Source organism: Asparagus officinalis, chromosome 8, assembly GCF_001876935.1.
Source record: "Asparagus officinalis chromosome 8, Aspof.V1, whole genome shotgun sequence".
Lineage (NCBI taxonomy): Eukaryota > Viridiplantae > Streptophyta > Magnoliopsida > Asparagales > Asparagaceae > Asparagus > Asparagus officinalis.
This window is the reverse complement of record NC_033801.1, coordinates 74,079,722-74,143,824: the sequence shown is the minus strand read 5'-3', so window position 1 is coordinate 74,143,824 and position 64,103 is coordinate 74,079,722. Positions and strand designations below refer to the sequence as shown.

Here is a 64,103-nt window from a genome sequence, read left to right as displayed (position 1 = left end):
CCGAGCAGCCACCTTCACCCAGCAGCGAGCCGCTGCCCCGTCGTGCCCGTCGCTGCTCGAGCCGCCGACCCGCTACCCCGTCGCCGAGATCCAGCAGCCCTCGCTGGAGTTCCTTCCGACGCCATGCTCCTCCGCGTCAGATTCGACCCGTACCGTCAACGTCGATTCGATCGACAAAAATCCCGAGGCAAGATCCCGATACTCTTTTGACTTATCATTCAATCCGCCCTGATTTAATTAGTTGCTTGCAAGATCCATATTCTTGCTCAGTATAATTTTAGATTGATCATAGATCAATTATGCATAAGAACTCGTTACCCGAATAATTACTCGTTACAAATATAGAACTGTCGTGAACATATTGGACTGAGAACTATAACGTATAGAACTGTTGTGAACGAAATGGACTGTGGACAATGACGTGTTGGTGAAAAATCATTTTTAGAGTAATTATAATAAATTAATAGAATTTATTTGACAAAAGAATTATTTTAGAATAATTATAATTTAAAAGAATTTTATTTAGAATAAGTATAAATTTAGAATAATTTCAATAATTTAAGAAAGTTTTATAAAAGGAATTATTTTAGGACATTTATAAATTATTTTAAAGGATTTATTTTAGAAAAAGGATTATTATGAATTTTTCATGATTTATGTTCCTTAATTTTAATTATGTGATATGCTATGATCTTGTTGTATATGATTAGTTGTATTTATTACTCTTTATTATGCTTGAGAACCGTTAGGAATTCATGACTAGTGTGGCCTGGTGTGTCATGTTTAAGACTTAGAAACCTGTGTGTATGTTGACTTAGAAAGCGAGAAGAGTTGGGATGGGGAAGTTAATGTTCATGTGATCGGATAAGACTGTTGATGTATCTTCCAGACTAGAACCAGTGAACCGTTTCGCACTGGGGTTAGTTTGTTGGGCCAAATGAACCGTTTCGCACTTGGTTAGTGAAATCATTTCGTCACCTGAGTTTTGCTTGAGTTCGAACCAAGCCGAAATCGGATTGCGTGTAGTCCTCTCACCGAACCGTTTCGCGGGTTTGGATGCACATAGGGGATTTGTGAACAGTCAATTATCTGGTGATATGAGCATTGGCTCTGTGTGATGTGTGACCAGTGACCTGTTGTAGAATGGCTAGTTTCATGACCTCGATTCTTGACTAGGTATGATTTCTTGTGAGATGTAGGCCAGTTGTGTTCTTTTCATACACAGATCGGGGTTAATATTTAATTATCTACAATTTGAGACATATGGTATATACATGAGGGTTTCCTTGTTTGGATTATTTCGCTCGACGTACTACATCTCGAATTGTAGATCTTTAAGTATTAATTCCAGCTAGTGTATGACCCTATACTTGGATGATTATTCTGATCGCTAGCTGCATGATCGACTTGTTACTTGGTTGGTTTCCTGGGATTTATTATGATTATTCTATTCTAGTAGTAAACTATATTTAGATTATTAGTATTTCAGTTGCATGTTTTCATTGTTATTACCATTATTGCATTGGTCGCACGACCGTTCTATTCTTCCTTTTGGGATCTTGCCGTGTGCCATGCACCCTGACATACACCTGTTTTCTCTGGTGTACGTCAGACTTAAGAGGAAGAACAGGTTCGTCAGGAGCCAGAGGATTCGTAGCAGGAGTGCCTTGCAGACGTAGCAGAAGAAGAAGCCGAAGCTTAGTCATTCCTTTCAGTTTGTTTTGTAGCCCTTTTATTTCCTTTCGTTCAGTATATATTTATATTCTCCAGTATTTCATTCAGATAGTTTTGTACAAGGGCATGTTTACCCGAATATTATGTCTGGGATGAATATTCATTGTGATATGTATTATTTTATTCTTTGTTGTTCATTATATTCTTGCTGATTGTGATCGGAGACCTGTACCTTTGCATTGTATTATTTTCAGACGCTTAGCGTATTGGATTGAGGAGAAAAGAAAAAAAAAGAGATAGTGTATATTTCTTCTTAATCTAATACGTCGCGGGCTTGTTCACGTTCCGATTCCCTGGTATTTTGGGAAGCGGGGCGTGACAGGTTTTAGTGGTGGCCCATGCAGGTCAAGGTCCCGATCACGGTCCCGAGTCCTCACTCGTAAGAATATAATGGACAATTTAGATGCATATAATGATTTCATCCGTGAGACTATTCTTGAGCCCTCATTCCATTTTCTTGATAAATTTTGTTCCGTCCTTATCTTATCACTCTTTGACTCCGGAGTTTCCTGCGATTCTTGTCCCGTCACTTCGTGACTACTCTCTCTTCCTATAACTTCTCTTTCCTCGTGCTGATAATGCCACATATTATTGTAGTATTTTATTTTATATATTATTCACATTATTAGTCATTTTATTAGTATATTAGCTATTTCAGTTTAGTAAAATATTATTTATGAATTGCATCATTTTATATTTTAATATGGTGTACTTGTAGATGGTGAATATTCTAGTTGACATATGATATTAGTGTATATTAGCATTGGTTAATTACATGATATGTATTCATATGTGTGTTTGTTATAATATTCATTTAGTCATATATTCTATCATTATATTGTATATTTTCATGTAAAAAAGCAGTATATAGTATGTCATACATCAATCATGTTTTGTTCATTGTTAGTAATATTTACTTATTTTGCATGACAGTTACTATAACTATTCACAGTTTCATAGTATTTTGTACATGTCAATGTTTTTTTTAATTCATTCACATTTTTAATATTTACATTTTATTATTTTTTTTTGGCGGTCAATATTTTCATATTACTATTGTTATCTCATCTCAGTTAGCATCAAATATCATTTATCTTAATATATTACTACAGTATAATCAAAATTTTAAATTTCACTCGGAATTACATGCATATTGTATTTATTTTATCATATGTACAATAGTTGCAGTATATATGCGATTAATGTGTATTATTGAAGTGTATTATATTAGTTAGTTATTTTCCTATTCAATCATCATTCTTCTTGACACATTTATTGTTACATATTGGTAAGTGATATGTGCTTAGTGATCTACTATTAACACCATCCATATATTTTGTTATGATTTTGTTAGTATTGTTTATATATTGCTTATATTGTCATAATTGTTATATTGTATATGTTTTCATTTGACTATGTTGTTTATACATTTTCAAATGTTCATATCATGTTCATTAAGTGTTTCACATTGTTCTAGACTTCCCATACACCTTACCTGGCATGTCTGATATTCGGATTATTTTCTTGTGTTCGAATATACTTTTTATATCTACATTGTATATGTTGTTTTTCGATATTTATGTTATTTTTAGATTTTTATGTCCTTGTATTGTGTCATTGGTTGTTGTCCATTCTCTATTCATTATTTTCCTTTACTTGTGTTGTGTTTTACTTTTCCATATATTGCTACATCTGAATTGATTTTATACAGTAATGATTATTATTATTGTATCTTTTTTATATTTATTATTTACCTTATGAATATTGCTAATATTTTAATTTATTATATTGTTTGTCGGATACATATATAATTAAGTCATTCTTATTATGTTGTATATAATATGTTTATTTAGTATTACTTATTTGTTATTATGTCTATTTTATCATATAATATTTTGTGACTATTTCCATCATAGTTTATCTTGTTAGCATTATTAACTATGAGTATTTAGACTTTTTATATGTTTGTCATTATGTGTGTGTTTATTTTAATGGCTATTATATATGATGATTTTAATTGCTATATTATATAAACATGTTTAGTATTTGATTTAGTATTGTGTCGTGTATGTTAATTATTTACTGTCGAATGTTCTCAAAAAAAAATTGATTATAACTACAACTACTTATTGGATTGTCGTTATGTTCTATCTTTACTGTTTGCTATATTTGATTTTTATGTATATGCTTCCTTACGTGCGTTTATGTTTTGACTACTTTAGACATGTCTTGCTATAATGCTATCTTTGAACTTTTAACATAATTGCAATTTTTATTTCAATACTTGTGCCTTATACATTTTATTTAATTAAATGTAATTCGCTGATTGCATTCATGTGTTCTGTTTATAACTATACTTTGTATATCTTGGATATTTATTCTACTAACCGATTGTATGATATTTCTATCATAATTTGATATTTTTATTATTATCTTTCTGTCTCTTATGTTGTACAATGTGTTTATCTAAACTACATATACATTGATTCTTTACTATGTGTTTTGCTTATATAATCTTCAAGTGTTTCTTTTGCTTGTATATGATTCATCTCATATTCGTATTGTATATTTGTGTTTTGGTGTTTTATCATGTTTATCACATGCTTGCGGATGATTGATTTATATTTTGTTGATATTTTTATCGTTAATCTTCTTTATTATTTATATCGTTGAGTTGATACGCTTTATCATATATTCTAGTGATTGACAAGTGGTTGAATTATGTATTTATATTTCATATCATATTTTTATACTATATATTTGTTATATTTGTTGTATTTTACCAATTATGTGTTATTGATTATGTTTTAACGTTGTGATGTGTCATCTTAGGATACTATATCAATAATATCGTGTTGATATTGTATTTTTTTTATAATTGTATATTTGTTGTTGACTTCTTTGCTATTAAACTGTGTTGACTTATATTTATATTTTTGCTTATGTCTAGATGTTGTGTTATATTATAATTTGATACGTATTAATTATTTATTTACAATATACATGCTTAAGCAATCCCTTTCAATTATGTGTTCACTCTCTATATGTTATACTTACATCATTCTTATTATTTATACTACATATCAGACTTTCTTATAACCTTGATTTGTTTTATACATTTGCATTGAATATTCACTTTTGATTCTCATGAATTATTCTCTATTGTGTCTTGTATAACTTATAATATACACATCCATTTCCTCATTCAACATAGCTCACACATTTGTCATGACGTGCTATGACCTCATTTCCATATTCATGTCCTTGGGTTCTTTGTGCGTCACACATATTTTGAATTCCGAGGACGAAATTTGTTTTAAGGGGGGTAGAATGTAATGATCGTAAAATTTTGATATTAGTTAAAATAAATTTTTGGTATTTTAAATATTATTTTTAAAAGAGTATTTGTATTTTCTTGATTTTCTAGAAATTTTCTATGATTTAAAGTCTAAGTTTTATATTTATTTAAATGGTTTTGATATTTATAAATTAATTTAGTGCAATAAAAATTTCTAGGATTTATCCGTTGTGTTACTGATACTATTACGTATTATTTTAAATAATACGTCGTATTATTATTAATATTACGTATTAATCCTTGTATTATGTTGAATTATTAATTACATATTTTTTGTGTAAATTATTGTATTATTACGTATCAGCTGTTGTATTAGCATAACTGGCACGTTTTATCGTGTAGATAATTGTCACATAATTATTTGATTTTAAATGTAAGTAAATATATTTTTATTATTATTTATTCTCGTTTAATTATACAAAATATGTATATTTTGACTATTTCGTATCAATTGTTGTATTAACACAACATGTACGTTTTTATTTGTAGATAATTATTCCTTAATTGGTTTAATTTTTTTATACCCGTAACTATTTATTTAATTATTTTTGTTTAAATACCTAAAACTATTTGAAAATAATCCAAAATTATTTTGCTTCCCGCGTCAAACCCCCAACAGCTACCCCCTCATCACGTTCTATCCCTCCTCTTTTTTTTCTAAGAAAACAGCTCCACGTACATCATCTCTCAATATTTTATTTTATTTTTTTAATTTTTTATTTAATTTTTTTCCTATTTAAACCCAGCTCACCCTCTCTCCTCGTGATCACAGCTCTCTTTCTTTCTCTCTCTCTATCTCGAGCTCGCGGCTCTCCGAACCGCGGCCCAGCATCGCAGCAAGCCCTCCTACCGCACCGGACCAGCCTCGAGCGCCGCTTGCCCTCTCTCCGATCCACCGCCTCTCGCGTCCCCATCCGACGGAGCCCAGCTCACTCGGCCGTCCCTTGTCCTCCTCCCCGCCAAAACTCCACAAGTGCTACCGACAACCCTTACATCCCCGCTGCAGCCTCCAGCCCGCTCTGCCGCGTCGATCTCTGCGCCCAGCTCAGCCCTTGGTCAACTTCCAGCAACTCCGCCCTGAGCTCTTCACCCAGCAGCGAGCCGCTGCCCCGTCGTGCCCGTCGCTGCTCGAGCCGCCGACCCGCTACCCCGTCGCTGAGATCCAGCAGCCCTCGTCGGAGTTCCTTCCGACGTCGTGCTCCTCCGCGTCAGATTCGACCCGCACCGTCAACGTCGATTCGATCGACAAAAACCCCGAGGCAAGATCCCGATACTCTTTTGACTTATTATTCAATTCGTCCTGATTTATTTAGCTGTTTGCAAGATCCCTATTCTTGCTCAGTATAATTTTAGATTGATCACAGATCAATTATGCATAAGAACTCATTACCCGAATAATTACTCGTTACAAATATAGAACTGTCATGAACATATTGGACTGAGAACTATAACGTATAGAACTGTTGTGAACGAAATGGACTGTGGACAATGACATATGACCATTCACATTGTAATACATATACTGTGATGACCTGCACGGATTTATTTGACGAATGATACTAAAAATAATATTTCTATAATAGATACTATAAAGATAAAATAAAATAAAATTATTTTATATTAATTTATAATTTTAAAGAATTTATTAATAAAATAATCAATTTTAATTAATTATTATTTTGGTGAAAAATCATTTTAGAGTAATTATAATAAATTAATAGAATTTATTTGACAAAAGAATTATTTTAGAATAATTATAAATAATTTAAAAGAATTTATTTAGAATAAGTATAAATTTAGAATAATTTCAATAATTTAAGAAAGTTTTATAAAAGGAATTATTTTAGGACATTTATAAATTATTTTAAAGGATTTATTTTAGAAAAAGGATTATTATGAATTTTTCATGATTTATGTTCCTTAATTTTAATTATGTGATATGATATGATCTTGTTGTATATGATTAGTTGCATTTATTACTCTTTATTATGCTTGAGAACCATTAGGAATTCATGACTAGTGTGGCCTGGTGTGTCCTGTTTAAGACTTAGAAACCTGTGTGTATGTTGACTTAGAAAGCGAGAAGAGTTGGTATGGGGAAGTTAATGTTCATGTGATCGGATAAGACTGTTGATGTATCTTCCAGACTAGAACCAGTGAACCGTTTCACACTGGGGTTAGTTTGTTGGGCCAAGTGAACCGTTTCGCACTTGGTTAGTGAAATCGTTTCTTCACCCGAGTTTTGCTTGAGTTCGAACCAGGCCGAAATCAGATTGCGTGTAGTCCTCTCACTGAACCGTTTCGCGGGTTTGGATGCACATAGGGGATTTGTGAACAGTCAATTATCCGGTGATATGAGCATTGGCTCTGTGTGATATGTGACCAGTGACCTGTTGTAGAATGACTAGTTACATGACCTCGATTCTTAGCTAGGTATGATTTCTTGTGAGATGTAGGCCATTTGTGTTCTTTTCATACATAGATCGGCGTTAATATTTAATTATCTACAATTTGAGACATATAGTATATACATGAGGGTTTCCTTGTTTGGATTATTTCGCTCGACGTACTACGTCTCGAATTGTAGATCTTTAAGTATTAATTCCAGCTAGTGTATGACCCTGTACTTGGATGATTATTCTGATCGCTAGCTGCATGATCGACTTGTTACTTGGTTGATTTCCTGGGATTTATTATGATTATTCTATTCTAGTAGTAAACTATATTTAGATTATTAGTATTTCAGTTGCATGTTTCCATTGTTATTACCATTATTGCATTGGTCGCACGACCGTTCTATTCTTCCTTTTAGGATCTTGCTGTGTGCCATGCACCCTGACGTACACCTGTTTTCTCTGGTGTACGTCAGACTTAAGAGGAAGAACAAGTTCGCCAGGAGCCAGAGGATTCGCAGCAGTAGTGCCTTACAAACGTAGCAGAAGAAGAAGCCGAAGCTTAGTCATTCCTTTCAGTTTGTTTTGTAGCCCTTTTATTTCCTTTCGTTCAGTATATATTTATATTCTCCAGTATTTCATTCAGATAGTTTTGTACAAGGGCATGTTGACCCGAATATTATGTCTGTGATGAATATTCATTGTGATTGTATTATTTTATTCTGTGTTGTTCATTATATTCTTACTGATTATGATCGGGGACCTGTGCCTTTGCATTGTATTATTTCCAGACGCTTAGTGTATTGGATTGAGGAGAAAAGAAAAAAAAGAGATAGTGTATATTTCTTCTCAATCTAATACGTTGCGGGCTTGTTCACGTTCCGATTCCCCGGTATTTTGAGAAGCGGGGCGTGACAGCGGAGCTGTCATCTCGTGGAAATCTAAGAAGCAAACTATGATTGCACAGTCATCGATGGAATCTGAGTTCTTCGCACTCTGTGCTGTAGGAGATGGAGCTGAGTGGCTCAGTTGTATTCTCCGAGACCTTCCAATGACAGAATTACAAGGCGCAATTACAATCTATTGTGATAATCAGGCAACGGGTGCTGTGGCAGCAAACTCATTGTTCAATGGAAAGAAGCGGACCATTCATCTAAAACATGGCTATTTGAAAGAACTCATTTGCCAATGAGTCATCTCGGTGATTGACGTTCGGTCTTTAGAGAATGTGGCTGATCCTTTGACTAAATGTCTGAAAAAGGACATAATCGAAAGGGCGTCTGCTGCAATGGGTCTTAAAGTTTTGTGAGTCTTACAAATACTTACCATGTTCATCCAATTATTAGTTCAAAGCTTATGCTACTAATAATAAAGATAACTAGTTCAAAAGTCAAGTAAGATTTGTAAAGTTTGGTGAGTCTTACAAATACTTACCATTTCGTCAAGTTATTAGTTCAAAGCTTACGCTACTAATGACAAGATGATTGGTTCAAAAGTCAAGTAAGATTTACAAGTGAAATCCTAACATGTAAAGAGGTTGGCTCTTAAGTCTTAATGGGTCCAAAGCATTTCGGATGTGGGATGTTGGATAGGTAACATGCCTAAAGGACTCACCGATAATCCTATCATGTAAATGGACTAGCTGTTAAGCCTTAATGGGTCCAAAGCATTTCGGATGCGGGGTGTTAGATAAGAAACACGCCTAAAAGACTAACTTAGAATCCTATCATGAGAGAGGATGGCTCTTAAGCCTTAATGAGTTCAAAGCATTTTGGATGCGGGATGTTTGATAGGAAACATGCCTAAAGAACTCATCTATGTCTGGGTAGAGATTTGGTCGTCTCCTGTGGTGTCTTGTGGAAAGATACCTAGAGCCCTAGCATAAACCAGGACTAGCACAGGGCCATAAATGTGCAAAGGCAAAGGTAAGTGTGGTTCAAAGTGAAAACTACCACAGATGAGTTTGATCTTGTGTGATCGCTGGATTTTATACATGTTCTGGTTCAAGTCTTTGCGACACCATGCATCTATCTTCTATTCAGTTGGTCTAAGGGGGATTCAAGTCCTTGCGACATCTACCTTATGCACAACGATTGAAACAACGGCACCATTACACAACACTAGTTTAAAAACATGTGGGGGATTGTTGGATTTTTTGGTCAAAGCTGCTTTCCAAAATGAGTTTTCAAACTATATATATATTAGCTACAAGTACTTCTCATAAATGCTTAGTAGCCTAGTGAAAAGTTAATGTTTTGTTGTTTCAAAAGGTCCCTTGTTCAAGGCTTTCCAACGGCAAGCCGAGAAGTGTTTTATTTGAATTAATCCCTCATAAGTTCTAGTTGGTCGTGGGCCGTGGGCCGTGGGGCCGGGGATCGGGGCTAATCGGGCTGAGGCGCTAAGTGACGTTTTGTTAGGTGCACTTTGCAGTTCGCACGGAGGCATCGGGGCGAGGTGACACTGTTTGGCACCACGTTGGCTGCCTCGTAGGCTGCCTCGTAGGCTGCCTCGCAGGCTACTTCGCAGCATGCGGACGAGCTACGTATTCGTACGAGGGTGACCCTAGCGTTCTCGTAGTTTGACAAGATTCGCTCGTTCGATGAAGTTCATCTGTCATATGAGGTTCGCCTATTTGACGATGTTCGTTCGTTTGACGAGGTTCGTATATCATACGAGGTTCACTTATTCGATGAGGTTCGTCTGTCATACGTGGTTTGCTTGTTTGACGAGGTTCGCTCGATCAACGAGGTTCATATGTCATACGAGGTTCACCTGCTTGACTATGTTCGCTCATTCGACGAGGTTCGTCTGTTATACGAGGTTCACCTGTTTGACGATGTTCGTTTGTCAAACGAGGTTCGTCTGATCTACTGAGTCGTGACCCTCGCGTTTCGTAGCAACGCGTCCATTGATTGTCTTGTATTCAGGAGTTAATGCATGCAGCAGTTACAATAGCATTAAGAGCAATTTAATGCATTAATGTTACATTCTTAATTACCATTAAGAATTGTAACAGTCACATTAATTGCTTGTGACTCTTGAGCTGGCCTTAGAGTCCTATAAATAGCGCCCTTAGGCAGCTCTTGGTTATTGCTGAAAATCCTCTCGCGTGCGTGGAACACGAACGTCGCGTGCTGGAAAACGAACGTCGATCCCGACGTTGTTGCTGTTGTGCTGCTGCTGCAGAAACTTATGCCCACAGGAACTTATCTTAAACCGAAAGGTTTTGAACCGTAAGGTTCTGAGATCGAGGAGATCTTTTGCCTTGACCAAAAGGTCTTATAGATCGAGGAGATCTTAACAGTACTGGGTTGGTGCACACCAGAGTACTGTACTACTGTTCCTGGAAGCAGTTTGGCCTTGGGATCCTTGCACCGGAGTAGACCAAATATTGCTTTAAGCATAGCGTTTCTATAACGCACGGCAGTGAACTAAAAAATTAAAAATTATAGCACATCTGTTTTCTCAGTTTAATTCTAGATTTAACCACAATTTCTAACAATCTTAAAACAATATTTCTGATCTACTAATGGATCCTGCGAGGACTCTTGGAGTGGACTGTCTCAAGTTAGAAAACTTTGATGGATCTAACTTTAACGCATGACGTCGAAAAGTGATTTTTGGGATGCAACTCCTAAAAATTTACTATGTGGTTTCTGAGGAGAAACCTGACTTTGAAGAAGACTCAGAGTCTGAAGCCTCTTGTGATAAAGATGATCATTTCTGCAGGAGTTATCTCCTTAACTGCCTGGATGATCATCTGGTAGATGCTTACACCAACAAGTCATCTGCAAAGGAAAACTGGAATGCTCTGGAGGAGCAATACAAGGATGAGGAAAAGCTTTCCAAGTCTCACCTCATTGACAAATTTTTGGACTTCAAGTTTGAAGATGACACTGAGGTTTTGCCTCAAGTCAAAGAACTCGAAAAGCTTGTTATGAAGCCGAAGGATGAAAAGATCAGTCTTTGTAAAACCTTCATTTCTGGTGCAATTGTTAACAAGCTTCCTCCATCATGGATGTCGTTCTCCACGGACATTCAAAGAAGGAAAAGACAGGTGAATCTGTCTGATTTGAAGAAGTTTATTCGGATCGAAGACGAGATTCGAGCTCGCACAAAGAATGAGCTCCTAGCTAAGCAAAAGGCGTCTGCTAACATAGTGGCAACTAACTCTGAGAAGGGTACCAATTCTTCTAAGAAAAAGAAATTTTTTAACAAAAAGAAGAATCATAATCCGAAGAACCTGAATGTACAGAAGAAAGATTTCAAGAAGAGCAGCAAATGCTTCAACTGTGGAAAGCAATGGCATTTTGCCAAGGACTGCAAAGCACCAAAGAAGGGAACATCACACAATGTTAATCAAATTGATAATTGTGTGGCTATGCTCTTTCAGGTGACAACTCCCAGCAAAGTCTTTGGTTGGTGGTTAGATACAGGTGCTACCTGTCATGTGCTCTTTCAGGTGACAACTCCCAGCAAAGTCTTTGGTTGGTGGTTAGATACAGGTGCTACCTGTCATGTATGTTCCAACAGAGATTTGTTCACTTCTTATGTTGCTGCCAAAGAGAATGTATCAATGGCTGATCGTTCTGTGGTTCTTGTTCTTGGAATTGGGACTGTGGTGCTGACTCTTTCTTCAGGGAAGACTCTCACATTGAAGGATGTGAAACATGTCCCCTCAATTGCTAAAAACTTAATCTCTGGAAGCCTGCTATGTGACGCCGGTATGAGGCTGGATTTCCAAGGAGGAAAGGTTATGTTATCTTTTAAGAAAATGTATTTTGGCAATGCATATCGTACTGATGGCATGTATAAGATCAGTACTATTGTACTCAACTCAGTTGTAAATGAAGTATCCTTTTCTGCTTACTCCTCTGTATTATGGCATAGTAGGCTAGGACATGTAAATTATAGAAAGTTTTCTAGCATGGAGAAGTTAGGATTACTTTCGAAATATGGGGGTAACAAACCTGATAAGTGTGAAGTATGTGCGTAAGCGAAGCTGACAAGGAAGCCATTTCCAAGTGTCATAAGGAGCACCAACCTATTGGATCTGATTCACTCAGATACTTGTGATTTCAAGAGCTTCGTCACTCGAGGCGGCATGAAGTACTTCATCACTTTCATTGATGACCACTATCGCTTCAGCCACGTCTACCTGCTGAAATCTAAAGATGAAGCTTTCAGCAAGTTCGTCGAGTTTCGAACTCGAGTGGAGAAGCAGCTTGGACTTCAGGTGAAAAGACTCAGGAGTGACAGAGGAGGAGAGTACTGATCTAAGGAGTCGGAGGTATATTTCAAGGAGCATGGAATCATTGCTAAAACCACTACTCCGTATTCTCCACAATCTAATGGAATTGTAGAAAGGAAGAATCACACATTGACCGAGATGGTGAATTTGATGCTAATCACATCCGGTCTACCTACATGCTATTGGGGAGAGGTTTTGCTGATGGCAAACTGGATTCTGAACAGAGTACCCTATTCCAAAACTGATAGTACTCCTCATCAGTTATGGTTAGGATATTCAGATCCTTTGGATAGTCTCAAAGTGTGGGGGTGTCTCGTATATGTTCGAGTTCCAGATATCAGAAAGCCTAAGCTCGGACCAAAGGCAAACAGATGTACGTTTCTTGGCTTTGCTGAAGATAGTGATGCTTGTAGGTTCCTTGATCTTGGAACCAACTCCATCATTGAAGCTCGTGATGCAAAATTCTTTGAGGATAAGTTTATCAAAGATAAAGGATTATTGCTCAAAGATATAGTAGAGAATGCTAGTATGTCAGACGCACCAGAGGAGCCAGTTTCATGAGAAACTAAAAATGTCAGTGATGAAGGAGTTACTGAACCATCTTCCAAGCGTGTCAGGAGACAGAAAGATTTTGGAGATGATTTCATCACCTATAATGTGGAAGGAGACCCAAAGACTTTCCAAGAAGCAATGCAGTCAACGGACGTTCTTCTGTGGAAAGAAGCTATAGATGATGAGATGGATTCATTGATCTAAAATCACACGTGGGAGCTGGTGGATGTACCTGAATGTGCTAGGCCTATCAGTTGCAAGTGGATCTTCAAGAAGAAGCTTCGTACTGATGGTACTATTAAGAAGTACAAAGCAAGACTGGTGGTGAAAGGATTCTCTTAGAGAGAAGGAATAGATTTCTTTGACATCTATGCACCAGTTTGCAGGATCACTACCATCAAAGTGCTTATAGTATGGGCGGCGATAAAAAGGTTCGTCATACATCAGATGGATGTGAACACTGTCTTTCTCAATGGAGACGTCACAGAAGAGTTCTACATGGAAAAACCAGAAGGACTTGATGCTCCAACTGGTAAAGTTTGTAAACTTATTAAGTCTCTATATGGACTTAAGCAGGCACCGAAACTTTGGCATGAGAAGTTCGATGGGGTTGTTCGCAATAATGGGTATCAAGTCAGTGAGTCTGACAAGTGTCTATACATCAAGGTCGCTGAAGAGAAGATGGTGGTTATCTGTCTCTATGTGGATGATATGCTCATCGTCGGGAGTAATTTGGAGATAGTAACATCTACTAAGAAATTTCTATCAGCTTAGTTCAGCATGAAGAACCTTGGAACTGCGAACGTGATTCTCGGAATCAAAATCATATACTCTAAAGAGGGTATTGGATTGTCCCAATCTCATTATGTCGAGAGCATGCTAAGGAAGTATGGCTACTACGGCCTGCCAGAACTGTCAGTGACGTATGATTACAAAAAGAAGCTTCGACCGAACATTGGAAGACCAGTAGAGCAGCTAAGGTACTCAAAGATAATTGGAAGTCTTATGTACGCGATGAGCTGCACAAGGCCAGATATAACATTTACTGTAGGAATGCTTAGTAGGTTCACAAGTAATCCTGGAAAACTTCATTGAAATGCTGTCCAGAGATTGATGAGATACTTAAAAGGAACTACAGGTCTGGGCCTATTCTACACTGGATATCCGGCTGTAATCGAAGGCTATTCAGATGCGAGCTGGTGCTCAGAACCAGATGAGTGCAGATCTACTGGAGGTTTTGTCTTCACCATGGGCGGAGCTGCCATCTCATGGAAATCTAAGAAGCAAACTATGATTGCACAGTCATCGATAGAATCTGAGTTCTTCGCACTCTGTGCTGCAGGAGATGAAGCTGAGTGGCTCAGTTGTATTCTCCGAGACCTTCCATTGACAGAATTACAAGGCGCAATTACAATCTATTGTGATAATCAGGTAACAGGTGCTGTGGCAGCAAACTCATTGTTCAATGGAAAGAAACGGATCATTCGTCTAAAACATGGCTATTTAAGAGGACTCAAAAGGATGTCTGCTGCAATGGGTCTCAAAGTTTTGTGAGTTTTACAAATACTTACCATGTTCATCCAATTATTAGTCAAAGTTTTGTGAGTTTTACAAATACTTACCATGTTCATCCAATTATTAGTTCAAAGCTTATGCTACTAATAATAAAGATAACTGGTTCAAAAGTCAAGTAAGATTTGCAAAGTTTGGTGAGTCTTACAAATACTTACCATTTCGTTAAGTTATTAGTTCAAAGCTTACGCTACTAATGACAAGATGATTGGTTCAAAAATCAAGTAAGATTTACAAGTGAAATCCTATCATGTAAAGAGGTTAGCTCTTAAACCTTAATGGGTCCAAAGCATTTCGGATGCAGGATGTTGGATAGGTAACATGCATAAACGACTCACTGATAATCCTATCATGTAAAGGGGCCGGCTGTTAAGCCTTAATGGGTCTAAAGCATTTCGGTTACGGGGTGTTAGATAGGAAACACGCCTAAAGGACTAACCTAGAATCCTATCATGAGAGAGGATGGCTCTTAAGCCTTAATGAGTTCAAAGCATTTCGGATGCGGGATGTTTGATTGGAAACATGCCTAAAGAACTCATCTATGCCTGGGTGGAGATTTGGCCATCTCCTATGGTGTCTTTTGGAAAGATACCTAGAGCCCTAGCAGAAACCAGGACTAGCACAAGGCCATAAATGTGCAAAGGCAAAGGCAAGTGTGGTTCAAAGTGAAAACTACCGCAGATGAGTTTGATCTTGTGTGATCGCTGGATTTTAGACATGTGCTGGTTCAAGTCTCTGCGATACCATGCATCTATCTTCTATTCAGTTGGTCTATGGGAGATTCAAGTCCTTGCGACATCTACCTTATGCACAACGATTGAAACGACGGCACCATTACACGACACTAATTTAAAAACTTGTGGGGGATTGTTGGATTTTTTGGTCAAAACTGTTTTCCAAAATGAGTTTTCAAACTATATATATATTAACTACAAGTACTTTTCATAAATGCTTAGTAGCCTAGTGGAAAGTTAATGTTTTGTTATTTCAAAAGGTCCCTTGTTCGAGGCTTGCCAACGGCAAGCCGAGAAGTGTTTTATTTGAATCAATCCCTCATAAGTTCTAGTGGGTCGTGGGTCATGGGCCGTGGGCCATGGGCCAATGGGTCGGGGATCAAGGCTAATCGGGCTGAGGTGCTAAGTGGCGCTTTGTTAGGCGCACTTTGCAGTTCACACGGAGTCATCGGGGCGAGGTGGCGCTGTTTGGCGCCACGTAGGTTGCCTCGCAGGCTGCTTCGCAACATAGGCTACTTCGCAGCATGCGGATGAGCTACGTATTCGCACGAGGGTGACCCTAGCGTTCTCGTAGTTTGACAAGGTTCGCTCGTTCGACAAAGTTCATCTATCATACGAGGTTCGCCTGTTTGACGATGTTCGTTCGTTTGACGAGGTTCGTATGTCATACGAGGTTCGCTTGTTCGACGAGGTTCGTCTGTCATACGAGGTTCGCCTGTTTGACGAGGTTCGCCTATTTGATGAGGTTCGCTCGATCGACGAGGTTCGTATGTCATACGAGGTTTGCCTGTTTGACTATGTTCGCTCGTTCGACGAGGTTCGTCTGTCATACGAGGTTCACCTGTTTGACGACGTTCGTTTGACAAACGAGGTTCATCTGATCTACTGGGTCGTGACCCTCGTATTTCGTAGCAACACGTCTATTGATTACCTCGTATTCAGGAGTTAATGCATGCAGCAGTTACAATAGCATTAAGAGCAATTTAATGCATTAATGTTACATTCTTAATTACCATTGAGAATTGTAACAGTCACATTAATTTCTTGTGACTCTTGAGCTAGCCTTAGAGGCCTATAAATAGTGCCCTTAGGCAGCTCTTGGTTATTGCTGAAAATCCTCTCGCGTGCGTGGAACACGAACGTCGTGTGCTGGAAAACGAACGTCGATCCCGACGTTGTTGCTGTTGTGCTGCTGCTGCAGGAACTTGTGCCCACATGAACTTATCTTAAACCAAAAGGTTTTGAACCGTAAGGTTCTGAGATCGAGGAGATCTTTTGCCTTGACCGAAAGGTCTTATAGATCGAGGAGATCTTGACAGTACTGGGTTGGTGCACACTAGAGTAATGTACTGCTATTCCTGGAAGCAGTTTGGCCTTGGGATCCTTGCACCAGAGTAGTCCAAATATTGCTTTAAGCATAGCGTTTCTATAACGCACAACAGTAAACAAAAAAATTAAAAATTATAGCACATATGTTTTCTCAGTTTAATTCCAGATTTAACCACAATTTCCAACACCTCTCACGTAGGTAAGTCCTCAAAGGGTACTACAGCTGTTATTTAATACCCCCCACAATACACACGTTGGACTTATTAAGAGTAAAACTCAGCATAGCGAGCTGTATCATAAGAGCATCGTCATCATAGAGAAGGAGTAGTAGCAAATTCTACATAATGATATATAAATATATCTAGGTCGATGCTCCACACGAGAGTTACTTGTCTAGCTTGTTTCTACCACATTGAACCAACTTTGGGACTACGTCTCCAAATAAAGGGTGGGTTGCCGCTGTCAGTGATCTCATCTATGGGCTTAACCTCATCTCCCTTAATGAATCCAGAACCACACTCCTGGATAATCCCTTAGTCAAAGGGTCAGCAATATTTTTTTCAGACTTTACAAAGTTCAAGATCACAACTTTTCCTATCAGGCGTTGTATTTATTTATCAAGTTCTTAAATTATTTTGTAATTAGTCCTTCATATTGTTTGAAATTGACATTAGGTCATCTTCTTGTTAAGTTATTTAAAATTAGTCTCTCCAGGCAAGAGTACAAGAAGTAAGAGGAGATATTAATTTCAAACAACTTATAAGGATAAGCCTAATAGCAATTTTTATTATTATTATTTGATGGACTAATTTCAATATAACTTTTATTCATCATATAGAAAGAAGTTATAAGATATACCTCTTGATTTGATTTTTCAGGACATTGATTTATCACATCTCCTGTAACTAGACATATTAGTTGACAGATCATATTTATATCAATTCTGATCATTTCCTGAAATCTCAAGAGAAAGCATTATACATGTAGTCAAATGAAGAGTGATAAAATGATTCTTTCTAGTCACTATCAAAACATGTTAGCATAGTTATTGATGTCTCTTATTAAGAAACAATGGATACTAATAATTAGACATTTTTATTTTAAATGTCTAAACAAATATTGATATGCGTTCATATCAAGTAGAAATTGTAATGATCAAATATTATCAAGGAAGGAATAGAAAACAAAAGCACAAAAGGTTTTGTCATAACTTCCGGGTTCTTTGGAAACACAATATATTGTACATTTAAAAAAACTAAAACCCAACATTGCTAATAGAACCTTTAGAGTTCAAAAGATAGAGGAATCAATTTAGCAACAAATAAAATAAAATAAAATAAACAGCATTTTTGAATGCAACATGTAAGCATAAAAGGTCATGGTTTATGAGCATAAAAGATCGTATTCTATGTTTGAAAATGTAACTGCAGTGAAGAGAACTAAAATAATTTAGTTATATCTTCACATGCATGCATATGCACATATAAGAATAAAATTACTAATAGTTACATGCAAAGCATTCAATGGATCCTTATAATAGGATTTCGTATCTTAAAATATATTTCACTACATATGCATAAAATTTTAAAAAATTTTCTATTATAAGAGGTTGAAAATTTGGTTGCCTTCAAAGAGATCATCCAAATTTAAATTGGTTGCCTTCAAAAAAGACCTTCCAAATTTAAATTGGTTGTTTACAAAGGAGACCATCCAAAATTACATGGCTATTTTCTAGTACCACATCTTAATCACATAATAATAATATTATTATTACTATTTGTACATACGTGCTTTAAATTTTTACAAGTACATTCTTGCATAAAACCTTGTAATTAATCATGTAACAAATGCAAGTTATCTAAAAAGACATATGAACATTTATTGCAATATCCATCATGATGCAATAAAGGAGATGAACTTTACATTTGAAGATTTGAAATATAATCCATCATATAAAATAAAATTTTAAAAGATGCACCTCTTTGATTTGGTTTGCTCATATATTGATCATTTATCATTAGGCAATATATGATGCAAGAAGCGTAATTAAATAAATGCATATGAATTTTCTCATAATTCCGGTCCTCTTATTCCAAACCAAAAACTCCTAAAGCGAAAAGATTAAAGTTTTACTCGGCTAGTTAGCCAGGTAAGGATAGTAATAGAGGTTGATCAAAGATCAATAAAGTACCTCGTTCCTTGCAGAGCGCGTTACGCAACCCCTAAACATTGCCTTAGACACCAACTAATTCAAGAAAACTTGAATCGGTTCACTCAATGAGTTTTTGTTCCTTAACAGTATATAGAAACTTTAAAATATTTCCTACAAGCATTTAATTTGCATAGCATTATACTGCAAACATATGTTGGATAAGGTCGAGGAGGGGTTTACCTATTGATGTTCGAACCTCATGATTTTCATGTCGTGAGAGTAAAAATTTATTTTGTGGGGTCTATCAGAACGACTCCGGCTCGCCCCAGCAAGCTTATAACATCAAGGTTGAAAACGATTTAATTTGTGGAAGAGCTTGAACTTCAAACTGGTGAGGTACTGGAAGGCAAAAGAGCCCACTTACAACATCTTAAAATAGCAATTAAAGCAATAAAAGCAATTAAAATAATTAATTACAATTAATTGTAAGTAACTGTTAGAATTAATTAGTAGTAATTATTACAACTTAATTAACAACAATTAATTAAATGTAATAAATGCAATAATTAACTAATCAATAATTAACAAGTAAAAATTCTCGGATGAACAGTAATCAAAATTTAATTATTATTATTATTTCAACAATACTATTAATTAATAGATAAGCAATTAGCAGAAATATTTTTTTAATGAACAGTAATTGCAAATTGCACGAAATTTTTTTTTGAGTCAACAGTGACTTTCGTCTTTTTTTTCTTTCGGATGAACAAAAATATTTTTTAAATGAATAGTGATAGAAAACTTATAATTATTTCGGATTTAATACTTAAGTGCTATATTCTCAATCTTCTAGATTGTTGTAAATATATCAAATAATTAAGATTATAGCATGAAGTAAATCCAAAATTAAAATAAATGAGAGATAAGAAAAATTAGGCCTGATAGGAGCAGTCGTGTATTCACTGCCCTAGAAGATTGAGAACCTGTCTATCGCCCTAGCGTAGATGGTTCCCTCCCCCCTAGCGGTACAAGCCCCCGGAACGGCCGGCCTCTGCACTCAGGCGAGAGTGCAGAGCTTCAGCTAAGATGAAGGAAGTTACCCATAAAATAAAACTAAGATATAGATGAAAATAATATGTAGGGGAGAGAAGAAAACAAACGAAACTTTTTGTATATTTTTTCTTATTATTTTGAGCTCAACATACGGATATATATAGGGTTGGAAAAGACGTTACAAAACCCGTAAATAATTCCGTAACGTTTGTCATAATGTATAGTCATTATACTCATTTTAAGTTCTAATTAAAGCATATTTTAATTATAAAATTTATTAGTATTCATTAAGGCAAAATTGCCTTTTCTCCAACAAAGATGATCATCTCCGACAAGTGTGACACATTATTTTAGTAAGCGGTTTTCGTATTTTCATCTTCTAATACTTCCTCTTAACTTCTCCTTCTGTACTTCTCCATATTCACTCCCTTTCTTCTCATGTATACTATGTATCTTTTTTCTAATTCATAAATCTCTAGATATCTTGCCTCGGTTACTTATAAAAAAACAAAGATGTTACACCCAAATAATACTACATGTAGTATTTATTATAGCAGGAATCTCAAATTCATCGTTGGTATCTGTGCCTTCATTGTAGGAGAAATTTATTAGAGCATCTCCAAGGAATCCCTTGGATGTCCCTTAATTTAGGGCGAACTTTAAGGGGGGTTGGTTCTTCTCCAATGGTTCACCCTTAAAAGTCCCCTACCCTTAATTAATTATGTTTAGTTTTTTTAATTTTATAGATTAGAATTTAATTAAATATGTGATTTATTTATAAATGAATAAATAATTAAATATTAATAACTAAATATAATTAATTAATTTAAATTAAGAAAGTACATTATATAATCATTAAATTAATTAATCATATTAAAATTTTACAAATAATTAATTTAGATAATAAATAATTTATATAAATTGTGTTAAATGTTAAATATTATTTTAAATTTAAATTCATATTATTTTTATATTATTTTAATTTAACAATACTAGAAAAAACAACCTATAATTAATAAAAAATATTAATAAAAAGTTATAATAAAAAATTATAAGGGCTACATTTTAAAAAATATTAATCAAATTAAATTAACTATACATTAACTTAATTATATTATTTTAAATTAACTATACATTAACTAAATTTAATTAACTATAAATTAACTCTAAAATAAAATATATTAATATAAAATTATAAGGGGAAGGTTAAGGGATTTAACCTTCCCCTTAATTTAGGGAGTAAGTTAAGGAACTTGGGGGTGAAGGGGAAAAATCCGGTCCCTTGGAGCCAATCCCCCTTAAATATCCCCTTATTTAGCTAAGGGGTTAGATTTTTTCGGCCCTTTTGAGATGCTCATACAACTTCAAATCGAATGCTTGACTTATTGCAAAAAGTTTTAATATTTGCACTTTTATTGTAAAAGATGTATTTTTATTGCTAGTAAAGTGTCTGTTATCTATAATTAAAGTGGTCTGCAGTTTATAATTTAAAATCAACTAACTTGATGATGTGACATTAATTTTTAATTTTTTAATTAATGAAAGAATGTGTTAGCATTTATTGCAGTCAAATTAACGTCAACAAATGCACTACACATCTCCTCAGAGCACACCGCATGCGAGCAAGGCGTCTGAGTTGCATAGGGGCATGAAATACAAAAAATACCCCTCATTAATCTCATGTGCGGCTTAGATGCTCTGCTTGCATGTGTGGCATTATGAGGGGGATGTGTACTCCAACAAAAGTTGCAATATTTTTTTAACAAAATGTTCTCAACTAATTTGACTAACCTAATGTTAAAAATGTAAATTTGATTGTAGCATTTATTATTGCAACTCTATTTCCTCTCAACCATATAGCTCTCTCTAAATTGTTGAATCACTCCCCAAAAAGGGGGGAAATATATATTCCTATAGAGGCTCTCTATAGGAAATTAGATTATTGCTAATAAAGTGTTTCTAACCATAATTAAAATAGTCTATAGTTTGTGATTTAAAATCATCTAACCTGATGATGCCACATTAGTTTTTAAATTTTTTTAAGGGGAAAATGCTTCTAGCCCCCAAAACCAATGAAAACATGCTTCCCGCCCCCCAAGACTTTTTCAACGTTCTTAAAAAACCCAAATTCGTAAGAAGCCTCCAAAACACAAAGCCCAAGAATTTTACATAGGTAAAGACTATAATACACATTCTCTCTCTCTAGACGATCGCGTGAAAAAGATCAACATCGCCAAAGAATTCACTGCTGCCCTCGTCGCCGCCAAGGGCAGGCTCATCGTCGTCGAGTTCGCCAACGCCCAGAACGAGCCGAGCCACAGCATCAGGGAAAATCGACAATTAGGTGTACGAGGAGGCGAACATGACGTTCATAAAGGATGAGAAGATGCTGAAGAGGTTAATGGAGACGAACCCGAACTCCTTCAGGAAAATGATGCAGATGTTCTTAGAGGCGAGCGGTAGAGGATATTGGGAGACGTCGGAGGAGAACTTGGAGAAGTTGAGGCAGCTGTATTCGGAGGTTGAGGACAAGATTGAGGGGATTGATCGGTGATTAATGTGATTTTGTAAAATTATATGTGACGTTAATTTGTGGGCTGGAGGTTGATGTAATTAATTTGATGCAACTCATCGCACGGTTTACAAAAATTTCCATGAAATTAAGTCCTCACTCCTGTGCATTTCCATGAAATTTTTTGTTGTTTAGTGAAAAACAAGATAATAGAGGGTTCAATCGGAAATTCCCCTAAAGTATTAATTGAAAAGTATAAAAAAATGAGTTGTTAAGGTTAGAGTCGGTTGTTAAGGTTATGAGTTGTGAATGTTACGCGTTGGTTGTTAAGGTTATGTGTTGGTTATTAAGGTTACGCGTTGGTTGTTAAGGTTACGGGTCGGTTGTTAAGGTTAGAGGTTGGTTGTTAAGGTTACATGTTGGGATATATATGTATATATATATTTTGAGTGATATAAATACTTTAGGTCACTTGGCCTAGTGGTAAAGTTTGGGAGGTTGGACAAGAGGTTACGCGTTGCTAAGCGAGAAGCAATTTACATGTAGCTTGTTAAGCTTACAGGTTGCTTGTTAAGGTTACGCGTTGGTTGTTAAGATTACAGGTTAGTTATTAAGGTTACAAGTTAGTTGTTAAGGTTACGAGTTAGTTGTTAATATTACGCGTTGGTTGTTAAGGTTATGCGTTGATTGTTAAGGTTACGGGTTGCTTGTTAAGGTTATATGTGTTGATTGTTAAGCTTATGGGTTGCTTGTTAAGGTTACGCGTTGCCAAGCGATTTATGTGTAGCTTGTTAAGGTTACACGTTGGTTGTTAATGTTACGGGTTAGTTATTAAGGTTACGCGTTGGTTGTTAAGGTTACAGGTTAGTTGTTAAGGTTACGCGTTGGTTGTTAAGGTTACGCGTTGATTGTTAAGGTTATATGCGTTGGTTATTAAAGTTATGGGTTGCTTGTTAAGGTTATACGCGTTGATTGTTAAGCGTACGGGTTACCTTACGCGTTGATTGTTAAGCGTACGGGTTACTTATTAAGGTTACGCGTTGCCAAGCGATTTACGTGTAGCTTGTTAAGGTTACGGGTAAAACTTATAGCATAATTGTAGACTAACCTATGAGCAATCAAAAACTTATACAGTCAAGAAATTCTCTGATCACTCTCAACCATAATTCCTATTCTATATTTCTTTTTCTTTTGGACAAAATGAAAATGAAGTGTAGCCGGCCTGTATTCGAGGTTAGTCCTCGTATCCAATCTCACAGTCTCTGACAACATCCTCACCTGCGCGTTCGCAGTCGTCGTATCCGCAATGTAGGAGCTCGGCTTCTTCCCGTCCTTCCAGAGGTTCTCCACCAAATTGGTCGGGTCAGAGTCGAAGTAGTGGCTTACGTCGGTCAGCGATATCTCTGATGAGTCCAGGTTTTTGAACATGGCGTCTGTGGTGCTGAGGGCCATTTTGAAGACCTTGCGCTTCTCGGTCATGCCGATGCCTGGAGCGTCACTGTCAAAGGCAAAGGATTTGCGACTAAGGTACATGTCTTGGAGCTATTTCTCGTCATTCTAGGAGGAATTTTCGACGGCAAGGTTAACATTAGAGGAGTAGGAGTCGGAGGCGTTGGAGAAGATACGGGTGGCCGCTTCGCGCATCGACACACTGAGTTTTTCAGCTAGTTGGCGGGTGTGCTTTCTCACGTAGTTTTGCTCTTCGGGCTCATCCAGCTTGGCCACCATCTTCACGGTGGTGGCGAACTCGACGACGACGAGGGGATTGTATGGTTATTATGAATATAATATTAGAGAGAGAATAGGTATTATAGTCTTTACCTGTGTAAAATTCTTGGGCTTTGTGTTTTGGGGGCTCATTGCATAGTTCTTACGAATTTGGGGGTTTTAAGAGCGTTGAAAAAGTCTTGGGGGGCGGGAAGCACGTTTTCATTAGTTTTGGGGGCTAGAAGCATTTTTCCCTTTTTTTAATTAATAAAAGAATGTGTTAGAATTTATTGTAGTCAAATCGACTTCAACAAATACACTACACATCTCTTCAGAACACATCTCTTCAGAACGTCCCGCATGTGAGTGGAGCATCTAAGCTGCACAAGGAGGAATGAAAATATCAAAGATGTCCCCTTATCATCCCATGTGAGGCGTCCCGCCCGCTAGGGGTAGTGCAAACGGTTGGTTGGTCAGATTGGTTTTGATCATTCTGGGTGAAATCGAATTGAACCACGCCAAAGAGTACACGGAACCGAACAAAACTGGACTGTCTCAGTTCGGTTCTGTCGGTTCTTTCAAGTTGGAATGCCCTAACCTTCAAGCAGCGAATGGCAGCCGCGATATCCACAGACACAGAAAATGGAGGCTTTAAGTATCGGGGAAAGATAATAAACAGAAAAATTAATGCAGAAAAAACAAGATGAGGAGGATGATGAATCTTATTTTTAAGTTAGCTATAGTCAGCGCCTCATGAGAGGATAAAAGCCATACCTTGATTTTGAGACTGGGGAATACTTTCTCTATGGGACAAATTTTTGAATTAGACCCTTTAAATCAATCTATTCTTAAAATATTTATCAAATATACATAGTTTCTGTCACATTGATTGAAACAGATCGATTTTGATAAATATTTTAGAAACTAGGTCAATTTTTTTAAAAAAAAATTCATAGAGTCTACAAGTTTGGGAATCTCCTACAGTTGAGCACACAATTTAGCTCTACTGGGTTGCCAATCCCGTGGAGTTCGGAATTTCTTTTCCAAAACCGACCTAAGTTTATTGATATGGCTGAAACTAGGTAGATTTAAATAAATATTTTGCAAATAGAATGAAATTGATAAATTTTTTTTTGAAAAGTTCTATTTCTAAACTTTGTCCTTCTCTATTGCTCTAATTTGATGACAGCTTGCACTTGAGTTGGGTGTTTTTTTTAAAGGCAGATATGGTAACCTAACCAGCCAAGTTCTCAACAACACTCTGTTTCAAAAACAAAGAGACAGAAATAGACCAAAAATAAGAGGAAAAACAGTCAACTAACTGTTTGTGGAAAATTTGTAGTAAAAAGAATGAATGAAATTTGATTTGTATTCTCTCGATCTCGATTACAATTGGATTTCCTGATTACAAAAGAGAGGAGAATTAATCTGGATTCTCCACTTTGTTTAATTTTGGGTTCTTCACGGGGGCGATGGAGTGCCTCACTCGAATGCTCGCGTCGAGTTTACTCTCCGTTGACGATCCGGATGTCTTGATTCACTGAAACGTGGTCTTCTCCTCACGATTTGACGTTGTGAAGAACTCTGAACGAGTTTGAAACTCTATGAAAGAGTTGATTTAACCGAAATCGGTCTATAAGCCAAGGATGAAGAATGCTCCTGTTGCTGATCTCCAAAGCTCCAGTAATTCCCCCCAAAGATCTTTTCTTTGCTGCCAAAAAGAAGGATGAAAGAACCAGCCCCCGAACTAAGCTGATTTCTTAGTTATTTATAAGGGATTAAGGGGTGTAACCGTCCCCTTAATTCGCTCCTAAGTGGGGCTAATGGGATGTAATCGCCCCTTAAATAACTCCTGAATGGAGTTGTGATCCCCTCAGATCGAGGAAAATGGTTTTGAAACCGTTCAGCTCGTGTTTGAACGAGTCAAACACAAAATCTGTATTCTGATGTGAATTCTGCGTTCAAACGCAGTGTCTGGAAGCTTGAACGCAGTGTCTGAAAGCTCGGACGCAGCAGCTGGAAGCTCATTTGGGTGTTTGTTGGAAGCTGCGTTTGGCAACGGATGAAAGCTGCGTTGGTAGCTTTCGGAGGCTGCGTTTGCGGCCGAACATGAGCTGCGTTGGCAGCTGGATCTGAGCTGCGTTTGCAGCGTTTGGAGCTGAATATGAGCTGCGTTTGCAGCCATATTTGACTTGCGTCCGTGGTCGAATTTGTGTTGTGTCTTGATGATGGTACGCGGGGAGGACTTCCATGTCTTGGTTTGAAGAGACCGTCGATTTGTAGTCTCTTTTTGTCAGAGTGTTGCAAAGATCGTCGTTTTGTAATCTTTGCTTTAGCTCTTTGATATGTGAGAGTCGTCAGATTGTAACTCCTGATATTGATTGTGAAGGTTGTTGATTAGAGCTTTCATCAGCTATTGTAAAGGTCGTCAGATTATAACATTCATCGATCTACGTGAAAGTCTTCAAATTGTAGCCTTCTGGAAGTCGTCAGATTGTAACTTCCATCATCGGTGTTTGATGGGGAATCAACTATCTATTGTGATTTTTAGACACCCTACAGAACCCCCTCTAAAGTTTTCAAAAGTTCACGGTTGACTGAGACGAATTTTCGAAATACTTTGGATCTCAACTCTGATCTTGGAGCTTTTGATTCCTTTTCATAAGGAATTATTCTTTGCACCCGCTTCAAATGCATCTTGGTTGAAGGGATTTTCCACACATGACCTATGTGATGATGAGCTTCAAATAGAAACTGTAGCAACGGTACAAGCTACTCATGAGTAAAAGCTATCAAATGTCACGTCACGGCTCACCTCCATTCAGCTGATGAGCCCGCAAACATTCATAGGATTTTTGGCAAACCATCAACCATCAACGGATTTGATAATCCTTTACGGACTACCGTTTGAGTCGGGCTAGCACATGGATTGTCTAAGTCCGTTCCACATGTAACATTGTGCTAAGAGAATGAACCCTCTTAGACTTGATGCTATGATTTTGAATACGTAGATTTTATCGTTATTTCTTCCTGTGTTACTTGAAACACTGAAAGAAAGTTAGAAGCGCCAGAGGTGTAATATTAACTTGGCATGAATTTTTACTTAGAGTGAAATTCAGTAATTTTCTTTATTATCACTAGGATAATTCCAAAAAATATTTAATCCGCTGGGGATTTTATAATGACAACTTGTTATTCTTGTTAAAAAAGGATTAACAAGTTCATTTGGGGGTTTGACTGTTAGAGGTGTGATGTTAACCTAACAGTATTTTTATGGACCTATCGCTCCGTTGACGAGAGTCGATAAGTGGAAAGTGTTACGATCGAAGCAATTTTGAGGACCTATCGCCCTATTGACGAGAGTCGATAAGTGGAAAGTGTTACGATCGGAGCAACTTTGAGAACCTATCGCTCTATTGACGAGAGTCGATAAGTTGATTTTGTCAGAGGTGTGATATTAACATGACAAAAATTTATGTTGCGATAAGAGCAACTTTGTGGACTTATCATCCTATTGATGATGATTGATAATTGGGTTGTCAGAGGTATGATGTTAACGTGACAAGATTGTGTTGCGATGGGAGCAAATTTGTGGACTTATCAACGTGACAGGATTTGTGTTGCGATTGGAGCAACTTTGTGGACTTATCATCCTATTGACGAGGATTGATAAGTGAGTTGTCAGATGTATGATGTTAATGTGACAAGATTGTGTTGCGATTGGAACAACTTTGTGGACTTATCGCTCTATTGGAGAGGATTGATAAGTGGATTGTTAGAGGTTTGGTGTTAACATGACGGGAATTTATTGCGATCGGAGCAACTTTGAGGACTTATCATCCTATTGAAGAGGATTGATAAGTTGATTTTGTCAGAGTTGTGATGTTAACATGACGGGAATTTGTTACGATCAGAGCAACTTTGAGGACTTATCATCCTATTGAAGAGGATTGATAAGTGGATTGTCAGAGGTTTGGTGTTAACATGACGGGAATTTATTACGATCGGAGAAACTTTGAGGACTTATCATCCTATTGAAGAGGATTGATAAGTTGATTTTGTCAGAGGTGTGATATTAACATGACAGAAATTTATGTTGCGATGAGAGCAACTTTGTGGACTTATCATCCTATTGATGAGGATTGATAAGTGGGTTGTTAGAGGTATGATGTTAACGTGACAAGATTGTATTACGATGGGAACAACTTTGTGGACTTATCATCCTATTGACGATGATTGATAAGTGGGTTTTATCAGAGGTTTAGTGTTAACGTGACAAGATTTATGTTGCGATTTGAGCAACTTTGTGGACTTATCATCCTATTGAAGAGGATTGATAAGTTGATTTGTCAGAGGTTTAGTGTTAACGTGACAAGATTTGTGTACTTGTGATTTGAACAAGATTTTGGGGACTAACGTCTCGCTGGGCAGAATTGCTAGGTGAGTTTATCATCAGAAGCGATGAATTTTGATACTAAGATTTTGAAGACTTAGTGTCTTGCTGGGGAAGATTGTGATTTGAGCAATTTTGAGGACCTATCATCCTATTGAAGAGGATTGATAAGTTAATTGTCAGAGGTATATTGTTAACGTGACAAATTGGGAGCGATGCCAACTGAATTCATACTCTGTGAGGATGATGATCGTCAAAAATATAATGTTAACTCGACGATGTGAAAGATTCGTTACTCTTAATCCAGTGGATTTCAAGTAACCAACTCCCAGTCTTGATTAAGACTTAGCAGGGGAATAAAAAGAGATAGACAAGGCACATCGCCTAGTGCGGCACTATCCATGAAGTCGAAATAGAGGCACATCACCTGGTAGGCCATTATCTGATGAGTCTGACTATCAGAGGTAACTGTGATAGTTTTGTGGACCTGCCATCCTATTGAAAAAGATTGGCAAGTTGATGGACTATCAAAGGTAACTGTTAACGTGATAGTTTTTGTGGACCTGCCATCCTATTGAAGAGGATTGGCAGAAGAATTTGGAGGGAATGGACTATTAGATGTGATCATTAACATGATAGTTTTGGTGGACCCGCCATCCTATTGAAGAGGATTGGTGGGGGAATTTGAAGGAAATGAACTATCAGAGGTAATTATTAACGTGATAGTTTTGGTGGACCCGCTATCCTATTGAAGAGGATTGGTGAGGGAATTTGAAGGAAATGAACTATCAGAGGTAATTGTTAACGTGATAGTTTTGATGGACCCGCCATCCTATTGAAGATGATTGGTAGGGGAATTTGGAGGAAATGAACTATCAGAGGTAATTGTTAACGTGATAGTTTTGATGGAACCGCCATCCTATTGAAGAGGATTGGTGAGGGAATTTGGAGAAACTAGACTATCAGAGGTAACTGTTAACGTGATAGTTTTGATGGATTTCGTGGTTGACAGAGGTATTCTATTGAACATGACAACTCAGAAAATTTATTACTCATAATCTAATGAACTACAAATAAACCAACCCCCAGTCTTGAACACGTGCAGGGGGAAAAAGGGTAGACATGGCACATCGCCTAATGGGCCACTATCTAACGATGTTGACTATCAGAGGTAACTGTTAACGTGATAGTTGTTATAGACCTACCATTTTACTGAAGGGGATTGGCTTCAATGGCTGTAGTATCTTCTCCTTCTGACTGAGAAGATTGAGCTTGGCCCGATTGCTCAGGTTGATCCTGCCTACTTTGCTCTTCAGCTTTGATCCTGGCAATAATCTTTTGAGTATGTTCGCCTTGAGAGATTAGTTATCTCCAGGAACGACATTCTGCAATCCTCATTTGTGCTAGAAGGTCGGTCTGCAAGTTGTGTCGACAGGTCTCTACTAAGGTAGACTGTGTCATTCATTTGTGCTAGAAGGTCGGTCTGCAAGTTGTGTCGACAGGTCTCTACTAAGGTAGACTGTGTCATACATGTCGGACATCGTAGAGCCATATTTCGAAACCTTTTGACGAAGGCTTTGACGGACTCCCTCTTCTTCTGCTTAGTGGCGAGAAGGGTATGGATGGAGACTTCTGTATCCTCTTCAAAGAATCTTGATAGGAAGAGTCTCTTAAGATCTGTCCATTTTTTGATACATCCCGTAGGCAGCTTCCTGAACCATTCAAAGGCAACTCCCTTGAGGGTGTCGATGAACAATTGAGCCAGTATGGCGTCGTTTGATATCACATTCCCAGTCGGTGATCCCGTGCCATCAAAGATTTGTAGCGTCGGGACTTTGAACTTTGGAGGATAATGGGGCTAAATCCCATTCGGCCGGATAGGACCTAGCAATTCCCTCGTCTTGGAGTGTGCTCCTGTTGGCAATGGCATTGAGGCGGGCTTCCAATTCTTTCATTTTGGCAGACTAGAGATTCTTCTCGTTCTCCATCTCTCTTCCTTCATCAGAGGAAGATTTCAGGTTATGGGCTTCTTGGTCAGAAGCCGTGTCATCAACCACTTTTCCTTTCCCTTTGCTTGTGTGAGGTCGGGATGAAGACGTTTTTTCTCTTTTGGAGGATTCTTGCCTAGGTGGCGAATCTGTTTTTTGAGATTTGGTCTTGTCTGCGACGATTTGATTCATCAGGGCCAAGAGTTCATTGATGGCCTCCTGCTGAGATTTGAGCATAGCCTCCTGTTCATCAAGTCTCTTCGCGAGATCTTCATGGTTTTCTGTCATATAGGCGGAGCTCTCATGTTCAACAAAAGAGCTTGATGATTGAGACTCCGCGATGGCTGAGTGTTCATCATCGGAATTAGTTCCTCTATCTAACCTTCGATAGTTGATATGGGGAATGGCTCTTGTTCGCATCCGAGTGCGTTGATAGATTTCTTCAAACTTGTTAGCGATTTCTCTGACGGTCGGTGAACGACTTGTCTCAGAGTCATCGGAACTAGGACCTGAGGCTTTCCCTCTGCCAATCACATTGATAGTGACTCTAGGATACTCGGTCTATGGAGACTTCTTCCTGTGAGAACGTCGTTGTTGGTTGGGCAAGGCAACATGCGTTAATTGGTCGAACACCAATTGTTTGGCCGCATATGAACAACATTGACATCCCGAGAGGACCGTAGGAATCAGCCGTTCACATTGGAATGAACGAATGACTTGTTGCATCGGTCTTTCTCTCGATATGAACTCTCTCAAATCTGTTGCAAAGATTCGAGGAGAATTACTCACTGGCCGTGAGGTTTGAACTGGAACCCCCACTCTATGATTGGACGGGACTGGCTCCTGGTGAGCATGGATATGGTTGAGATGCCTTGAATCCAAAGACTTCTTATATCCGCCCCTCGATCTAATCGTGCTACGCAGAGTATTCGGGGGGTATACACCAGGTTTTGTATTGGATTTTGTCACCCGAACGCATGCCTGAGCTTCAGGTTTTGCTAGTGAAACGCACCCCTGAGGGCTGCGTTTAGCTTGGCTTATGTAGAGCTCGTGTTGAGGCTCACAAGCGCGGAGCTCGCGTTGATTGGAGGATCGGCTGTTTTGGAGTTGTGCCGAAGCTAAGTTTTCTCCTTCAGAGAGGGGACTGTATGAACAGTGCAACCCCCAAGGGAGACAGTCCTTCGGCGAGTCGGCCACAACTAGAGCTTTAGTCTTCTTGAAGACTTTGCGGATCTTGCGCATAGCCTTGGGGCTAAGGGATCCGGATGAGAGGGTCTCCTCAAACTTGGCTTGATCAAACTCAACAATAAGAGTTTCGACGGTTGTTCCAATAAGATGAACATCGGATTGCGCCACCATTTCTTCGTCAGAGAAGCTCGTCCCCAGCAGAGTCGTCATCTTTTATTTGTGGAAAATTTGTAGTAAATAAAATGAAAGAAATTTGAATTGTATTCTCTCAATCTTAATTACAATTCGAATTCCGATTACAAAAGATAGGAGAATTAATCTGGATTCTTCCCTTTGTTTAATTCTGGGTTCTTCAAGGTGGCGATGGAGTGCCTCCCTCGAATGCTCGCGTCGAGTTTACTCTCCGTTGACGATCCGAATGTCTTGATTCACTGAAATGTGGTCTTCTCCTCACGATTTGACGTTGTGAAGAACTCTGAACGAGTTTGAAACTCTATGAAAGAGTTGATTTAACCGAAATCGGTCTATAAGCCAAGGATGAAGAAAGCTCATGTTGCTGATCTCCAAAGCTCCAGCAATTCTATAAGCCAAGGATGAAGAAAGCTCATGTTGCTGATCTCCAAAGCTCCAGCAATTCCCCCCAAAGATCTTTTCTTTGTTCCCAAAAAGAAGTATGAAAGATCCAGCCCCCGAACTAAGCTGATTTCTTAGTTATTTATAAGGGATTAAGGGGTGTAACCGCCCCCTTAATTCGCTCCTAAGTGGGGCTAATGGGATGTAACCGCCCCTTAAATCACTCCTGAATGGAATTGTGATCCCCTCAAATCGTGGGAAACGGATTTGAAACCGTTCAACTCATGTTTGAACGAGTCAAACGCAAAATCCGCGTTCTGATGTGAATTCTGCGTTCAAACGCAGTATCTGGAAGCTTGAACGCAGTGTCTGAAAGCTCGGACGCAGCGGCTGGAAGCTCATTTGGCTGTTTGTTGGAAGCTGCGTTTGGCAACGGATGAAAGCTGCGTTGACAGCTTTCGGAGGCTGCGTTTGCTGCCGAACATGAGCTGCGTTGGCAGCTGGATCTGAGCTGCGTTTGTAGCGTTTGGAGCTGAATGTGAGCTGCGTTTGCAGCCAGATTTGACCTGCGTCCGTGGTCGAATTTGTGTTGTGTCTTGATGATGGTACGCGGGGAGGACTTCCATGTATTGGTTTGAAGAGACCGTCGATTTGTAGTCTCTTTCTGTCAGAGCGTTGCAAAGATCGTCGTTTTGTAATCTTTGCTTTAGCTCTTTGATATGTGAGAGTCGTCAGATTGTAACTCCTGATGTTGATTGTGAAGGTTATTGATTAGAGCTTTCATCAGCTATTGTGAAGGTCGTCAGATTATAACATTCATCGATCTACGTGAAAGTCTTCAAATTGTAGCCTTCTAGAAGTCGTCAGATTGTAACTTCCATCATCGGTGTTTGATGGGGAATCAGCTATCTATTGTGATTTTTAGACAGCCTACACTAACTTAGCTAGGGAATGAGCAACATCATTACCAGTACGCCTTACATAAAAAACTTTAGAGTAATCAGTAATAGTCAGACCAACGCTAACTTCATCTGCCATAGGAGCCAAGGAAGCAAAAGGAGAATGAGAGTCCACAAAGGAGATAACATTTAGAGAGTCCATTTCCACCACTGAAATCCTCCAGTTCATATGCCGAAAAAAGTGAATGCCTTCCAGGACAACCAAACTTCGCATGATCCACAGACATAGGACCTATGATCCCCATAGAGTAGCAACCAATAACTTATCCATGGTGATCCCGAATAACACCTACCAAACCAATAATATCTCCTTCCAGAGGAATAACAACATCTGTGTTGAGCTTCAGCAAACCAGGAGCAGGGGAATACCAAGCAGAAGGCTATTTGGAAGGGGTGACAATTTCACGGGAGAGATCTCTAACACTATCCCCTTCCTCCACAAAACAGAGAATCCAAGTCACCAAGACTTGAGTTGGGAATTGAGAGAATTCAAACCACCACCACCACCACCACCCACCCACTGGAGCGAGATAGTAGGGCATCACCTATCACATATAATTATTAGGTTATTATTATTGAGAGTACAGTATAACGTTTATTTAATCGTTTCGAGTAAAATTGGTTGTTTTTTTTTAACCCAAAGCGAACCAAATGACATTCAAAACCGAGCCAAATTATTGAAGTTGGGCGGTTTAGTCGGTTTTACCGATGTGGGTCGAAATTTGCTCAGCCGGCTTACACGTGGGACGTTCTAAGGGGATACGTACTCTAACAATTACCGCAATATTTTTTAAACAAAATGTTCCCAACTAATTTGACTAACCAAACACTAAAAACATAAACTTGCTTGTAGCATTTATTGTTGCAGCTTTATATCCTCTCAACCACAAAGCACTAAAATGTTGAATCACTCCCTAAAAATGGGGGGAAATACCAATAGAGGCTCTCTATAGGAAATTAGATTATTACTTCATGTATTATGAATTGGAACATTCTCTTTAGGTATGCTTTTAAGCGCCCAACCCCTTTTTTTTTTTTCGTTTTTTTTACCACTGCAAAGCCATCGAAATCTGGTAGTTCTTCAAACTTCTTAATTAAGAAGAATAATATTTAAAAATAGAGAAATGCAAATATGATATTATTTACTGGACTGTTTATCTCACCTTCGTTTACTGGATGCTTTGATAGGGAAACCTCCAGGGCGCTGACCATTGGGGCTATAAGAATAATATCTATAGCGAGTTGAGTTATATCTACACAAGTGAATAGGGTTTCTTATTCACCTAGCTTTTATCTATTGATTTTAGGCTAAATGGCTCTTAAATACACAAAGTTTGCCCTACCTAGGATTAAATATCACAACTCGTATTTGGTGGCGAAAAAAAAACACAAGTTTAAAAAAAATTAACATATTACTACCATCTGTTAGCTACACAGGGGAATATTCCAAAGAATATTTACACGCAACTCTCAAATGACCAAATCCAATGTGTTTTGACCTCATTGATTGTGTTATTTATAGTTTGTACCTAACCTCGCCCTTTTTAAAAAAATTATCATTCAAATTTAAACATAATTCCTAAATTCTCTGTGTGTGTCTCTCGTGTCCTAAAATCATTGCAGAAGTCATGAAATCAAGTTTAAGGATTTCAAGTTCATTAAATTTTTAATTGATATACCCCCAGCACAACCTAAACTTCTCCGAAAACAAGGTAAAGATCAAGTTTTTAACTAACAATAGCTCCAAATGCAAAAATCCTAGGTCAATTCCACTGCAAATCTCCACTTTTGAACATGAGGCCCCTTCACAAATATCCCAAACAGAGTTTTTATCCCCAAATTTGGGCAAAATCCAAAATTGAAGCTCTACGGTAGTCATTCTTTGTGGAGTAATGTAAAAATATGAGTGATTTGAAGCTTTTTTTTAACAATTAAGGATGTTATATAGCTGGAAGAGCATTTTCATCCAAACGAATAAAAAATTAACACTATTACAAGGATTCTAAGGGCAGACATCTTGTGGTGTTCTTTTACCGTCAAATACAAGTTATGGTATTTAAATGTTAGGTCGGGCAAAATTTATGGTATATAAATGTCATTTAGCCATTGATTTTATTTTGAGTTTCTTGTTCTTATTGGTGTGTGATACACATCTCCAAGATAATGTTGACGTTGTTGAGCGCTACGAAAGCCAAACAACCAAACCAACGTGCTATGAGAAATCAAATCAAACGAACGTCGAGAGAAGACTAAACGAACCAAATCAATGTCACAAACACAAACAACCAATTTTAACGTGATTCGACAAGTTGTCTACGTCCACGAGGCAAGAAGTGGATAGAGTTTTTCACTAATAGAGAAGAAGAGTACAAACTGAGATTACAAATCACTCAAACTTACCAATTAATCTCACCAACAAATCTCTAATTCTCTCCAAACAAAACTCTAACCAATAGCTCAGAAAATACATCTTTTTCTGTGCTCCAAATATGCCCAATTTTCTTCTCAATTCTCTCTTCCAATTGTTCTATATATATAGAAATCCTAAAATCATAAACATACTAGGAATTTTAAAACAAAAAACAAAACAGATTAGGAATCCTAATAACATGTTACCAAAACAGATTTGGAATCATGTTACCAAAACAGATTAGGAATCCCAATATCTGTTACCAAAACAAATTAGGAAACATATTAGGAACCTGCAATCCAATAATTCTCCACCTTGACGAAGTTTTCCCAAAACTGAGCCGACACCAATACCAACCAAACGTCTCACTTGTTGCGTCCAGTACGAAATGGAACAAATCCACGACAACGGACTCAATACACAACAAGTCGAGAACCCAAACGAGAATGCGAACAAACTCCAAATGTCGATATCAACTCATCAAACCGGCTACATAATAAATGACTGCCTACGTATCCTCTTGCCCAAGGAATCAAGCCTTCACGTAGTTCACCCAAACGGCCTCCAAAGACCCTCAATCAAATAGAAAAGTATACAACTATTCACCAATATCACCAACGGATCTGCAACTGATAGCGCTCCCAATTGGCCCAAACTGAAACAAATCAAACACCTCCACCTGAGGTGAACCAATGACCGTATCCAAAACATGTCCACCAGATGCACTCGAATCCAAAACCAACTCATCATATGCATCCAAATCCAAATGATCTCCAAACTGTGTCACCTCAGCTAGAATCCCAAACGATGCAGTATGATCTGGAGTATGTGGAGTAATCTCCACCCAATGTGAAGTAGCATCACCCTCCACCCGCTGCGATATCCCAATGATCTGATCAACACTCTCCACCTGCCGAGAGTGAAATGTGATATATCTGCTCAGAACAAAATCAGAAGCTCCTAACTGATAATCAAACGAACCTCTGAATCCTAAACGTGTAATCAGATAAAATCTCACATCCTCGATGTGACCAAATGTTGGGCAACCAAATATCCGACGCAACCCAAAATGTGAAGCAGCTCCACCAAATCCAAAATCTCCACACGCAGCAATCGGCAGCCTATGACCAAGATGACCCAAATATGTCGAAGCTCCAAAACCAAAACCTATGCTCGACAACCAACGCCGATCCCCCTCCAGTAAGGAAACGACCCATTAAAATTGTCACCTCATCTCGTCGCCCTAATGTCTCCACATCAATGAAGTGTCTCAAACTGCCATGAGCTCGGCACAAATGCCTCATCTCGTCGCCCTAATGTCTCCACATCAATGAAGTGTCTCAAACTGCCATGAGCTCGGCACAAATGCAAGAAAGAACCCCTACCAAAGCTAGCCATGAGCTCGGCACAAATGCAAGAAAGAACCCCTACCAAAGCTAGAACGACGGGTTACCTTTCTGCCAAAATACTTCTTTCAATTGTTGTTGACTTCTAGGACTTCACACCAATGGGACCTGGTTGTAACCCACTAATGCCTAGAACAATCCCTAACTGCGGAAACCAAATGTCGATTACCTCCCAATGATGCCTCCTTGGAAGGCCCCCAAATGCCCGACTGAACACCACCTAAAAGACCCCTCGATCGATGGATAGAAGTGTCAAACTCTACCTCGGCCTTCTTGCTCATACCAATATGCTCAAATGACTTCAATCTGCAAGTCAAAGCATTCCTCAACAAACCATACATGACATAACCAATCAAATAACCCAGCCTCAACAAATGATACAGTCTAGCCAAATCTAAAGAAGTCGTCAGCTCTCTATCAAACATCGTGCTCCCAATCAAATAATACAAATTATTCCTCCTGACGCCCTTCATCAAAATCATGGACCCCAATGTGACCTTCAAACGTGAATCGACCGAGGTCACCCTATAGCCTGCTGCCTCCAAAACTCCAAGTGAAATGATATTCTTCTTCAACTGAAGAACGAACCTCACTCCAACCACCTCCCGAATCACTCCGTCCCTCATCCTAATCCAAACGGTACCGATACCACCAATATGACATTCATGATCTTACCCATGAGCACAACCTCCCCTCTTTCTAACTCCTAAAAGCTGGAGAACCAATCTCTCCTAGGACAAATATGGTAAGAAGCACCCGAATCTAACATCCACTCTGTAGAGTCGGCAACACAAATTGACGGTAGTGCAGATAACGAATAGCCCGAAGAATCTGAATCTGAATTATTGCCACTAGCATTGATAACATTCACCTCTGAAGCTTGAATAGCTTCCCTTTATTCTTCCCGGCTCGATCAACCAACTTTGGGCATTCGGCTTTCCATTGTCCATCCTCTTTACAAAAGGCACACTGATTCCTACGAACTCCAAGATGTGCCCTTTTGACTGCGACCTCCTACCACGGTTTGGACTCTTTACTCTTGCGACCAATGCCCCCGCTACCGGCTCAACTAAAGTCTCATTATCCTTCTTTCGAAGCTGATAATTCACAAGTGCAGCGGTGACCTCACTATAAGAAAGAGATGTCTTCCCATTAATAAGAGTAAGAACGAAGGTCTCATATTCCTCGTCAAGCAATGAACTCAACAACAACAACGTCTTGTCCTCATCTTTAATCATCACAACTACATTCACCAAATTCGCAAGAAGCTTCGTGTAGTGGTTCATATGATCACCAATGGAGGTCCCCTTCTTCAATTGGAAGCGATAAAGCCTCCTCTTCAAATGCAAGCGGTTCTCTACACTCTTGGTTAAATACTTGCCCTCTAGGATCTCCCAAATCTTCTTAGCCAAAGTCTCATTGATCACATCATATTTTAAATCTTGAGTCAAACAAGATCTAATCACACCACACGCCGTTCTATTCATCTTTTTTCAAACCTTCTCCTCAATGCCGTCCGATTTTCCGTCCAACCCTAAAGTATCTTCCAAATTTTACGCATTGAGCGCATCCAAGACTTCACATCTCGACTAAAATTGTTTGTGCCATTAAACTTCTCCATATCTATCTTCATAGAGTGGATATTCAAATTTTGGACGGTCTTCACACCGGAAGTACCCTCCATAACTCCTTCTTTCCCGACCATCTTTCTCAAAGCACCAAAACAAATACGGAATAAATGAAGAATAGAGTCAAAACTAAAAGGGATAGAGTCTTTACTAAAAAGATCCCACCTTTATCACCAAACGAAGCCTTAGGCGAGCCTCCAAAATGACCTACTCTTTCAAATAGCCCAAGCGTAGCCCGAGCTCTGATACCACTTGTTGAGCGCTACGGAAGCCAAACAACTAAACCAACGTGCTACGAGAAATCAAATCAAACGAAAGTCGAGAGAATGCTAAACGAACCAAATCAATGCCACAAACACAAACAACCAATTTTCACATGGTTTGGCAAGTTGCCTACGTCCACGGGGCAAGAAGGGGATAGCGTTTTTCACTAATAGAGAAGAAGAGTACAAACTGAGATTACAAATCACTCAAACTCACCAATTAATCTCATCAAAAAAATCTTTAATTCTCTCCAAACAAAACCCTAACCAATAGCTCAGAAAATACATTTTTTTCTGTGCTCCAAATATCCCCAATTTTCTTCTCAATTCTCTCGTCCAATTGTTCCATATATATAGAAATCCTAAAATCATAAACATACTAGGAATTCTAAAACAAAAAAAACAAAACATATTAGGAATCCTAATAACCTGTTACCAAAACAGATTTGGAATCATGTTACCAAAACAGATTAGAAATCACAATAACATGTTACCAAAACAAATTAAAAAACATATTAGGAACTTGCTATCCAACTGATGTATCACGAATCTCAAAGCAAATTAGCAGATAGAAAAAAAAGAACTCCATTTAAGTGGATTATATGTAGCTCAACTCTATCAATCGGTAGAAGGACAAAGAAGAAAATTGACAACTAAGAGATAGAAGCTCCAAACACAGCTTTTGAGCGTATGGAACAACCCGGAAGCTAAAACTTCATTGTCAACCAAATTTTATGTGGATATGAATCAGAAATCTAAATAAATACAAGAAGACCGCAGGAGAGGATTGCGTAACAATTTTTGCAGCATTACTTATCCTAGTAAGCTCCTTCTAAATTATTTTGATAGGAATGTTGTTTCTTTTGATAATCAATAGCCGGCAGGGCTATATTGATAGAATTATGAGAGAAACGCAGGTTGAGAATCTGCATGTAAAAACAAATTCACGCGTTCAATACTTTATGTAATAAGGTAAAATATATAGTTGATTCTTACTTCAGATGTTAGTAAAATAATGAAGGGGAGAGAATTTCTGAGGATCGAGTGAAAAACTTTCCTTAAAGAAATATTTGCCTCATTTTAAATTCAAAGTTGCTTCAGGTTAACGCAAATTTTCTTCTCAGGATACAACAGAAATAAAAATTACAGCAAGAAAATCTGGAATTTTCCACTAATTCGTTGTGAAACAAGTTTGTAGTATTGCAGATGTTTTTTGAGAGAAAAGTTTTGAAAAAAAGTGTATTTAGATGTCTGAAATCATAAAGTATTTATTGATTTGAAAATGTGTTTCCAATAGTCGCAACTTTTCAAAACACCCCATTAAAAAACAGATACTTTTCAACAGTCTTCTTCCAACAGTCACGTGTCTGTTGACATTTTGAAAATTCAAAAATTTAAAAATAATAATAACAGTAATAAAGAAAGGATATATTCAAAAATCGCGCTACCCGCAAGCGGGTTTAGAAGTCCATGCTTTGACCTATTTATCAAAGCCAAATAACCATTAAATGCTTTTAAACCTCTAAAAGAATGCGCAAATATCCAATGTGGGATTATCTTGTTTTTACAAACAAATACTAACATCAGATATTGTTTTGAATTCTTCGCTCATGAAATATTACTGGCAGAAATAATGATAATTAAGTGATGAAGGAAGCAGGTATGATAATCACCTCATTCCGATTGCTACAAACTTTTATCATGCTTTAGGTGTTGAGGTGCAAAGCCTCGGAAACGTGAGTTCAGGTTCCAAATGCTGAAAGATTTGCAAATCATAACATGCACATGTTTGGGCTCAGAATAGTGAATTCAAGCTACTTGTAAAATTAGAATAAATTTAAAAAAAAATCTTGAAATGGTACCATAATATACTGTGTGTTTATGAATGTTTCATTTAATATGCTTGTTAAACCACACAGCCAAATTGACCAAGCTTTCGAATTCAGATTGTGGCCTGCAATGTAAAGAGAAAAATGTGATTAAGGAATACTCATCTCTTGATATCTGCAGAACAAACAAAGATTCCACGAGCAGACCTGAACCTCACGTGACCATCCTCTGGAAATACAATCACTTTGACCTCTACTCCTTTGTCCTTCAAACCCTGAGCATACTGAAAAATACAAATAGGTACTTTAAAGGAGATATGTTACAGCTGAGACAATAACTAAGTTTGAGTAATGATATGGAGTGTTACAGAAATAGGTGATTAGGGACATGACATTTCCTAATCTAAGGGTGTGACAGGTATTAATTAGTCAATTATCACTAATTTCTAGTCAGTTGTCATCAAATTTTCAATTTAATCATCAACTTCAATATAATAATCATATATGTGTTTATATAGGAGTGCATATAAGTGTCATATTAAGGGGATTTTCTTTCGATCATCCAAATTTCTGGAGGAGTTAACTGTGCGGTTACAGTGAACCAGTGGATACCAGATAAAGAACTTCATAAACCCTATCCACCCCACCTCTAGGATTGTATTATGAATTTTCATTAACTAATATGTGTATCAAAGTTTAGAGGGATTTAAATAGCAACTTTTCACCATATCATAATCCTTTTGCCAAAAAAGAGGGTGGCCAAGTGCACGAAGCTCCCACCATTGTGGGGTTTGGGGAGCAGTCAGATGCACGCAGGCTTACCCCATATGCAGAGAGGTTGTTTTCAAGAGTCGAACTTGTGACCTCCAAGTAGCAATGTAGCAACCTTACCGTTCCGCTAAGGCTCACCTTCATTATAATCTTTTTTCTGCTATTATTGTTAATCATAATCCTTTTGTTATGAATATTTGTTGATCAATTATTGCCAAATTAAATTGCAGAGGGTCAAAACCTGTTATCAAATTAATGAATATAATGCAAGATGTAATCATCAAAGATGTAAATAGTTTTTGTTAGCCTATCATCAACATCCCTAAGAAGGAAATAATGATTGTATGAAATCTATTTATATAAATAACTAAAACAACAGAAATACATTCTCTTACAAAATAACCAAGCAAGTAACTACTTACTTGCAACCCATTAGAAATGGGAACACGACGGTCTTTAGCGCCCAAAAGGAAAAGAAGGGGTGCCTTAACCTGCCAAAGAAACAATTTTAGTATAATTTATTTGTGTAATTCAATGATAGATAATCATGCAATCAAAAACTTAATAAGTAACCAGTAGGTGATTATTTCAGTTTTCTATTCGAAGCCAGTTGTATAGTCCAACTTGATCATCAATGTACATACAATTTGATTCTAGGTCTTGTTACAAAGAAATAAACTTTTTGGATCTTCAATAACTCAAGTAAGTCGACATCTTGGCATGTTAAAACATCTCAAGCTATTATGGAGGAAGACAACATAACCAAAGCATATGTGTGTATGCGCGCATGCGCGAGTTCATGTTTTTGGGTGTGCTTCCAAGAGATTACATGATCTATTTAGAGTTCATTTTCTAAAGGAAGTTTGATGTACCTTAGATTGTTGAAATGGTAAAATAGAGCAAGATTGAACTTAAGGATCTTTAATTTGTTTCTTGACGATATAGAAGATTCTTTCAGAAAGTGTCTTAATAGCGCAATTTTGCAAAATATTGCAATTGCTATAGTTTTAGAGGCATATTAACCTGCTATATTTTATCCATTGCTGACCGAGATAGAAGTCAAAGGTCTAAAGGGGCTGTTATGGCCTATTAACCCACTAGAGCGGGTTAAAGGACCTATAGCACTAAAGCAGGTTAATGGGTGCGAAGGCATCCGCCAAAGTTAGAGTTCTTCCAATTTCTGCCCAAAACTTAAGAACTTCAACCGTGACCAGTTGCATTGTAGTTCAACACAAAATTATTATTTTAACTGGAAACACTAGCTCTATCGATAATTATTACTATTTAGCATAGTCTATTCTTCCACAAATTCATAGTTGCCAATTGTGGTAAGTTATATTCTAATAACAGTGACCCAATATATGTTAGATGTGCTTCAAACTTGACTAACATCAACATCCTTGCATAAGTTATACAACTCCTAGATAATGCCATACGAGTGATATTTACACATATATGAAGGATAATACGATGAGCTGGACACGTTTATCTCTTATACAAGGAGCAGACTGTAGTATATCACAAATGGGAAGCAATTTGTACCTTTGAGAGATGCGAAATAGGAGACATTTTATAGAACATAGACAGATGATCGGTTGAAGGTGCATCAGTAAAATATTTCTTTCCATCTTTTCCGAAGGTCAAGACATAACACCAGTCAGGAATATCTGTTGTGGCCACCATCAGTGAAAGGTTGCAGACAGGGTTTCGTACAGCTGCCACAGTAAACCTATGCGGTGCCTGCACGAGGAAAAAGAAGAAAAGAAAAGAAAAGAAAAGCACAGATATGCCAATCAGTAAGGCACGTTATCTAAATATTGTTTAGAGATCTCTTTAGGTTCTATAAACTACAAGATGAGAGGGCGGTTTTATTTTTGTAAATACAACCATTACATCCATTTCTACAAACAAACATATGTATTCATTTTGATTTTTATGTATGTGTTTATAAGGAACATATGTATTTTTAAATGTACTTACATGTGTTTTTGAACAAGTTGATATGTATTTTCATTTAATGCCGTCCTACCATGATCCTATTAACTCATAAATGTGGTAGCAGTAATAAAAGGGAAGTTGAAGAAGCGGTTAACAGTAGGAAAAGACCTAAATGAACAGGAAGCAAGGACCTAAAATGGTATATAAATCAGATCAAGTACAAAGGCATCACTCAGAGAGAGCTAGTAGACGTGTCACATAATGATAAAGTAAAAAATGATGATGGCAATAATGATTCCTGATATACAGAAAATTCTGATTAATTAATCAATAGTCGAGGAGATACAGGTCCTTGTTTAACTAAGGGTGTGTTTGGCAAACCTCCAAATTTGGGCTAGGACTAAAACTAGCCCAGATTTAGGTGCTTTTCTGTTTGATAAAAAAATTGAGCCAATGTTAGTCTAGTTTTTGTAAGCCAAAAAAGCCCCCTAAACTGGTTTTAGTTTGGACCAGCCTTCTCCTGGTCCAAACTAAAACCAGTTTAGAATGAAACTGGGCCAGGACTGATCCTGACCCAGTTTTTGATATTTTGTCAAACACACCCTAAAAGTTATTTATAGAACTGATTAAGTGCCATTGAAAGTGCACAAGCAATGCAACTGGTATTATAGAGTACCTGTCCAACCAAATGGGCTGTCAAGAAGCCTCCATGTGAACTTCCATATAGAGCTACTTTAGACCCATCTGCAAGTCCCTTGTCGATGACATAGTCCAGTGCTGCTAGTACATCATTTACATCCTGCTCATGTTATGTAGAGGCGCTAGCATCATAATGTTTCATAGATTTTTTTTCTCTCTCTCTCTCTCTCTCTTTTTTTGTAGAAGAGATTTATTAAATAGTTTCGCCAGATGAAACTTTCAACTGGATTTAAATTCCAGTACCTGGCATCCGATATTTCCTGGAAGAGATTGTAGGGATTCCTCTCCAAACCCAACTGATCCTCTGAAAGATAAATGAAGGATGCTTTTTTATATAGAAATGAAGCCACAATGTCATGAACTTTTGAATTAAAAGGAAAAAAGGATAACCGCTATATATTTTGGAATTTCAGAAAAATAGGCTAATAAAACCTTACAAGAAAGGACTTCTGTTGTGGCTTTTATCAAAACTTGGACATATTAAATAATACCAACCAGTTCAGTTTTGTTTCCCAGTTAGATAAAATGAATCACATAATTTTAAACAAAAAGGATTTTGAATAACTACTTGAAAAATAAACTATACTGACAAACGTTGGAAGATTTTTAATAAATATTACGAAAATGTTCAGCAAAATCATCCAAGGCATAGTGCATTGCTTAGAGAAACAGCCTGGTTGACCATTCAAATACAAGATAAATGAGATCAATCATCTAGAATAAATGCAAATACAAATCCATTGAGCTCGATACAAGTTTCTAGCCTATTTCATAACTACTGGCAATGTAGAAAAGTGATAATGCAACTCAATCTAACAAAAATTTTAACATGAAGCAAACAAATGTTAACAAATACTGAAATAGCTTACCTATAATTAACTAGAAGCAAATTGTACCCCAATGAAGATAGAAATGATGCTTGTTTCGAATAGCTTGATAATGTGACTGAATGTGGACCACCATGAATCAGTATAATTAATGGGCGGCAATTATTTTGATGCGTGGAACCAGATTCTTCTGAATGAGAATATAGAAAAATAGATTCAAAAGTCTTCTTAGCACCTGCAAGAATCAGGCATTTAGCACTACACTAGATTTATTACTCAACCTTCATATCAGTATAATTAATAGGCCGCCATTATTTTTGTTATTCTATGAGATTCTAAACTGCGATATTTCATCTATTAAACTCATATACTATTGCAATAGAATTAATAAATATGAATTTCTAAGGATGATATGGAGGAACTTTCTCTTAAAGTGCAACGTGTAATGATATCGGTAAGGGAACCATGAGAGCAGCTGAAAGTAATAATGTAGCCAAACATTGCATTGTTTCAACATAATTAAAAGCAAGCAATTGCACGGGTTCTACCTTCTGGAAGGTTTTCAGAAGTACTTTTAACTGGAATCTTTAGTATGCTAAACAATTGTGACGAAAGCAACGATTTGATCTGTCCCATAAGAAAAGGAAAAAATTAAATAAAACAGAAAGTGAAGAAAATAATCAGACGCTAATGAAAGGAACATGTAAATGAAATCCTTGTGAAATGTTTGTAACCTTTTCTGAGTATCCCATAAATGGAGTAGAAACAGATATCCAATGCCACGAGTTCTCCTTTTCCATTCTATCATACTGATATCCATACTTAATCTGTGGCAGGTGTATAGGAGTGCTGGATACTTTTAAAATGAAAAGATATAAGAAATTTATTTCGATAGTTTCCTTTCTCAAAGGCACTCTTTCATAGCCTTACCAGCAAGAATGTTGTTCCCATCAAGGTCAAGAAGATTCCACGAAGAGTTTGAGTTAGAGGGCGTGATTCGAGAAACACTCCCACTGTACACCAACACACTTAAACTACTTAAGTTGGAAAAATATCAAGTTAAGATATCATTTTACAAAATAATTCTGTTCCTTATTACCTCAAGATGTTTATTGAAAGTATTACTTGGATGCTGCCCCACGCTGATGACAATATCATTGTATGTCCGTCAGGAAGCCATGGATCATTGAGGAGGCTTGAATTATAGATCCCAGGGAAGCCATCATCTTTAGGACACATCACCACAGGGACCTAAAAATTGTTTGAGATTTTAAGCATACACTATGCAGATATAACAAAGCAGAATCTGTTGAAAGGGGATTTCATGAAGTAGAAGAAGAATCTTCAATATCATTATATTAAGATGTAAAAATTAACATATGCTAATTATGGACCAAATATTCATTTCCACAAGGCACTGGTTGAGCAGATTGGAAATTGGTACATGAAAGGAAGACAGGCCTAACCTTTTTTAACTAGAAATATGAAACAAATGACATGGAAAATGCATTTGCCCAAAAATCTCAAATGTCAACTTGAGGATTATCTCCATGTTCTTTAAGAAAGTAATTTACTCCATGTAAAACTTTCTACAGAAAAAGACTTGTTCAAATGCCCAAAATACCTAAAACGCAATACATTGTTCCATCACAAGTCCCAAATACTTATTGCCCATATTGAACCACTCTCCTTCATCATCCACACATCCAAATGATAGATCTCTCTCACAGACATATCCATAATCTCTATTTTAGCATTCTTCTATGCCTAACATTATTTTTCTGATGCACCAAATTAAACCAACAACTAACCACAAAATAGTGTTCTTTCCAGCTATGAAGCACGGACACGCATAACATGAAGTCGTGTCGTATCATGTCCGTGTCGGACACACGTGTCGAACACACATATCCTATGTTGTGCACGTCGCGGAAGCGTGACAACCAAACGGGCGTGCTTCGAGAACCAAATCAAACAAACGTCGAGATAAAGGCCAAACAAATCAAAACAACGGCACAAATCCAAACACAATAGTTTTACGTGGTTCGGCAATTGCCTACGTCCACGGGGCAAGAAGGGGATAGGGTTTTCACTAATAGAGAAAGAGTACAAACTGAGATTACAAATCACTCGAAGGAACAAACTAATCTCACCAACAAGCTCTTAATCTCTCCAAACAAAACCCTAAACAAATAGCTCAGAAAATACCTCTTTTCTGTGCTCTAAATATCCCCAATTTTTTTTCTCCACCAATTTTCTCTTCCAATTGTTCCATATATATAGAAATCCTAAAATCATAAACATACTAGGAATTCTAAACCAAAACCAAATCAAATTAGGAATCCTAATAACCTATTACCAAAATAGATTAGGAATCCTAATAACCTCATGTTACCAAAATAGACTAGGAATCCTAATAACCTCATGTTACCAAAATAGATTAGGAATTCTCTATCCAACATCCTATGTATTTTTTAGGATTTGCCTCGTGTCGGCGTGTCGGATGGCCGTGTCGGATCCGTGTCCGTGCTACATAGCTTTCCAGAATTCACTATCCACATGGAACACTTGCCTCTTATCAAGATCATAGAAGACCGGTCACCATCTTTTATCATAAGCTATAGAGTACAATAAATAAAGCCTATTCTTTATTTGATCAACCAAGGAACATTTAGACAAACTGCAATTGCCTTAGCCACAGTAATGCTTCAGAGGAACCCCTTTCGCTCTAACCATAACTTGGATATAATTTACTGCTCATGATAGTGCAAGATTTTGTAGGAGTAACAAATTATACATGCATAATTTGTTTATTGAAAGAAAGGAGCCTCAATGCAGTTATAAAGTTAGTACTATATATTATAAAAGAATGTATTTCATGTAAAAGGAATAGAAGGGATTACCACTTCAATTATATTTCTTGATGGACAAGGTTTCCCATCAACTCTCCAATCAAGTCTGTGCAGTGATTTTGTGACCGCGTGTGCTCCAGTATCCACAGCAGTTATTGCAGATAAAAATACAAGAAACTTGCCATCTGGGCTAAATAAAAATGTGTCCTTATTCCAGTTAGAATTTCTATGTAATGGTTTTATACTTCAGAATAAGGATATACCATCAATACCACTGTTACTTAATCACTTCTATCAAGAGTATCGCGACAACAAGGTCAGAATAACAGCAATAATAAAATAATAGCAACAGTAATGTATTTATTGAAAATTTCAGGGAACTTCGTGAAAGAACTTCTAGTTTGATGCTGTCCCTTTGTCAGACACGAACGGGAAGGACATTCATTGGAACCTCTCAAGTATATGTTGTCAACACTTCTGGAATGTGCTCACAATCTCACAAAATATTAGGACAAGCAATCAACCAATCATTAAGCCTCTAGATAGAGGCGCAAAGAATGAGTATAGCAGAATTGAGAATATAACGATGTTCTAATGGATATCACCAAAAATTGGGTAAAGAAATGAGCGCACTACATGGAGAGTAGAGGTTTCTCCTATTGAGGATTAAATGAGAGAGAATCGATTGAGATGATACAATGGAGGCCACTAAATGCACAAGTTAGGAGAAGTGTAATAGTTAATGGGACAAAGAAACTAGAGAGAGAGAGAGAGAGTGTGTGTGTGTGTGTGTGTGTGGACCTGAAAGATAGAAACAATTAAGAAGGATATAAGAACAGTTAATAGTTAAACCAGCGGAGCAGACTGCCCATAATAGAATTGAATGATTGGATTCATGTAGAGACCCAAAATTTTGGCATAACGACTTTGTTCTTCTTCTTGTTGTTATTACAGAAGTTAAATCCTGAACAAGGTAGGGTCTTTCATAATTTCTCAAAAGGCAAAGAAGAGGAGGGAGGGACAGAGGGAGGGAATTATACACAGATAATCATTAAATTGATCAAACATGCGTACCTAAAACGGGGAAAGAAAGCACTACTCATGCCAGGAATCAAATTGACTGCAGAAGCTGAATTTTCAGTTTCACTGAAACACAAATAAAGGAACAAATATTATCATCAAGTGCTAATGTAAACAGAAGTCATAAAGGACAAGATGCTGTCAGATAATAGAAAGTTGCAACCGGAAACTCATTGAGAACAAGAGAGAACACACTTGAACCTTAGCTCAGTTCCAACTGATCCATGAAAAGGAGACCTGACTGCATACAAGGAGCATGGCCTATTGTAACAAACTTTCATACCAAGCTTTCTTGTCACATTGCAGGGACCAATTTCTGACCATCCAACAAAAACTAAGTAGTTTTGAGAACTCTGAGCAGATAACGGAGCCCATACTACTTGCCCAACACTTAATGACCTTGGGATTCCCTCAGCCATCCGGACTTCTCCACTGTAATAATAAAAGAAAAGGTTAATTGATTTTAAAAAACCGCCTGAACTTTTTGGGACGCCCTGAATTAATCTTTTCTCAGCGAACCCCCGCCCACCTCCAAAACCTGTAATTGTCAAAATTAATAGTTTCCTTGAGAGAGAAAAAACCCCAAGTTTAGCCACTTGTCATTTGTGGACAACATATCCTGCTCCCTCTAATTGGACACCCCAAAGTTCAGGGAGGCTATGTGACATAAACAAAAAAACCCAAAAAATGTTGGATTTGTGAAATTAACCTTAAAAGAAATTTAGATGGAAAAACCAAATCAGAACAGAATTCATGTACAAAGCTGAGAATAGACCTATTAATGTCGACAACGAAGAGGGCAGGCTTTCTTTTTCCAGTATAGGTTTCACCCCAATCCTCTTCCCATTCCCCTTGACCTTTCCAGCTAACTGAACTCTTACTAGAAGAATCTTCTTTCTTGTACACTGAACTACCAAATGTTGGCTTAGATGGACAAGGTTCTTCCGCGATATAGGCAATTTGAGATTCTTCATGATTCCATGAAATACCCTCAAACCTTTAAAACGTGTAAATTCAGAAATTTCCAAATTTCAACCAACAGCTCAAAAGTTAAAAGAATCTTCAACATTAATAGGTTACCATCTGTCAGTGTACAATGAACCATGAACTAATTTTTGAATGTGTATCTCCTTCTCCAAACAAGAAGGGCCCCAAATTTCAAGCTCAGTTGATGATTCTTGTCCTTTATTCCGAACTACAAGAAGCTTGGAACCTGATGGTGATGGAACAATTGCAGATGCGCCTTGTATCTCAACTGGAAAAGGAGACCATTGAAAGCTCACACTGTCTGTGCTTTTTGAAATATTGGATGATAGTATAAATGTCCTGTTTTTGTTTGCCAGTAGATTTACTTGATTAATCAAGAACATTGCATGGGAGCTGTTTTCTGCAGTTAAAAGAATGAACAAAATTCAAAGAAGTTACTAACTATCAACTATCAAGTAATTTATTAAAATCTTATAGACTACCAAAGTTCTCATACCACTATCTGATTTAACAATCCACGCCTTATCAATGTTAGGGATGTTAGTAAATTCTTGGAGCAACTTAGCCTCGGAGACATCTTTTTCCTCTGTCGTTGGATCTATGCTTAGTGTGAGATCCTTTGCAAGAACTTTAGGTTCTCTCAGAGCGGATGAAGTTAATAACTTCTGCTGATTCCTATGATGATAACATAATAAATCAATGATAATCAGAAGATACAGAAAAGTAGAGAGAAAAATGACTAAATCAGCGATACATCAGGTTGATACAAAAGAAATATAGTTTAGTATGAAATAGTGGTAACAAAGAGGCTAAACATTAGCAAGTTGATTCGTGTCGGCTTATTACTCTACTATAAATAACTCTCTATTGCACAGCTTGCAAAATCATTAAGTACGTTGGCACTAAGTTGTCAGAAACATTACTTTTGAGAGGATTCTTACTCGTTCCTTATACAAACCTAGGCATCTTCAATTTACGTGAATGTTTATAATATCATATTGATTGAGATGACTAACAACATTCCTACATGCCGATTTGCGATGAAGGTAGAGTATAAAACTATAACCCTCAACCCTCATCTAAACTTCAGAGTTTGGGTGTTCTGAAAGGGATATTTAGGCAACTAAGGTTCAAATCCCACCCGCCACACATTTAAAGCGGATTTGATGTTTCAGCCGATGAAAATGGTGCTCATCCGTTGGGAATGTTAGGTTATAGAATTCCTAATTCCACAGCCCACATCAGAATTTCAGAATATTTGTGCAGTAAAAGGGGCTTCTAACATGGTAACCGAGCAACCCGGGTTGAAATCCCACCGGCCAAGAATTTAAGGTCCAAAGTTGCGATGAGGGCTGTAGAGTTATAACTTTTTTAACCAAAAAAAATGCCCCAGACCCTTCAGTTACCTGATGGGCTAGTTTTATTCTTGGCTTGGCCGAGAACTCCACATAAACAAAAACTATATCACATTTGTGGGTGTGCGCTTGAGGCGTTTGCTGCAATGCCTCAAAGAACCAACAAGTTAATTTGAAGTTGCCCTCTAAAGACAATAAAAAATATGCTCACGTTTTAAACACAGTTGCAGAACAAAGGGAGCAGAAGGATGATTACTTCGAGGGGTAGAAGAATCTTCTGCGAGGAGATGAGCGGTGAGGAGCGCCCCAGCGACATTGAGTAGCAACCAACACGGTGGCCATGCTCTCTCCCTGAAGATTGAAATCCAAGCAAATCAAGGAGATAACAATAATAATTAAGGAATGTTGAAGATAGCAGGGATTTTGGATGCGTACTTGTTCTCGATAGTGACTACGTGGACAAGATAAGACAGTGAGAAAGGTACTTCACAGGACACGTCACCAATTTTAAATCTTCCGGTTTTTTGTGTCGATTAGGGCACGTAAATAAACTTCATAGATTATATTAACATAAAGATTTTTACATTTTTGGATTACCGGGAAAAAAAAACTATGAAATCGAAATAAACTACTTAATAATATCATTAATGTTTGAGTAATTTAGTGCTCTAGATAAATTATAATTATCAAGAATATAGAAATGATAATATGAGAGAGTTAACTTTTTTGCCAAACTTATAGGCCCCGTTTGGCAAAGGGTTAATGAAGAGGGGTTAAAGAGAAGGATTAATGTACTTAGCTCATTTGATAATCCGAATGACTAAATTATTAACCCGTTAAATAAGTTTTATTTTAGCCCTTATGATCAGTTTTAGTGTTTGGGAATAACAATGATTTTGACTATTTTCTTTATAATTAGAAGGGTTAACTCTTATTCCATCTAAATAGGAGTATTAGTAAACCCCTCATTTTGAGGGGTTAACTCATTTTAACCCCTCTAGAGGGGTTAACTTAACCCTTCTATAATTTTTATGTTTGGCAAATTATGGAGGGTTAACTCACTTTAACCCTTATATAGATTTGTTGTGTTTGGCAGGTTAAGAAGGTGTTAAGTCTCCTTAACCCATCTCTTAACCCTTTGCCAAACGGTACCATAGGGAATATCTTTAAGAACAATAGAAAACGAGAACAATAGGAATTCATATCAATAACAATCAGTTTTTCTGAAAGAAAAATAAGAAAGAGGGTGCACTCATACTAAAACAAGAGTCAACTAATTAGTGAAGGGAGGAAAAAGAAAGAAACAAAAAAGTCGAGTTTGAGATCTGTAATGGACGCGAAGATGATGGGATATTCAAAAATACAAAATTTTAGTTAATTGTTGTTTGGTGGAAAATTTGTAATAAGATAATGAAAGAATTGAATGTTTTATTCCCTCTAACTGATTTAGAGAAAGAATGTTTACAACTCTCTCAATCTCGAATACAATTTAGATTTCCAGATTACAAAAGAGAAGAAGATCGACGCAGATCCTTCCCTTTGTTTAAGTCTGGGTTCTTCACGGTGGCGATGGAATGTCTCCCTCGAATGCTCACGTCGAGCTTGCTTTCCGTTGACGATCCGACGTTTCGCTTCACTGGAACGATATATTCTCCTCACGATTTAACGCTGTGGAGAACTTACAAAGCAAGTTTTAGAACTCTGAACGAGTTTAGAAGAACTTGCAGAGCAAGTTTGAAACTCTTAACGAGTTAGGGAACTCTGAGCGAGTTATAACTCTATGGAAGAGTTGATTAATTTAACCGAAAATCGGTTTGTAAGCCAAGTTTGATGAAAGCTCTAAGAACAACTTCGAGGATCTGAAGATTGTCGAGATCCTTCTTCTGTCAAGAAGTCTTGTGCCGATTTCTAAGAATTCCAGCAATTCCCCCAAAAAGCCAGTGATCCCAAAAGAAAGACCCGAACTCAGTTGAGTTTACCCATATTTATAGGGGGTTAAGGGGTGTAACTGTCCCCTTAATCTGCTCCTAAGTGGGGCGGAAATCCCTCCAATCGTGGGGAAAACGGTTTCTGGAACCGTTCAGCTCGAGCTTGAACGAGTCAAATGCCGAAAATGGCGTTCTGGGTCCGAACTCTGCGTTTTAGACTTGAAACACAGAGTTGTGCCTATTTTGGTGGCTGAAAACGCACAGGTCGCTCTGCTTTTTGATGTTGCAACGCAGAGTTGAGCCTATTTTGGTGGCTAAGAACGCACAAGTCGCTTTGCATTTTGACGTTGCAACGCAGAGTTAAGCCTATTTTGGTGGCTGAGAACGCACAGGTCGCTCTGCGTTTTAACGTTGCAACGCAGGGGATGAACCATGTGTTTTGATATTGTAACACAGGAATGACCTCTGTGTTTTGATGTTACAACACAGGGAGGACCTCTGCGTTTTGAGGTTGTGATACAGGGAGGACCTCTGCGTTTTGAGTTTGAGACGCAGAGGTGAGCTCTGCGTCTTGATTTGAAGAGACCGTCAATTTATAGTCTCTTTTGCCAGAGCGTTACAAAGATCATCATCTTGTAACCTTCGTCTTAACTCCTTGAAAATATGAGAGTCATCAGATTGTAACTCCTGATGCTGATTGTGAAGGCTGTTGATTAGAGCTTTCATCAGTTATTGTGAAGGTCGTCAGATTGTAAACTTCATCGATCTACGTAAAAGTCTTCAAATTATAACTTTCTGGAAATCGTCAGATTGTAACCTCCATCATCGGTGTTTGATGAGGATAATCTATCTGTAGTAATTTTAGACAGCCTACATAACCCCCTCCAAAGTTTTCGAAAGTTCGTAATTGACTGGGATGAATTTTTGGAATAATTTGGACCTCAACTCTGATCTTGGAGCTGTTGATTCCTTGTCACAAAGGAGTTGTTCTCTGCACCCGCTTCAAAGGCATTTTGGTTGAAGGGATTTGTCACGTAGGACCTTTATGAAGGTATGCGTTATAATCCTGCTTCTGGAATGTGGGGGTGGACCCCTACGTTTTGAACTTGAGACACGGGTCTCACCCTTATGTTTTAAATTTGGAACCCGGGTGTGACATCGGCGTTGTGGTTTTTGCAACGCGGGTCTGACCTTGCCGTTTTGACTTGAGACACGGAGGTGGCTTTCATGTTTTTTTTACTAAGTCTTTGAGACTTGTCTTTAGCTCATTTATTTCAAGTCTCGGCTCACATCCATTAAGCTGATGGGCTTGCAAACTTGCATAGGATTTTTGGCAAACCCTCAGCTATTAACAGATTTAATAAACATTTACTAACTACTGTTTGAGTTGGGCTAGCATGTGAATTATTTGAATTTATATGTAATACTGTGCTAAGAGAATGAACCCTCTTAGACTTGATGCTATGATTTTGAATACATAGACTTTGTTATTTTTACGGGAAAAGACTAACCGGCAACGCGTATTAGGCGTAGACTTATCTCTAATTAGGGATCGAGATAAAGTCCCCCATTGTGTAAGGTATGGATTTTGGCGTTATTAATAACGACCTTCCACAATGTTGAATACGTGAGCTTTGCTATTTTCACGAGAATACGCTACCCGGCAGCACGTGTTAGCTGCAGACTTATCTCTAATTAGGGATCAAGATAAAATCCCTCATGCCTGTAAGGTATGGATTTTGGCGTTATTAATAACGACCTGCCATGATGTTGAATACATGGGCTTTTGTCCTTTTTATGGTCAAAGACTAACCGGCAACACGTATTCGGTATTAACTTATCCCTACTTAGGATTCGGGATAAAATTTCTCATACATGCGAGGTATGGATTCAGAGATTATTAATTTAATGATAATCACTGACTATAATATTGAATACATAGACTTTGTTACTATTTCTTCCTGTGTTATATTTTTACTTAAAACACTAAAAGAAAGTTGGAAGTACCAGAGGTGTAGTATTAACTTGGCATGAATTTTCATTTAGAGTGAAATTCATAAATTTTCTTCATTATCACTAGGATAATTCCAGAAAATCTTTAATCCACTAGGGATTTTATAATGAAACCTTACTATTCTTGTTGAAAAATGATTAATAAGTTCATTGGGGAGGTTTGACTGTTAGAGGTGTGATGTTAACCTAACAGTATTTTATAGGCATATCGCTCTATTGAAGAGAGTCGATAAGTTGATTTGGTCATCAAATGTGTGTTATTAACTTGACGGGTATGTGGAACTATCGTTCTATTAAAGAGAGTCGATAAGTTGATTGTCAGAGGTATTTTGTTAACGTGACAAGATTGTGGACCTATTGCTCTATTGAAAAGAGTCGATAAGTTGATCGGGTCATCAGAGGTATTTTGTTAACGTGACAAGATTGCGGACCTATCGTTCTATTAAAGAGAGATGATAAGTTAATTATCAGAGGTTTGGTGTTAACATGACGGGAATTTGTTACGATCGGAGCAACTTTATAGACTTATCATCCTATTGAAGAGGATTGATAAGTTGATCTGTCAGAGGTGTGATATTAACGTGACAGGAATTTGTTACGATCGGAGCAACTTTGTGGACTTATCATCCTATTGAAGAGAGACGATAAGTTAATTTGGTGTTATCTTGAAGGGTTTGTAGACCTATCGCTCTAATGAAGAGAGTCGATAAGTTGATTTGGTCGTCAGAGGTATGTTATTAACTTGACGGATATGTGGACCTATCGCTCTATTGAAGAGAGTCGATAAGTTGATTGTCAGAGGTGTTTTGTTAACGTGATAAGATTGTGGACCTATCGCTCTATTGAAGAGAGACGATAAGTTAATTGTTAGAGGTTTGGTGTTAACATGACGGGAATTTATTACGATCGGAGCAACTTTGTGGACTTATCATTATATTGAAGAGGATTGATAAGTGGATTTTGTCAGAGGTGTGATATTAACATGACAAGATTGTGTTGCGATGAGAGCAATTTTGTGGACTTATCATCCTATTGAAGAGGATTGATAAGTGGATTTTCTTAGTGGTTTGGTATTAACATGACAGGAATTTATTACGATCGGAGCAACTTTGTGGACTTATCATCCTATTAAAGAGGATTGATAAGTGGATTTTGTCAGAGGTGTTATATTAACGTGACAAGATTGCATTGTGATGAGAGCAACTTTGTGGACTTATCATCCTATTAAAGAGGATTGATAAGTGGATTTTGTCAGAGGTGTGATATTAACGTGATAAGACTGCATTGCGATGAGAGCAACTTTGTGGACTTATCATCCTATTGAAGAGGATTGATAAGTGGATTTTATCAGAGGTGTGGTGTTAACATGACGAGATTTTGTACTTGTGATTTGAACAAGATTTTGAAGACTTAGTGTTTTGCAGGGAAAGATTATGATTTGAGCAATTTTGAGGACCTATCATCCTATTAAAGAGGATTGATAAGTTAATTATCAGAGGTGTATTGTTAACGTGACAAATTAGGAGTGATGCAAACTGAATTCATACTCCATGGGAAAGATGATCGTCAGAAGTATAATGTTAACTCGATGATGTGAAAGATTCGTTACTCTTAATCCAATGAATTCTAAGTAACCAACCCTCAGTCTTGATTAAGACTTAGCAAGGGAATAAAAAAGGGGTAGACAAGGCATATCGCCTTGTGGACCACTATCCATCAAGTCGGAATAGAGGCACATCACCTGGTAGGCCACTATCTGATGAGTTTGACTATCAGATGTAATTGTTAACATGATAGTTTTGGGGGACCCGTCATCCTACTGAAGAGGATTGGTGGGGAAAATTTGAAGAAAATGGACTATCAGAGGTAACTGTCAACGTGATAGCTTTGGTGGACCCGTCATCCTATTGAAGAGGATTGGTGGGGGAATTTGGAGAAAACAGACTGTCAGAGGTGATCATTAACGTGATAGTTTTGGTAGACCCGCCATCCTACATGAGGATGATTGATGGGGAATTTGGAGAAAATATACTATCAGATGTGATCATTAACGTGATAGTTTTGGTGGACCCGTCATCCTACTTGAGGAGGATTGGTGGGGGAATTTGGAAGAAATGGACTATAAGAGGTAATCATTAATGCAATAGTTTTTGGTGGATTTTGTGGTTGACAGAGGTATTCTATTGAACATGACAACTCAGAAAATTTATTACTCATAAACCAATGAACTATAAATAAACCAACCCTCAGTCTTGAACAAGTGCAGGGGGAAAGGGATAGACATTATACATCGTCTAGTAGGCCACTATCTAACGAGTTTGACTATCAGAGGTAACTGTTAAAGTGATAGTTGTTGGACCTGCTATCCTACTGAAGAGGATTGGCTTCAGTGGCTGTAGTATCTTCCCCTTCTGACTGAGAAGATTGTGTTTGGTCTGATTGCTCTAACTGGTCCTACTTACTTTGTTCTTCAGCTTTGATCCTGGCAATAATATTTTGAGCATGTTCGCCTTGAGAGATTAGTTATCTCCACGAATGGCATTCTGCAACTCTCATTCGGGCTAGGAGTTTGGTTTTCAAGATATGTCGACAGGTCTCCACTAAGATAGACTGTGTCATACCTGACGAACATCTAATAGCCATGCTTCGGACCCTCTTGACGAAGGCTTTGATGGACTCCCTCTTCTTCTGCTTAGTGGCGAGAATGGTATGGATGAAGACTTCTGTATCCTCTTCAAAGAATCTTGATAGAAAGAGTCTCTCTAGATCCGCCCACTTTTAGATACATCTTGTAGGCACTTTCCTGAACCATTCAAAGGTAACTCCCTTGAGGGTGCCAATGAACAATCGCGCCAGTATGTCATCGTTTGATATCACATTCCTAGTCTGTGACTTGAAATGATAGATGTGTTGGTTCGGTGATCCCGTGCCATCAAAAGTTTATAGCGTCGGAACCTTAAACTTTGGAGGATAAAGGGTTGCATCTCATTCGACAGGATACGGCCTAGCAACTCCCTTATCTTAAAGCTCACTTCTGTTAGCAATGGTATTGAGGCGGGCTTCCAATTCTTCTATTTTGGCAGACTGGAGATTTTGCTTGTTCTCAGTCTCTTCTTCGAGGGATGCATGATTCTACGTGATGAGTTTCTTGCTCGGCAGTCTCATTCACTCTTTGTTTCCCCCCTTGATATAGATTATCCTCCTTTCCGGGAAGATTCTGGCTGAGGTTGTGACTCTACTTTCTGGAAATTAGCTTTATTTGTAATGATCTGAGCTATCATATCCCAAAAATTGATTGATGGTTTCCTGTTGTGCTCAGAGCATGGCCTCCTACATAGTAACCCTCTTTGAAAGATCTTCAGAATTTTCTGTCATGTGGGCGAAGCTCTCATGCCCAACAGAAGAGCTTGATGATTGGGACTCTGCAATGGCTGAGTGTTCATCCTCGGAATTGGTTCCTCTGGCTAATCTTTGATAGTTAACCAGAGGAATGGCTCCTGTCCGAGTTCGAGTGTGTCGGTAGACTCCTTCAAACTCGTTAGCGATTTCTCTGAAGGTTGGTGAACGACTTATCTCAGAGTCATTGGGACTAGGACTTGAGGCTTTCCCTCTGCCGATCACATTGATAGTGACTCCATGATACTCGGTCTCTCAAGACTTCTTGTAATGACATCGTCACTTGCTTGATCGAGCAACGCTCGTCAATCGGTCGAACAGTGATGGCCTAGGCACAGATGCGCAACAGTGGCATTTCGAGAGGACTACAGAAATAAGCCGCTCACATTAACACGAATGAGCTGTTTGTTGAGCCTGTCTTCCTATCGATAGCAATTCCAGCAAGTCAGAGATTTCGGATGAATCTCTCACAAAGCGTGAGGACGGAAATAGAACCCCATGCCCGTTAATGGGTGGGACTGGTTCTTGTTTAATATGGATCTTGAATCCACGTTGATCTTTCTAAACACAACAAATCATATCGCGTTCCAAAGAAGGAACATGATGGTCGTATTTAGCTTGATTAACACTAGGCCGAAGTTTGTGTTTTGCTGGTGAAACGCAGTCTTGCAGTCTGCATTTTGGTTCTGAATCGCATTCCTGAGGATTGCGTTCAGTTTGTGGAACGCACTCCTGAGAGTTACCTTTTTAAATTGAAACGCATTCATGAGAACTACGTTTAGGTGTTAAAACACGTCCCGGAGGACTACGTTTTGTTTCCGAAACGTGCCCTTGAGGGTTACGTTTTAAGCTAATTATACGTGGCTCATACTTGGGCTCGTCAATGTAATTTCTGCATTATGAAGCAGAAACACAGAGTTTGTGTTGAGGCTCACAAACGCATAGCTCATGTTGATTGGAGGATCGCCTCTCTCAGAGTTGTGCCCATCGTCGGGATCTTCTCTTTCGTCAAGCAGCATTCTTCTTAGCCTATTTTAAGGCTTTTGTAGCGATGTCGTCAGCATTGCGGAGTTGGTCGCCACGATGGGCCTTTTGTGACCTGAAACACGTCACTTTGGTGCAGGTGCAGAACCTTCAACTCGGTGAACGAGTTTGGCCGAAGCTAAGTCTTTGTTTTGATGATGTTTAACAAATATTTTACATCTAATATTTTTTGTCTAGTGTTTGTGTTTCGTATTCATTATAGACAAACTATATCTTGGAGGTTGGATGGAATTGCGTCATAACGATCATGTCCAATAGAGGTTGGCGGAAATAGTGGAGTGAAGCAATGCAATTCAAGTTAAAGATTCAAGTTCAAGCTTCATCCGCAAGTTTACCAAGTCAAGCTATATTGAAGACCTTCAAGCTTGGGTATATAGTTTATAGTATTTGTGGTATAGGTTTATACTTGTGTGTTAATATCTTAAGCTCAATATTATACACACACAATTTAATAGTTTATGTGTTTTATCCACGAAAGTTTTTGCAAACAAATAGATATATAATACCTATTTGTTTATATGTGGATAAGTTATTTTGGTTTAGCTATATAGATATGAAACAATATGTATCTTCATTTTCACATTTATGTATTTCATATTCTATTGAGTTTGCAAAATATGCAATTTTGTGAAAATATTGTATTCTCGGTTTTTGGACTTAACAATAATCATATACATCATTTATTAAGTCTACAAAATTATTTTGTAATGTTTTAAAACATGGTTAAGCTAAAATGTCAAAACTCATGTGTTTACATTTTCATGTTTTGGATTATTTTGTAAAATAATGATATTTTTATTTGAGAGGTCCTTTTTGAAAACCAGATTTTGTAGCATGTTTATTATCATCTCTATAATCATTTTCCAAAGTTTCATAATTTTTGGAATTTGTTTGATATTTCTAAACAGAGTTTCAAAATCAGAAAACTGCTTCAAAACCTGTAATGTCATATATAAGTTTGCGGTCAACCGCCACGGTCGACCGCCTTGAGTCCAGAGACTCAGGATGTTTTTTAGAGGCTCGCGGTTAACCATGAATGTCGATCGAATGTAGTCCAGAGAGTTTCATGATTGACCATCACGGTCGACCGGCTGATGTCCAGAGCCCAAAATAGTTTCTGGAGTTGCTCGCGGTCGACCGCGAAATTCCCACGGTCGACCGCCGATCGCTCAATAGCTATATTTTGTACAGAATCAGATTTATGATTCTTTGGGATTTTTAGTCTTTTGTTTGGGGGTTTGGCGATTGCTTTCTCTTCCTATATAAACCCTCAAACCCCCCACTACCAGGGGAACCATGAGAGTGTTTTAAACAAGTGTAAGAAAGTTTTAATAAGGGTTTATGGTTGGTTTAAGTTTGTTTAAAAAGCTTTTAAGCATTTGAGAGTTTGTTTTGTGAAAACAATTTCACAAGAGCTTGAGGAAGATCATTCATTAGTGTTTGAGCTTCCAACTCCTCTCCCTCTCTCTCTTGATTTATTGAGAAGTTTTCTAAACTCATATCTAGCTTTACATTTGCATATTTATTTGATTATTATTCATTAAAGCTAGTTTTTGTTTTGAGTTTAGATTTGATAAATCTCATTGTTACACACACCCACATTCAGCTTATTGTATTTACAGTCATAGTATAACTTGGGTTGTGGAATTGTGACATTGAGTGTGAGCCTACATTGAGTTCTCATCTATTGTAGAGAACAAATTTATTGTATTGTGAGCCTATTTGTGAATATTACTTTGTATTACACTAGTACACCGAGAGGAGTGTGTGGTGAGAGACGGGGTCACTTCCAAGAGGAGTGGGGTCGGTAGTAAAGCCTAGAGAGAGGTGGTAATTCTGAGCACTTGAGTAAGGACACGGGCTAGAGATCAACACTTAGAGGGTGTGGAGTGTAGTTACATTATGAGATTATGAACGTTGATTGGTGAGCATTGAAAACCAATATTGTATGGTGTAAACGTTATTCGGATGAGCGTAGAAAACCCGGTTGTGATAGTGGAGATCTCCTCAAGGTGAGAAGCGGAGACGTAAGTCGTGGGGACCGAACTCCGTGAACATATCGTTTGTTTGTGATTGTATTGGTGCACTTATCTTGTGTTCATATTTCATATCGCCATTGTCTATTGCTCGTTATTTATATCGCCCACAATCTAGTTTAGATTGTTTACCCTTGTGTTATTTGTATATCCTCGCATATATCTCATTGCTAGGATATTTCCCTTTGTTCATATTGCTTGTTCTTGTTTATAACATATTGTATATCTATCTTGTAAGAATAATTCATTAATTAGTTTTAATTGGTATAAAATTGGATTAGATTAGTATAAGACCCTAATCACCCCCTTTCCTCCCTCTAGGGTCTAATAACTGGTATCAGAGCTTGGTGCTCTTTGATTTAAGGTCTAATCACCTTGAGTTAAAGATCCAACTTATCTTTTGTGCTAATCTTATTTTGATTTTATTTGTATCTTGCTTGCACATATATACATTATGGATATGCACGGTGCAACTAGTTTAGGTTATGCCATTAATGTTGCTCATCGTTTGGATATTTTTTCCTATGCTCAATGATGTGTTAGATTCAAACTTTTTGTTCGATCTAGACATTTTGATTTATGGGAAATTATAGATTGTACTTATATTGTACCCACTTTGGAGAAATCTAAGTGGAGTAAAGATGATCATAAAATGTTTACCATGAACAAGCTTTTGTTAGAATTTTTACATAATGCATTCGATTCATCTTTTTCTAACAAGCTTGATTTTTTTGATAGTGCTTACACATTGTGGAAACTTATAGAAGCACATCAAGGGAATTTGGAGGCAATCCGACAAGATTTGGAGGATTTTGTTCTAGTTCATGTGGAGCTTCATTTTCATGCACACGGCCACTAGGCGATAGCCCTAGTGAGGTTTGCGACATGTGGAGCTTCATTTTCATGCACACGGCCACTAGGCGATAGCCCTAGTGAGGTTTGCGAGTTCGAATCTATTAATGATTTACTTAATGATGAACTTGCTAGGCGATAGCCCTAGTGAGGTTTGCGAGTTCGAATCTATTAATGATTTACTTAATGATGAACTTGCTTGTGCATCTAAGAGATTATTGCGTGTCTATAACAAATTGCATAAAGATTTTATTGATTTACAAAGCAAGCATGATACATTAGAATCCAATCATGAGAAGTTAGCTTCCAAATTTAATATCATTACTCAAGAAAATGATGCTCTTAAAGAAAATAATGATATGTTAAATTTGAAAAATAATAATTTGAAATTGGATATTGCTAACTTGACTCATGAAGAAAATAATGATATGTTAAATTTGAAAAATAATAATTTGAAATTGGATATTGCTAACTTGACTCATGATAAAAGTAATGCCATGTTAGAAGTTGAGAACATAAAAAATGATACTACTTCTTTTATAAATGACTATTTATGTTCTACTTCTAATAAAAATGCATATGTGCCAATAATAAAGATTTGAATCTTGTGAATAAACGCATTTCATCTTTATAGGTGTAGGCGTATAAAATTGCCTATAGGTCCCTTAGCACAGCTCGACGCCGATTTAACAAACGGACCACCGGGCGACGTATCCAAACAAGACCGCCAACGCTGAAGCCAAGCTATACGCAACGGAGCAGGTTAACGAGGCGACAAATCGCACCCAAGCATTGGAATGCATCCACTCGCACGCGGAATCAAACCAATGTTTAGGTGAATCACCGAGTCATCTAAACAAGAGCGAACTCGGATGAATCACGATCAAATCAACATCAATTCCGGACTCAAATTCAGAAGTTGGTTTACTGCCATATCAGGAACCCGACTCACTGCCATATCTGGAATCAAGTCAACAAGTCGTTGCCAAGTCAATCAACCACACAAGAGAACCAGAACCGGAAACAAAGGACGAAACGGACAAACACCCGGGGACTCGGCCGAAACCGAACCACCCCAGGGTGGCTCGGCCCAAGCCGAGCCACCCTGAGGTGGCTCGGCCAAGGCCGAGCCACCCGTTTTTCATTTGTAAAATATTTCTAAAAGGTAATCTTTATTTGCAAATGATTCCCGTGCATGAGCTAATGATCCACAAAAACAAATGGATCTCTTTCATTGCACAAATTTCAATCGAAAGGGTCATTTGAGTGATTATTACTTTGACCGTGATAGTGCACCACATGTGCCCAAGAGGGTTCATAACCCTAGGGTTTTGAGCTTTA

At 37.7% G+C, this 64,103-nt stretch overlaps 2 protein-coding genes across 7 annotated transcripts; both read right to left on the bottom strand.

Annotated features, from left to right (window-relative positions):
- LOC109821375 (magnesium-chelatase subunit ChlH, chloroplastic-like) lies at nt 23,775-24,500 on the bottom strand. The gene is given in 2 exon segments (XM_020387565.1): nt 23,775-24,386; nt 24,462-24,500. Coding segments are annotated over 2 exon segments (651 nt in total).
- Nucleotides 39,725-51,900, bottom strand: LOC109820121 (acylamino-acid-releasing enzyme 1-like). Of its 6 annotated transcripts, none has more exons than XR_002241726.1 (20): nt 51,750-51,899; nt 50,635-50,813; nt 50,232-50,538; nt 49,927-50,148; nt 49,347-49,583; nt 49,146-49,217; nt 48,123-48,261; nt 46,319-46,470; nt 46,150-46,232; nt 45,954-46,075; nt 45,768-45,846; nt 45,262-45,454; nt 44,636-44,696; nt 44,370-44,492; nt 43,298-43,495; nt 42,178-42,246; nt 41,192-41,268; nt 41,018-41,109; nt 40,829-40,911; nt 39,725-40,081 (listed from the first exon to the last, which is right to left on the bottom strand). XR_002241726.1 is itself a non-coding variant. In XM_020386199.1 (20 exons), exons 4-19 carry the CDS (start codon nt 50,519-50,521, stop codon nt 41,046-41,048), a joined length of 2,181 nt encoding a protein of 726 aa, XP_020241788.1. In that variant the 5' UTR covers nt 50,522-50,538; nt 50,635-50,813; nt 51,545-51,634; nt 51,750-51,838; the 3' UTR covers nt 40,772-40,911; nt 41,018-41,045. The 6 variants fall into 6 exon arrangements, 5 of the variants coding, with proteins under 5 accessions (XP_020241788.1, XP_020241789.1, XP_020241787.1 ...); XM_020386199.1 differs by lacking the exon at nt 39,725-40,081 and adding an exon at nt 51,545-51,634 and having other exon boundaries at nt 40,772-40,911; nt 51,750-51,838; XM_020386200.1 differs by lacking the exon at nt 39,725-40,081 and adding an exon at nt 51,545-51,643 and having other exon boundaries at nt 40,772-40,911; nt 51,750-51,810.

What these genes read in the sequence shown, in the direction of transcription:
- LOC109820121 (XM_020386196.1), bottom strand. Translation starts at nt 51,835, where the DNA reads ATGGCCACCGTGTTGGTTGCTACTCAATGTCGCTGGGGCGCTCCTCAC. An exon ending in AGATTCTTCTACCCCTCGAA is followed by an intron (nt 50,814 to 51,749) that starts GTAATCATCCTT and finishes TTATCATCATAG; the next exon opens with GAATCAGCAGAAGTTATTAA. An exon ending in TTCTGAAAACCTTCCAGAAG is followed by an intron (nt 45,455 to 45,767) that starts GTAGAACCCGTG and finishes TGATTCTTGCAG; the next exon opens with GTGCTAAGAAGACTTTTGAA.